This window comes from Pelophylax lessonae, assembly GCF_965119305.1.
Source record: "Pelophylax lessonae genome assembly, chromosome: 12".
Lineage (NCBI taxonomy): Eukaryota > Metazoa > Chordata > Amphibia > Anura > Ranidae > Pelophylax > Pelophylax lessonae.
Window position 1 is genome coordinate 15263890 of NC_138779.1, and position 72089 is coordinate 15335978.

The following is a 72089-nucleotide window of genomic DNA, read 5'->3' on the forward strand; positions in this document are numbered from 1 at the left end:
TTGCGATTGGAAACCATAATTTCCAGTTTGTGGCCCTGCCCTTTGGGTTGGGAACAGCATCAAGGGTGTTCACATAGATCCTAGCTCCAGTATTGGCTGTTCTAAGGTCCAGAGGGATATCAATAATAGGATATCTGGATGATCTATTACTAATAGGTCAATCGGCGTCGGCTCTAAGCCCAAATATCCTTCAGACTGTACATTTTTTGAAACGTCTGGGTTGGATACTGAACTTAGCAAACTCAGCATTACAGCCAGGGCCAGATTAACATAGGGGCTATTGGAGCTGCAGCTCCAGGCCCCTACCTTAATATAGGCCCCGGGTTGGCCATATTCACTGTTACCGCTCTTCTGTCACTTGTAAACACAGAAGTCTGGCTTCTATGCTCGCTTCCCCAGGCAGCTCCCTCAGAACCTCCCCACACAGCACGAAGGCCGGACAAGGAGGGACAGTTGCTGATGCATGGATGTATTTATGGGCTTCAGAGACAGCATCCCATGTTGAATTAGGCATGCATGGCTGCACCCTTCCTCCTCTGGGTGCATGCCAAGGCACGGCCCTTAAGGCCCTTCAAAATTCTCAGCACCAAGCCCATGATGCTCTTAATCCGGCCCTGATTACAGCCAGTCCAGCATCTGGAATAACTGGGGCTTCTTGTCGACACGGTGCAGGCAAAGATATTCTTGCCAGCAAGAAGGGTCTCAGATCTGAAGGGTCAGGTTCGGTCTATAGTAAGACTGAGATATCCATCTATAAGTCCTTGCATGATGTTACTGGGAAAGATGGTGTCCACATTCCATGCCAGACCCTTGCAGAACAACGTTCCGTCTGCGTGGAACGGAAAAGTTCAGTCCTTTTACCGGTCCATATCTCTGCTACCAAAAGTACGACAGAGTCTGAATTGGTGGTTGTTGACCAGAAATCTGGAGAAGGGAAAATCCTTTCTTCCAGTGACCTGGAAAGTGGTGACTACAGATGCCAGTCTTTCTGGCTGGGGAGCTGTTCTGGAGGAAGCCACTGTCCAGGGGAAATGGTCTTGGGTAGAGAGTCGTCTCCCCATCAACATTTTGGAAACTCATGCAGTCAGTCAAGCTCTGAAATTCTGGATGCCCAGACTTCAGGGTTACCCTGTCAGGGTGCAATCTGACAATGCCATGGTCGTGGCTTATGTTAACCATCAAGGAGGCACAAGGAGTCAATCAGCCCAGAAAGAGGTGGATATTATCCTGTCTTGGGCAGAGAAGTTTGTGCCATGCCTGACAGCAGTGTTCATTCCAGGAATAGAAAACTGGCAGGCAGATTTCTTGAGCCGTCAACAGATGTTTCCGGGGGGGGGGGGGGGGGGGGTGGTCTTTACATCCCGAGGTTTCTCAAATGATCTGCCTATGCTGGGGGGGTCCCAGACGTAGATCTGTTGGCATCCAGGTTCAACAAAAAATTGGAGAGATTTGTGTCCAGAACCAGGGATCCACTGGCAGTCGGAGTGGATGCTTTGGTGACTCCTTGGGAGGAGTATTCCCTGATCTATGCCTTTCCTCCGGTACAGCTGATATTGTGTTTGTTGTGCAGGATCCAGCTGAAGGGGAAACCAGTAATTCTGGTAGCTCCAGCTTGGCCGAGGAGGATTTGGTATGCACAAATCCAGAGGTTGGCAGTGACGAGGCCCTGGGTTCTTCCACTGCATCTGGACTTGCTCTCTCAAGGTCCGATATTCCACCCTGCTGTACAGTCTCTAATTTTGATGGCTCGGCCATTGAAGCCTTATTCTTGGAAGAGCAGAGTGTATCTGGTCCCACAGTTCATGCACTGATAAGCCAGAAAAAGAAGAGAAGAAGAGAAGAGGTGAAAGCCAGTCTCTAGAAATACTGTATTTATTACAGGGTCTGGAAGTCCTACATTGCCTGGTGTGAATCCAGGAAATGGCATCCCCGCACATATATTATCAGGAGAATGCTATCCTTTCTGCAAGCTGGGGTAGATATGAAATTAGCCCTGAGCACGATTAAAGGGCAGATTTCAGCTTTATCGTTTTTTTTCCAAGAACCGATTGCTTCCCATTCATTGGTTCAAACCTTCGTCCGGGGAATATTGCGTTTGCTTCCACCAGTGAAGCCACCGTTGTGTCCTTGGGACTTAAATTTGGTGTTGGCAGTTTTGCAAAAACAACCTTTTGAATCTCTGTGGCAGGTTTCCCTGATTCTTTTGACCAAAAAACTGGTCTTTTTGATTGCGATAACTTCAGCTAGAAGGGTATCAGAACTAGCAGCTCTTTCTTGTAAAGAGCAATTCTTGATATTTTATCAAGATAGGATGATTTTATGTCCTCACCCAGAGTTTTTGCCCAAGGTAGTCTCCGTCTTTCATTTGAATCAGGACATTATACTACCTTCTTTTTTTCCAGATCCTCACTCAGAGGAGGAAAGGTTATTGCATTCCCTTGATGTAATGCACTTAAATTCTATTTACAGGAAACAGCTCCGATTCGTAAGACCGAGAGCTTGTTTGTGCTGCCAGAAGGCCCCAGAAAGGGGTTGGCAGCATCTAAATCTACGATTTCTTGTTGGATTCGCCCGGGTATTACTCAGGCCTATAGTTTAGTAGGAAAGGTTCCACTTTTCCCTGTAAAGGCACATTCTACCAGAGGAGTAGGTGCCTCTTGGGCACATCGCCATCAAGCCTCTATGGCTCAGATTTGAAAGGCCGCGACCTGGTCGTCGGTGCATACGTTCACTCGTTTCTATAGAGTGGATGTTGGAACCCAGGAGGAGTCTGCTTTTGGCCGCAGTGTTCTGCAGGCGGCGGTGTAATCCTTCTGTTAAGGGTCAGATGGCGGTATTTTTTTGGTGTCCCCCTCCCCTCAGTTGCATTGCTTTGGGACGTCCCATATGTTATGATTTATGGCTCTGTGTCCTGAATATTAGACCGCTGCTTCACCTTGGCAATAGCGATGAAGTAGTGATAAATGGACCGCTTTAGATAAGCTGTACTGTACTGCAGAACACACTTCAGGGCCCTTCCTGGCATCCCCTTTTGTTCCTATTCTTCAGGTCTTTGTACCCCCCCCTTTACTATCATACTCTCGGTGTGAGCTAGCTCCTTGATCCCCTAACTTCACTGGAGTGGTTCCCCCTTCCTGGGGTGCCGGCCCTTTGGCAAGTCCCTCAGTACTCACGGACACTGTTTTTCCCAAGAGACTCTGCCAGCAGCTCCACCGTCAGCACTCTGGATCCTCTGCAGCTCAGCTCTACACCCGGTTCACTAGGCCGACTGCCTAAGACCACCTTCCTCTCACACTGCAGGAGGAGAGACAGCCGTCCACCTCCTCCTGGCACTCTGCTTCCCACCAAAGACACCCTGTCACATGTCCCCTCAGTATTTATGGCCAATCCCAGGATGCATTGCAGAATGCCCTCCCACTGGGACTGCCATAAAACATGATGTGTCACTGGCTAGGTTTCCTCCACTGTCCAACAAACTCCCTCATTAGATGCAGTGGGGACAACTCCCTGAGACCCAATGAATCACACCTGGAAACATGTGACAGGCAACCTAATAGATCAGGCTCCCCTGATAAGCAGAAGGAGCATAGATGCTTTTACCTGGCACCTACCTACCTAGGAGGGTGCTACATACAAAACTGAGGTACTTCCTGGGAGGGGTTATATAGGGGGTCATCAATTCTGATTGGTTGCCAGTTTCCTTCACCTATAGGTGGCTATATAACCCATATGTTATGATTTATGGCTCTGTGTCCCATGATGTACTTCAAGAAGTGGATTTTACAGGTAAGACCATGATATTTCCAGGCGGACCATGCATTTTGCAGCAAGGTCTGCTTTAACCGAGATATTTAGTTACTCAACACAATGTATCAATTTGTTCATAGAATTAAATTGATTTTATTTTTTTTTAAGAGGCAAATAAAAAAAAATTGCTTTGCACCCAAAACATAACTTTAGTGCCTTTGTTAACAAAAAAATAAATAAATAAATAATTAAACAAAACTTACAAAAATAATAAAAAAAAAATGCAGAGTGAAATTGGTAGCTAATCCTAGTATTTAGTCAGGGGTGTAACTACAAGGGTTGCAGGGGTTGCAATTGCAACCGGGCCCCATGCTCCAGGGGGCCTTTACGGCTCCCCTGTACACCTGGATAGGAGGGGCAGCGGAAGCCGCATGTAGAGAAATCACTGTCCTCCTTTTTCCTCCTGTAGCTGCAGGAGGAAAATGACGGAGATTGGTTCCTCTGTATGCTGCCCCCGCCGCTCCTCCAATCCAGTTCACTTGTGTTCTGCTGTCTCTGGGCCACTGTGTGCTCCCCTGCCCCCCCCACTGTGCTCCCACCCCTCTCCTGCTGGCTGCTGTCTCTGGGCCCCTGTGTGCTCCCCTGCCCCCCCCCCCCCCACCCACTGTGCTCCCTTCCCTCCCCTCCCCTCCCCTGCCAGCTGCTGCAGGGGATGTGTCACAATAGAGAACCAGGAAGGGGGTCAGTAAATATGTAATTTACCAGCTCCTTCCTTTTCTGAATGGACAGAGTAATAGTCAGTGACAAAAAAAAATAAAATAAAATGATAAAAAATAATTCAATTAAAATACCAAAAAATAAAAACTACTGACACAAGTGGGTGAACTTCCAGGATCACAAAGGTCACACTTGCGACCGGGCCCTGACATTCCTCCACCATGGGGACGCCGCAAGATGGCAGGAAGGGGGCCCACTGCAGAACTTGTAAAAGGGTCCCGCTGCGGGACAGTAATAAAGGGGCACACAATGAGATTAAAGGGCCCCAGGATCAGTGGAAAGAGCCCCAGGCTTGAAGGGAAGGGCCCCGGCCAGAGGTCCGGGGGGGCCTTTACGGTTTCTTGCACCGGGGCCCTGAAGGTTCTAGTTACGTCTTTGTATTTAGTAGTTAAAATGTTAGTTAACCCTTATGATTTTTATTACCTCCATGATTCCCTTACCTGTTTTTTTTTCAATTTATGTTTGATTTTGTAGCACCGAATTAAAGAGCTGGAAATGTAGGGGAGGCATTTTTCCTTTTTAGTGCTACAGGGCCTTGCCTGGATATTTCTAGGCAGACCTTGCATTTTACCGCAATGTCTGCTTTAACTATAATATTTACTTCGTCAACAGAATGTATCAATTTGTTCATAGAATTAAATTGATTTCTTTTTTTTAAGAGGCAAATTAAAAAAAAAAAAAAATGCTTTGCACCCGAAACATGATTCTAGTTCCTTTGTTAACCAAAAAAATAAAATAAAAAATTAATTAAACACAACTTACAATAAAAAAAAAAAAATGCAGAGTGTAATTTGTAGCTAATCCTAGTATTTAGTAGTTGAAATGTTAGTTAACCCTTATCATTTTTTTTTTTTTTTACCTCCATGATTCCCTTAGCTTTTTTTTTTTTTTTTCATGTTCGAATTTGTAGCACCGAATTAAAGAGCTGGAAATGTAAGGGAGGCATTTTCACTTTTACTGCTACAGGGCCTTGCCTGGATATTTCTAGGCAGACCTTGCATTTTACCGCAAGGTCTGCTTTAACTGAAATATTTAGTTAGTCATCAGAATGTATCAATTTGTTCATAGAATTAAATTGATTTCGGTTTTTTATGAGGCAAATTTAAAAAAAAATGCTTTGCACCAGAAACATGATTCTAGTGCCTTTGTTAACCAAAAAAAAAAAATAATTAATTAAACACAACTTACAAAAATTAAAAAAAAAAATGCAGAGTGTAATTTGTAGCTAATCCTAGTATTTAGTAGTTAAAATGTTAGTCAATCCTTATCATTTATTTTTACCTCCATGAGTCCCTTAGCTTTTTTTTTTTTTTTTTTCATGTTTGATTTTGTAGCACCGAATTAAAGAGCTGGAAATGTAAGGGAGGCATTTTTCCTTTTAGTTCTACAGCATTTTACCGCAAGGTCTGCTTTAACTGAAATATTTATTTAGTTAGTCAACACAATGTATCAATTTGTTCATAGAATTAAATTGATTTTGTTTTTTTAAAGTGGAGTTCCGGCCTCAAATACTTTTTTTTAACTAAAAATACCCCTATAATACTAATCCATCGTCCTTTACAGAACCGCTATTCTCATACTTACAAGGTGTACAGTATTGGATTTTAGTCAAAATCTTACTTTTAAAAAAGCTGTCTAGGCGTGGCCATCTTGGATGTGGGCATCTGAAGCCGCAGTGTAATCTTCTGTGTCCTTCTTCCTGATTCCAGGGAGTTCTTCCTGATTCCAGCCTCCTGGGAGTGATGACAAACAGCTCCCAGGATGCAATGCAAAGGCGGAAGTGATGTCGGTGGCCGTGGCCACAGAGGGGGGAGAAGGAGGAAGTACAATCAAAAATGCCCTGAAAATAAGGTACGGGACCCCCGAAAAAATATGAAAATGCCCAATTGTTGATCAGCATAGCGAGCACTCCAGGAATCACTAAAGTTGCAAAATAGGCCGGAACTCCACTTTAAGAGGCAAATTTAAAAAAAAAAATTGCTTTGCACCCGAAACAGGATTCTAGTGCCTTTGTTAACCAAAATAAATAAATAAATAAATAATTAAACAAAACTTACAAAAATTACAAAAAAACGCAGAGTGTAATTTGTAACTAATCCTAGTATTTAGTAGTTAAAATGTTAGTTAACCCTTATCATTTATTTTTACCTCCATGATTCCCTTAGCTTTTTTTTTTTCATGTTTGATTTTGTAGCACCGAATTAAAGAGCTGGAAATTTAAGGGAGGCATTTTCACCTTTCATAATTTCACCTTTAGTTCTACAGGGCCTTGTCTGGATATTTCTAGGCAGACCTTGCATTTTACCGCAAGGTCTGCTTTAACTGAAATATTTAGTTAGTCAACACAATGTATCAATTTGTTCATAGAATAAAAAAAAAAAAAAGCCTAAAATAAACAATATGGATTAAAAAGGGAATTCTATTAATGGAAACCAAAGCTGGAATTCCCCTGGTTTAACAAAGCAATTTGCTACCCGTTTTTTACTAAGTGTTCATCAATTCTAATCAATTTTACTCCAAAGGAATTGAAACTCCACAAACCACCGAAACGGCCACAAAATGCTAATCAGCCTCCGCAATTTAAATCAGCTCTTAATAAAGGCTACAGGGCCCTCAATGCACTCTCCGCGTTGTTTTTTTTCTTCTTTTTTTTTTTTCCTCCTTCCAAACCCATAATAGGAAATAATTGCAGTACAGGCCAGTTCCGTACCTGAATAGCGCCGAGCTGCCTAATTCCTGGGAGATCGGCCTGTGACTACATTATTTATACGGGCGATAGAGAAGCGGGGAGACCTGTCAGGCCTCGCGCTTTGAGCATGAAATGCACAGACAGCCCTTATTCATGGGATTAAACCATACACTTGTGTCCCTGAGGGTGAATGGATGTCAGGTGCCCATTATCGCCAACTGTCGCTCATTACTTCTTCTCTCTTTTGGCTTTGCACTCTGGTATCTCCCAGAATCCTCTCTGCTCCATTCTGCATTTATTGCTCTGCGAACGAACAGATTTATTCATTAAAAGGACAGCGCCGAGGAAAAAAGAAAAAGGGGGCATCTCTATCACCTACGCACTGCTTCCCCGACTTCTTCTCTGCTAGTCCACACTAAAGCCATAGGGAATGAGAGGTAACCTTCACCCAAAATTTAAGGGAAATGATGATTGTTTTTTATGTTTTTATATATATATATATATATATTTTTTTTTTATTATATATATATATATATATATATATATATATATATATATATATATATATATATAAATATATATATATTTTTTAATTTAATTTAATTTTATTATATATATATATATATATATTTATTTATTTATTTATTTACTTTATTTATTTTATATATATATATATATATACATATATATATATAATTTTTTTCTTAATTGTTTCTTATGTTTTATATATACTGTATGTATATATTATTTATTTATATATATATATATATATATATATATAATTATATATATGAAATATTTATATTTTTGTTATGATATATATATATATATATACACACAGTGGGGAAAATAGTGATTTGGTCACCTGCAGATTTTTTTAAGTTTGCCTACTTACAAGGAATTAATCTATAATTTTCATCATAGGTTTATTTTAAATGATAGAGATGAAATATCAACAAAAACTCCAGAAAAAGTTATAAATAGAGTTGCAGTTCAGTGAGTAATATATATATATATATATATATATATATATATATATACACACAGTGGGGAAAATAGTGATTTGGTCACCTGCAGATTTTTTTAAGTTTGCCTACTTACAAGGAATTGATCTATAATTTTCATCATAGGTTTATTTTAAATGATAGAGATGAAATATCAACAAAAACTCAAGAAAAAGTTATAAATGGAGTTGCAGTTCAGTGAGTAATATATATATATATATATATATATATATATATATATATATATATATATATATATATATACACACAGTGGGGAAAATAGTTGCAGTTCAGTGAGTAAAATAAGTATTTGATTTCCTACCAACCAACAATAATTCTGGCTCCCACAGACTGGATACATTATGTGCTCATGTGGTACACAGATTAGTCCTGTCAATGTAAGAAGGGGCTCCTAACGACAACTCGTTATGTGTAATAAAGACACCTGTTGTCAGGAATCAGGCAGGAGGCTGAGGTGACGAGAGGGCTCCCCTTGCAGCTGAGTGCAGAGCACCCCTGGAAGTGGTGACAGAGGGTGCTATGCCCAAAGGTACACGGGTTGCCTGCAGGAGTAGTTGCTTGAAGAGTCGGATCTCTAGTGGAGAAGATGGTCACAATCACTGGAAGTGCAGGCAGGTCAATGCAAAGCAAGGTCAGAAGCCAGGCCGAGGGTCAAACACGGGAGGTCGATCAGGAGCAGAGGCAGGTAGAGTAGTCGGGATTAAGCTAGGGTCAAACACAAGAAGGCAATCAGGAGTAGGCAGGAGGAAGTCCATAAAGCAAGCTGGGTTCAGAGCCAGGAGAGAAGCCAGAGCAGGTCAAGGATAGCCGGGTCGGTAACGGGTAATCTAGCTGAAGTTCAAGGCACGTGGAACACAGGATGCTAGCTGAAGATAATCCAGCAATGAATGATAGCCAGTGCAGAGTTTATATAGACCAGTGGATGCTGGTAATTAGCACGCACCACGGCGTACGCCAATGCTCCGTTGCGTGCACCAATGTGCCATCGTGTACCCTTTGCTAATGCGTATGCACGTGTTAGCGCGCCCATCTTAGGCATTGGCGTATCTGACAGTTCTCCTCAAAGTTCTTCCCTGACAGCAGTTCAATGAGTAAAATAAGTATTTGATCCCCTACCAACCAACAATAATTCTGTCTCCCACAGACTGGCTACAGTCGGTGCTCATGTGGTACACAGATTAGTCCTGTCAATATAAGAAGGTTCTCCTAATGACAACTCGTTATGTGTATAAAAGACTCCTGTCCACAGAATCTCTTTCTTTCATTCAAACCTCACCATCATGGGGGAGACCAAAGAGCTGTCAGAGGACGTCAGGGACCAGATTGTAGACCTGCACAAGGCTGGAATGGGCTACAAGAACAGCAAGAAGCTTGGTGAGAAGAAGACAACTGTTGGGGCGATTATTCGCAAATGGAGGAAATACAAAATAACCATCAATTGCCCTCAGTCTGGAGCTCCATGCAAGATTTCATCTCATGGGGTAAGGATGATAATGAGAAAAGTGAGGGATCAGCCCAGAACTACATGGGAGGAGCTTATGAATGATCTCAAGGCAGTTGGGACCACAGTCACCAAAAAACATTGGTAACACAAAACGCCGCCATGGATTGAAATCATAGAGCGTCCACATGGTGCCTCTCCTCAAGAAGGCATATGCACAGGAAAGTCTGAAATCTGCCAATGAACATCTAAATGATTCAGAGAAGGATCGGGAGAAAGTACTGTGGTCAGATGAGACCAAAATTAGGCTTTTTGGTATTAACTCAACTCGTTGTGTTTGAAGGAAGAAAAATGCTGATTTTGACCCTAAGGGGACCATTCCTACAGTCAAGCACAGAGTTGAAAACATGAAGCCTTGGGGCTGTTTCTCTAATAAAGGTACAGGCTGACTTTGCGGCATTGAGGGGTCAATGGGCGGGGCCATGTATTGTAAAATCTTGGATGAGAACTTTCTTCCCTCAGCCAGAACACTGAAGATTGGCAGTGGATTGGGTCTTCCAGCATGACAATGACCCAAAACATACCACCAAGGCAACAAAGGAGTGGCTCAAGAAGAAGTACATTAAGGTCATGGAGTGGCCTAAACAGTTTCCAGACCTTAATCCTATAAAAAATGTATAGAGAGAGCTGAATCTTTGAGTTGCAACAGCCAAGAAACCTTAAGGATTTAGAGAAGATTTGTAAAGAAGAGTGGACCAAAATCCCTCTCGAGATATGTACAAACCTGGTCACCAACTACAAGAAACGTCTGACATCTGTGGTTGCCAGCTTGCCACAAATTCTGCACTTTTTCAGAAAATCCTAAAGGAGAATATCTGGCCATCAGTTCCTGATCTCTCATCTTTGCCCTGGGCACTGGATGATCTTGTCACGGCACTGGACATGACCAGAGCACCACAAACCAAAAATGCTATCTAAATTCATTTTTAATATTCAAAGCCAGCTCCTCCATCTATCCATGTCTCAATGCTTTATTTTGCTGAGAAATCATTTTGAAAAACACCCCGTGGCATTTCTGTCAGTGGCCATCTTGAGTAAGGGCAGATAATTCATGTAGCATTTACTTCCTGAAATCCATCTGGTCTTGGCTCAAGCATGGGCTGAGGTGAGAATCCTCCCTCCCCTCCTGAAGACTCTTGGGATGTATGACATCATTTGCCTAGGCATGAAACACGGGAAGTAACTGAAGAAATGCAGGAAAAAAAGTTTAAAACAAGTATATTTTTTTCTATCTGTTAACTAATGCTAGCACCATAAGGATTAGAAATAGTCCATGTTGATTGAGAGAGTGAAGTTCCGCTTTAAATAGGCCGATCATGCTGGAAAACCCTCCAATGTGGCTGAATTAAAACAATTGTACAAAGAAGAGTGGGCCAAAATTCCACCACATTGATGTGAAAGACTCATTGCCAGTTATTGCAAATGCTTGATTGCAGTTGTTGCCACCAAGTGTGGCACAACCAGTTATAAGGTTTATGGGGCAATTACTTTTTCACATAGGGCCAGGCAGGTTTGGACAGTTTTTTTTCCCTTAATAAATGAAATCATCATTTAAAAACTACATTTTGTATTTCCTCGGGTTATCTCTGTGTAATATTAATATTTGTTTGATGATCTGAATCAATTAAATGTGACAAATATGCAAACAATAAAAAAATCAGGAAAGCGGGTGACTACGTATTCACAGCACTGTATACTATAAAGCTAATCGTGTATGAACAGCAGGACAATGATCCGAAAAACACACCAGGAAGTCCATCTCTGAATGACTCATAAAAAACAAAATTAAGGTTTTGGAATGGCCTAGTCGAAGTCCGGACTTAAATCCCATTGAGATGCTGTGACATGACCTTAAACAGGTCGTTCATGCTGGAAAACCCTCCAATGTGGCTGAATTAAAACAATTCTGCAAAGAAGAGTGGGCCAAAATTCCTCCACATTGATGTGAAAGACTCATTGCCAGTTATTGCAAACGCTTGATTGCAGTTATTGCCACCAAGGGTGGCTTAGCCAGTTATAAGGTTTGGGGGGCAATTACTTTTTCACATAGGGCCAGGCAGGTTTGGACAGCTTTTTTTCCTTAACCACTTGTGGACCGCCCGCCGCAGCTATACTGTGGCAGACTGACTCTGCTGCGCGATTGGCTGTACCTATACGGCAACCCGCACACGCCCCCATTAGCCAGCGGGGAAGCTGACTCATTGGCCGGCGGCCGTGATTGCCGCCGGGCACCCGCGATCGCTCCCCATGGAGGAGATGTTGCAGGCATGGTACAGGTGATGGTATAGGAGATGGTCAGGCATGGTACAGGAGATGGTACAGGAGATGGTCAGGCATGGTACAGGAGATGGTCAGGCATGGTACAGGAGATGGTACAAGAGATGGTACAGGCATGGTACAGGAGATGGTACAGGAGATGGTCAGGCATGGTACAGGAGATGGTACAGGAGATGGTCAGGCATGGTACAGGAGATGGTCAGGCATGGTACAGGAGATGGTACAGGAATGGTACAGGAGATGGTCAGGCATGGTACAGGAGATGGTCAGGCATGGTACAGGAGATGGTACAGGCATGGTACAGGAGATGGTACAGGAGATGGTCAGGTACAGGAGATGGTACAGGAGATGGTACAGGAGATGGTCAGGCATGGTACAGGAGATGGTCAGGCATGGTACAGGAGATGGTATAGGCATGGTACAGGAGATGGTACAGGAGATGGTCAGGTACAGGAGATGGTACAGGCATGGTACAGGAGATGGTACAGGAGATGGTCAGGCATGGTACAGGAGATGGTCAGGCATGGTACAGGAGATGGTATAGGCATGGTACAGGAGATGGTACAGGAGATGGTCAGGCATGGTACAGGAGATGGTACAGGAGATGGTCAGGCATGGTACAGGAGATGGTCAGGCATGGTACAGGAGATGGTACAGGAGATGGTCAGGCATGGTACAGGAGATGGTACAGGCATGGTACAGGAGATGGTACAGGCATGGTACAGGAGATGGTACAGGAGATGGTCACGCATGGTACAGGAGATGGTCAGGCATGGTACAGGAGATGGTATAAACATGGTACAGGAGATGGTCAGGCATGGTACAGGAGATGGTCAATCATGGTACAGGCATGGTACAGGAGATGGTACAGGAGATGGTCAGGCATGGTACAGGAGATGGTCAGGCATGGTACAGGAGATGGTACAGGCATGGTACAGGAGATGGTACAGGAGATGGTCAGGCATGGTACAGGAGATGGTACAGGCATGGTACAGGAGATATAATTATAAATAAATAATATGATTATTTAGGAGTCAGACTTCATGGCAACAGGCTATAGGTCTCACATTGTAAAGTGGGATTAAATCTTCATATTCCTTGAGAGATATTGCTGACAAATATTACTGTCCCATTTGAAGCAATCCAAACCATTAAGTAACTGTCTTTCACTCCCAGTGACGGTGAGTACTGTCACAGGGTATGAACAGCAGCTTCAATATATATATTCCATCCTTTTATTTAGCTATATGCCCTGGAGTTTAACTTCAGGAATGAGGATTCAGGCTCCTAAAAGTTGGCTCGTTCACACTGTCACACCAGTTGCCATTTCTACAGCTGTTTACTGCTCTACCGTATGACCTACACAAGAATGATGGAGAAACGATATAACCTGGTGCCATATTCAATATACGCCTATGTAAAAAGGAAGCTGGCTTTAAATGGGGGTGGGGGGTGGTAATAAAAAAATTAGGCCTAAGGAGATTCACAATATAACTTTATAGTCCCAGTAGCAGCGGTGCCAATAAAAATGTTATATGACTGCCGCAATAAGAGCATAAGGATATATATCTGCTCCCTGTTTGTTAATTCATGATCACAGTTCCTCTTCATTTTTACGAGGCTGGATCCAAAGGTAACATTTCATTACTTAAACAGTTTTATTCTGATTTTATTACATTGATTGAAAGTCCGGCTTGGAAATTGATAACAGCCAAAGGTGTCGCAGAGTTAATAAATGTGCGCCTTACCCTTCTCTTGTTGACGGGCAGCAAAGCGATGTAGGACGCCGATGACACGGCGGCATGCTGAAGTATAGCGACACGCCTGCTTTATGTTCCAGGCGGGCTTATAGATAAACCTATATTGCCCTATCTTTAAAGAGAACGGAATAAAATCCGTCCGGAGAGAGAAGAGATATTGAAGTTTTTAGGACACTTTTAATCCCCCGCTCGGAGTGAAGTTCAAAAAAATTTGATATGGGCATAAAACATACTGAGAGAGCTTGTTTTATTGTTATGTTACAATAATACAAAAACTGCAGACTAAGGGGAAATAGCCAATGAAAGGTGAAAGGGAAAGAAGAGCTCGTTATAAAAAAAAAAAAAAAAAATCCATCAAGTGAAATATATATTACCTGGAATAAAAATCAAAGAAAAGTTGCGCTAAAAAAAAAACCAAAAGAATATTTATCGTAAAAGTGTGAAATTCAATAAGTGATATAGTGAAAAATGTCCATACACACATCGATATATAACACCAGTGAAGTGAAGAATATCCACAAATGTAATTCCTCCCACAAATGTGTGGCTAACAACACCAAGAGTGAATTCCTCCACCAGGATAAGATGGCCTCTTACCATAATGAGGAGACCTGAAATGGTCAACAACACCTGTGGCATAACCCCACTAGAGCCTCTTAATGCCTCGTTTCCACTGAGCGGTACGGTACGGTTCGGTTCGGTATGGTACGCAATTTTTGCCATTTCCATTTTCAAAAGTTGTGAATGGTACCCTAATTCTGAACCGTTCCGTACCACTTTTTTGGGACCCTTTCGTTGGGGTACCAAGCACATTAGTACCGTACCAACAGGGTTGAGGTTATGTTGAGCTGAGGTACTGTTGGTGGTGGAAGCGCAAGCCTGATCAAGGTGTACCGTTCCGAACAGTACTGAACTGTACCAAACCGAACCGTACCGCTCAGTGGAAACGAGGCATTGTAATGTTCTGGTACCTTTGGGTACCCTAATTACTCTTTCATAAGTGTATGCGCCCCACCATTCTCTTTTGGTAAGGTGCGCATACACCTTTAAGACTGATGCTGTCATCACTGAGCGCCGGACTGGATGGCTATTTAGATCGCCGGCTCTCACTCACATGTGTTCGTTCAAACTGCTTTGTGCCTTGATGCTAACCTGTCTTGAAGCTCTCATGCTTGCAAGCATACCTCACTGTCGGAACCACGCTGCGCTGATCCCTGTATCCCGCTACCGGATCATCCGCTCTTGCCGAACCTCTCCTCTGCTACATTGCTATTAGTGATAAGTACCCCACAGGGGAAACCTCTATAACCTTCATACTAAAGCTTACACTATCTAGCTCTGCATACTAAGGACTATAACTACATCTGCATTATCTAAGATTGCTAGCTCTTGAGCCTACTACCACCTGTTCTTGCACTGGGTTGATCTCTCTTGTATGTCCACCTGCTACTCTGTCATCTGCTACCATACATGATTGCTAAACCTATCTGCATCCCATCTGCTACTATCTTACTTTCAAGAACATTTCCTTTCAAGTGTCTGTCATCTACCATCTCTACCCAACCTGTCTCTTCAGCCTATCATCACTGTGTTACTATATACATAAGTCACTCTAGGAAACATCTTATTGAGTGTGTGTGTATTTACTTGCTGAATTGAGATCATCCACACATGATGAGTCATTGGGAGTTGGGATTGGTGTCTCAGCGTTTCTCTACATGACTACTGAAGTGGAATATTTCTGCAGCTGAAAATCCACATCATACATAAAACGCAGCGTTACAGGCATTAGGTACTGAGGAAACAGGGATAGGTAACCCTATAGGTAGGTATCAACGCTTCCACCTCCGCAGTTAAAAAGTTTTCATTCCCCATAAAAGGATAAGAAAAAAACGAGGGCGCCAGGTCAGAAGTGTGTGAAGATAAAAGCAAATTTATTTCAAAGTACTTACATAGAAGAAGGCAAGCATCAACAATCAGGTACTTGAAGACGTGGGTCCCCAAGTGTGTAGTACCGAGGGGTGGTGTGGATCGCATGCATCCAGCCACAGGTGTACCCTCGGGGTCCAGGGATGGAGGATGGATGATCCGGAGATGCCGAGGGGGATCTCAGAAACTCCTCTCCTAGGGACATCAGCGGCGCACAGCCGTGAGCCGGATGCAGCGTCACAAGACACTGCCGGTTCCTCCACGGAAGCCAGCAGGAGACAACTAAGACTGTGGAGAGGGCGGGCTGCAACGTCGTTTCAGAGGATCCACCTCCTTCGTCAGGCTCTCATAAAAGGAACGATATTTTCGCCATAGTGTAAAACCGTAGTAATTTATTATAAAATGTATAAGATTGCACTTACAGCAGTTTCAGAAGAATGCTGTCAGGGTGCCAGGAAACTAGACCACACGAAGATGCAAGTAAAATAAGGCGATTTATTTATGCAACAATTATAATCGCACAACAAGAGAGAGGAGCCAAATCAAGAACAGCCGGGGTCAAGTTCGGAAGCGGGTGGTCATCCAAGCCTGGATCGAGTTCAGGAACAGGTAGTCATCCAAGCCAAGATAGAGTCCAGAAGCGGGTAGTCTGCCAAAGCCGTGTCGCCGTCTGATGCTGGGTCGTCTGCCGATGCGGAATCCAGAGCCAGGAAGGTCGTCAGCCAAGCCAAGTCATGCACGGAGAAACCACAGAGACCAGCGGATTGCTAGCAGTGATGCACCTTGGAGCACAAACGCAAGGGCAAGGTCTGAAAACCATCAGGTGATATATATATAGTTAGGTGTGCAACATCATCACTGAGTGATGCCCAGGCAGCAGACAAGTGATGAAGCAAACAGAGTTTATAAGAGACAGCAGTCTGCACATGTCCAAGATGGCTGCCAACAGGAAGGCAAGGTAAGACCTTGACAAATGCGCATATAAAATCAAGCCGGCCGGCTTCCAAAACACACCATGTGATTGGATTGAGGCTCTGACCTCAATCCAATCACATCTACATAATTTTGATGGTTTTCCTATTCCAGAACTATAGACATTAATATAGGGTTGGCTTCCCATTTGTCCCTATAACAGCCTCCACTCTTCTGGGAAAGCTTTCCACAAGATTTTCAGAGTGTGTCAGTAAGAATATTGGCCCAGTCATCCAAAAGAACATTTGTGAGGTCAGGTGCTGATGTTGGCGGAGAAGACGTGGCTTGCAATCAACGTTTCAGTTCATCAAAATGTTCAGTAGGGTTGAGGTCAGGGCTCTGACCCCAAACCAATCACACCTACATCAGTTTATTGGCTATCCCATTTCAAATCCATGGGCAAAATTTTGACATTGGCTCCCTCTTCGAACCCTTTACAGCCTATATGGGTGGGAGAAGACCTAGTTCATAGTCAGCTTTTAATATATTCCAAAGGCATTCATTAGGATTGGAAGCACAAGGAAAGGCTTGAACCCTTGTCATCCAACAGAGCATTTGCAAAGTTTGGTGAGAAGACCCGGCTTTTCCAGATCATCTAAAGGTGTTCTGTAGAGTTGAGGTCAGGGCTCTGTGAAGATCATTCAACTTCCTCCACACAGGGGCTGACTGGCAACTTTCGGCCCAGGGGGCAAATACAAACCAGAGGCCCATGGTGCAGAAAACTCGGCCCCCCTCCCACTCTCCCTCTCCTGGCTTCCTCCTGACCCCCATTCCAGGTTGAAGACCTGCTCCAAGTACTCTCTACTCACTGGCTAAATCCGGGTTCCCAACCTGGCCAGCAGGGGGCAGTTGTGGGGGAGCTGGGACAGCTTGGTTGGGGCTGGCCGGGGGAGGAGAGTCTCCAGTGGGGTATTGAACGGCGTTCTGTCCTTGTCTTCATCCCGCACTCAGTAGGTCAGTGATGGGGACATTTTACTTCTCTTCACCAGGAATCCTTTAGGCATGTCTGTGGCAGAAGTGGTGCAGCCTTTTTCTGGGGCATCAGAGCGGCCCGGGGGGGGGGGGGCAATTGCCCCCCTGCCCCCTGACCCAGTCCTCCCCTGCCTCCACACCAGACTGGTTAAGCTATATCTTTATAAACATTCAGTCACAGTGTGGTAAAGAACGCTAGGAGTTGCAAGGAGAAATCAGCAGAAAGAGGGCGGAGCCTCCAGCGCACCTTAGGACCAAGAATCAAGACATTACTACATAAAAAAGCAGCATGGGTTTCAACTAACCAGCAACCATGCAAAACGAAAATACCAGTTTTCAGTGAAGTTGGCTTTTAACTATTGCTCTATGCAATCTGTTCCTTCTTTTTTTTTTTTTTTCACTCTATTATTTTTTTAACACCACTTCAATAGTCCATATAAAAGTAAGATACTAATTTAATAACCCAAGCACCAGATTTAAATTAATTAGATTTTGCTATAAAACAGCGAGGTAGGAATTTACATGAAAATGACTCTCAGAATATAGGGATGGTGGCTTGCAAGCCTACCAGAACCAATTAAGCTGGGAAACAAAAGGCAATGCTGCCTCAGCATGCCGACTGCCTGGTAATGAAAAAGGTGTTTAGAAGAAAAGTAACGTTGGAAATGATATTAAAAAAAAAAAAAATCAGATTATAAGGGATGTTTCAACCATCTGCAAGTAAATAAAAATGGAATGAATAATTATGGAATGTGGTAAAAGAAAGACGTTTTAATTGGAAGGAGCAGACATTGGGGAGCCCATCTGAGAAGAAGGCTTTCGCGTGCCAGCGTTTTATGACCAAGGGCAGCTAAAGTCACAGGCGTTTCAAGCGACAATATTACACTGATGGCGTAAGGAAGAAAAAAAAAAAAAGTTGACGCTGCATTAAGTCCTCGTTAATTAAGCATTAATAGTGTCCAGTACCTGAGATATTATCAACGAGAGAATTACGCAAGAAGCACTCAAAAAGACTTGAATAAAGGGAAAATCCAGATTGGTGGTCATTTTCGTGCAAAATGGATATAAAGTGTCATTGCTTCGCAAGCTAACTTTTTTTAAGTTCTCTACAGGTTGACAGCCAGTATCGAATTGGGATTCTTTGGCTGAATCACCGGATTCTCCTAACAAGAATCAAATCAAAGCCCTAAACAAACATTCTGGAGGAACTAAACAATTGGGCAGATTCAGAAAGCATGCCTGATCTGAAGGTTCGCCTTAGGTTCGAAGCTCTTACAAACCAAATGGATGGCCACACATTGGCCATACATATATTCAGATATATCAGCCCATCCTCAAAACAAGCGATAGGCTTGTAAAATATTATTTTTGTATTGATATTTTACAGTCAAAATACCCCAAAATCAATAAAGTAACGTGTGCTAATTTCTTTAGTGCATCGAAAATGTGGTTAAACAAAAGCTAATAACGCTTGATAATTAGGATGCCTTATTCATTTGTAAATGAACTTTACATTTTATATTGCAACCAGCTAAGATTTTCAATTAAAAAAAAAATATTCTTTTGCAACCATAGCAACAATACAAATTTTCCACAGAGGTTTTCCCAGAGTTATCATACCCCTGCCCGTGTCACTTGCTTACTTCCTCTCTCTGAAGTACAGCTGGTGGGTCAAAAAGCCAACCTTAAAAGCTTACAAAATTCTGCCCATTCAGATCTTCCAAAGGTTTGCAAAGGTCGTTGTTCCTACATATGCAGGCTACCCTTTGCAAATCCATGCCTGATGTATTTGTTTGATAGCACTTGACCGATAGAAGTGAGGATTGGTTCTGATGGGTTTGGAGTGGAGTGCGTTTTCCTTCAAGGAAGCAGATCTGTGATGAAGCATAGTTTATCTAGACCAGTGATGGTGAACCCATGGCACGAATGCCACAGCTGCCACACAAAGACCTCTCTGTGGGCACGCGAGCAGAGCCGCCATCTTTTCTCTTGTCCGTAAAAGAAGAAGAATGCCTGTTAAAAATTTGCTGGTGCTTGGTCTACTGACTCAGCTTAGGCTTAACCAGCAATGCACGCACAGCCACCTGCAGTCCTGCCCCCTTCCACCCTCTATGTATCTCGTCTATTGGCTTCCCCGAGATGCCCAAGTCTTATGCAAGGAGACAATTGGCCTGCGGTGGTGTCAGTCATGAGAGCCTGATCGGAACATGCGTCCACTACCTTGGCCTTGGGTTGGCTCAGTGGGCAGGCTGGGCAGGGGAAAAGTCAACAACAAGCCCGGCCAGTCAAGGGAGAGGTGGGGAGAGTGTCCCAGGTGTTCACTATCAGGCCAGAGCAGAAGTTTACTGGAGTTCTGGCTTGAGCCCAGTAAGGCTGCCTGTAATGTGGGGGAAAGAGCTGACTGGTTGCCCATAGCAACTTAATACAGGGCATTATTTTTTCAGTTGTGCACTGCAGTAAAGGAAGGAGCTGACTCCTGGTTGGCTGCAGCAAGGGACCAATGAGCCAGGACAAGTGCACCATGGGACATGTAGTCCCAGAAGATTATGGCTCCATTTTAATTAATTAAAGGAAAACTACAGCCCCAACATGCCCTGCAAAAATAAGAGGATAGACAGCCTGAAGCCGTGGAAAAAAGGGCTGAGCGAGAAGGGAGAGCAAGGGTGAGAGGAGTGTGGGTACAAAAGTGAGAGAAGGCTGAGGTGGTTCGGAAGGGAGAGAGAGAGAGAGAGCGGAAGCCACAACAGCCCCTGAATTTGAACCAGCCAGTGAGAAGCGAGAGGACGGTGCTAAGAGGTGCTGAGATGACACGATCGAAGGTGAGAAGGGCGAACACAGGCACCAACAAAAGGAGAAGCTGCTGCCAGGCACACCAACACTGGACACCGAGTGCTGAACTGACTGCAATCCCTATTGGGGTGGGTGATCATCACCAGTGTTGGCACTTGGAAATAAAAAAACGTTTTCTTTTGTGTGGCAGTTTGGGCACTCAAGCTAAAAAAAGGTTCGCTGTCACTGATCTAGGCCTTAAACTGGACAAAGGGATCACTCAGCAGACAGTAGACTCTAGGGAGGGCCTAGAACACATGATTGTATCACTTAAAGGTCTTTTTGAAAAGTTTATTGTTAATCAGTATCAAATTTGGCTAATAAGTTTCAATGGAAAAGCCATCCTCTTCTTCAGGGCTTGAGGTGTGGATGTTATTAGAATCATGATGGAATGCACCAGAGCAGTGGTTCTCAACCACCAGGCCTAGGCCTGCTACTGGGCACTGGCCCCTCTCCTTCCAGGCCTCCAGCCAGCTCTAGATCTCCCAACCTCCTTCAGTGCCTCCCAGCTCCCATAGTTCCTTTCAACCTCCTATAGTGACCCATAGTGCCCCTTAAACTCCCACAGTGCCCTCAGACTCCCTAATAGCTCTCAGCATCAAAAGTGGAATGCACCTGAGCAATAGTTCTCAATCACCAGCCCGACGCCTGCTACTGGGCACTGGCCTCTGTACTTCCAGGCCTCCAGCCAGCTCTAGATCTCCTAACCTCCTTCAGTGCCTCCCGGCTCCCATAGTGCCTTTCAACCTCCTATAGTGACCCATAGTGCCCCTCAAACTCCCACAGTGCCCTCAGACTCCCTGAGAGCTCTCAGCATCCAAAGTGGAATGCACCTGAGCAATAGTTCTCAACCACCAGCCCAAGGCCTGCTACTGGGCACTGGCCCCTCTCCTTCCAGGCCTCCAGCCAGCTCTAGATCTCCCAACCTCCTTCAGTGCCTCCCAGCTCCCATAGTTCCTTTCAACCTCCTATAGTGACCCATAGTGCCCCTTAAACTCCCACAGTGCCCTCAGACTCCCTGAGAGCTCTCAGCATCAATAGTGGAATGCACCTGAGCAATAGTTCTCAACCACCAGCCCGAGGCCTGCTACTGGGTACTGGCCTCTGTACCTCCAGGCCTCCGGCCAGCTGCAGATCCCCAAACCTCCCACGGTGCTTCTGAGCTTCCATAGTGTCCCTCAACCACCTATAGTGACCCACAGTGCCTCCAGACCCTGTTAGAGCCCTCAGCACCCACAGTGTCACCCAACATCCTGTAATGGCCTCTAGGTTGCGGCAGAGCCTCCACCCCCCCATAGCCCTACAGTCTCCCACAGTGTCCCTGCAAAGCCTCCAGCCTCCTAGAGAGACCCCATCCCCCAGCACTCTCCAGAAACCTCATTCCCCACAGGGCCACCAAGTCTTCCCCTAACCCACTCCACTCCGCCACAGTCACACTGAGCCCCCTCCAAAGCCTTCCATCATTTAAATATTTTAATACATATTTTGTATTCCCATACTTTTATTGTGTGAGTATTACCTTTTTTTCTTTTTTACTATTGGGCCATGGAAGAAGAATAAGAAGAAGAAGGAGATGGGGAAAAGGAAAAACAGCAAATGAAGCCAATCATTTGTGCTCCATTACAGTGACAGCAGATCTCTGAGATAGCAGGTCTCTGGAACAGCAGATCTCTGGAACAACAGATCTCTGAGATAGCAGGTCTCTGGAACAGCTGATCTCTGGAACAGCAGATCTCTGAGATAGCAGGTCTCTGGAAGAGCAGATCTCTGGAACAGCAGAACTCCAAGACAGCAGAACTCCGGAACAACAGATCTCTGAGATAGCAGGTCTCTGGAACAGCAGAATCCTGGAAGAACAGATATCTGAGATAGCAGGTCTCTGGAACAGCAGGTCTCTGGAACAGCAGGTCTCTGAAACAGCAGACCTCTGGAACAGCAGATCTCTGGAACAACAGATCTCTGGAACAGCAAATTTCTGGAACAGATCTCTGAGATAGCAGGTCTCTGGAACAGCAGAACAGCAGATCTCTGGAACAACAGATCTCTGGAACAGCAGAACAGCAGATCTCTCGAAGAACAGATCTCTGAGACAGCAAGTCTCTGGAACAGCAGATCTCTGAGATAGCAGGTTTCTGGAACAGCAGATCTCTGGAAGATCAGATATCTGAGATAGCAGGTCTCTGGAACAGCAGATCTCTGGAAGAACACATATCTAAGATAGCAGGTCTCTGGAATAGCAGGTCCCTGAAACAACAGATCTCTGAGATAGCAAGTCTCTGGAAGAGCAGATCTCTGGAACAACAGATCTCTGAGATAGCAGGTCTCTGGAACAACATATCTCTGAGATAGCAGGTCTCTGGAACAGCAGATCTCTGGAACAGCAGATCCCTGGAACAACAAATCTCTGGAACAGCGTGTCTCTGGACCTGCAAGCAGTGTATTAGTATCAACCTCTCACAGTCCCTGTGCAGCAGGGCTGGAGTGTGAGAGGAAGAAGCAGCAGAAGGAACCAATCAGTTTATGTGTTGACAAGAAGCATGCTGATAGGAGGAGAGAGCAGAGTGACACACGTTGCTTTTCCTTTCAGTGTCCAATCACAGGCTGGGGGTGGGACAAGACCTGTAAGTGTTACTTAGCTTCAAGGGAGAAAATCAGGTCTTCTGCCTGCCAGATATGGGCTGTGCTGTGTGGCAGAGCTGTGTAAGTCTTAGGACTGGATGAACAGAAATACAGGTAACAGCTCCGTTATATATGTGTCCTCTGTGCATTTAGTTGTTGGAGTTAAGTGATAAAATTGGGAAGAAATGGGGGGAGGGGAGCATAGCGTTGGCGAGGGGGTTTTGTGTCTGCAGCCATTATCTCCACCAGCCCACAAGTTACAATTTTATGAGGCTCTGGGGAGAGAGCGCCCCGCCGGATGCGCGCTCCCGCTCAGTGACGGACCCCCCCCCCCGCACGTGTGTCCGCCGGGCACTCGCGATCGTCGGTTACACCGGGAGAAAGGCAGGCGGCTAATGTAAACAAAGCCGGCTGTCATTCTCCCCTGTGTAAGAATTGAGATCATATGGTTCTGCTATGTAGGACCGTTGATCTCTGTTCTTACACCTCAAGCCACAGCCAATCACAGTTAGAAGCACGCATATGTATAGCACTGATTACTGCAATAATGTCACTGGTAAACCCCAAAAGTGTCAAAAATGTCAGTCAAGGGTCCGATCTGTCTGCCGCAATGTCGCAGTCCTGCTAAAAAAATTGCAGATCGCCGCCATTACGCGTTAAAAAAAAAAAAACAACAAAAGAAAAAAACTTTCCCTTAGTTAGTAAACGCAGTAACTTTTACGCAAATCAATCAAAATACGCTTTTTGCGATTTTTTTTACCAAACACATGTAGCAGAAAACAAATTGGCCAAAAATGTTAAAAAATTTAGATTTTTACATTTTTTTGGGGAATTTCATATAAAAAAATGTGAAAAATATTGCTATTTTTGCAAAATTTACGCTCTTTTTTTGTTTATAGCGCATGATCAAAAAGTCGCACAGGTGATCAAATACCACTTAAAGAAAGCTCTGTTTGTGGGAAAAAAAAGGACGTCAAATTCGTTTAGGTACAGCGTCGCACGACTGTGCAATTGTCCATTATAGTCACGCAGTGCCGAATCGCAAAATAGGCCCTGGTCAGGAAGGGGGTAAAATCTTCCGGGGCTTAAGTGGTTAAAGGGATGCTGGGGCAAGCAGGAAGGGGTTAAGCAGAAGAAAGCAAAAAGCAAGAAAATCTGTCCACGACATAAGCAAAGTCCAAAAAAAAAAAAAAAAACAAGAAAATAATCAATTCCGGTAAAAAAAAATATAAAATGTTGTTTATGTCAAACTTATTTTTGGAAAACTTACACAGAGGTAGAATTATGCCTTTAAAATGTTTGTAAGGCGGAGAGCGCGCTTTCAGCGTTTTTTTTCAGATCCCGTCTAATAATATGTTCTTTTAAAGTTCAATCGATGCAGCTTGTGTATTATAAAAATATCAAATGTAGCTTTATTTATTGCTCATGGTTTATGTGTGGCTGCAGATTTTCGGCTCAGCGCAAGGAAAACAAAATGCAGTGACCTAGATGAATGCTTGCCGCTGAAAAAAGATTCGAGTTTAATGGAATACCTAGGGCAGAAAAATAATCCCAATGAATATGGTGGTTGTACGCGGCCCTATAAAGTCAAAGTAAAGTTTGTTCTTCCTCTATATAAAGTTATTGTCTGTGCTTTAAAGGGACGTCAATGGCAAGGTGGTTTTAATGACCTCCAGCCTCCCCTTGCACAAGGTTCCTCTCCTGTATTGGCTTACTCTGATTTCACTGCACACTGTGAGCTTCTTACAATGTGCATTAGAAACTGTAGCAAGTCGGATAGAGCTCACCTCAATGGCCATTTCAGCACACATAACATGGTGATAGTCCACTGTTGTCACCATCAGGTTGTGGGAGGGGCTCAGCACCCAAGTGCGGGTAGAGGGGAGCAAACCCTGTGCCCCCAGTGGTGGGCGGAGTATGCCATCATACAGTATGAAATCAGTGTTAAAGTGGTGTTCCACCCATTTTAACAAGTTGAGATGTACCTAATCCCCTTTAAATATGCTTTTACCAATGCAAACAATTCATTTTTTTTTTTTTTTTTGTAAGGAAATACCGTTTTTCTTCTTTATTCATCTTCACTTCCGGGTCCTGCTGCCCTTTAGGGGATTACGTCACTCGGCGAATCGCAAGGGCTCCTGGGATATCGGCGTAAAAATGCCCTGACACATGTACCCTTTGCTTTTATGTCCAATCCCAGGATGCATTGCGGTTGTGTCCTCCCACTGGGACTTTCACAAAAGCCTATGTGTCACTGGCTGGGTTTCCTCCACTGTCCAACAGGCTCCCCTATTAAATACAGTGGGGACACTCCCTCAAGCCATGTGAACCACAAATGGACACATGCAACAGGCAGAACTAACAATCAGACGCTCCTGATGAGCAGGCAGAGCCAAATTCTAGGCTTTTATCTAGCACCTATCTAGGAGGGTGCTACACTCACTTTTAACCAAGAGCGCTGCCTTAAAGTGGAGTTCCACCCATTTTAACAAGTTGAGATGTACGTAATCCCCTTTAAATATGCTTTTACCAATGCAAACAATTAATTTATTTATTTTTTTTGTAAGGGAATACAGTTTTTCTTCTTTATTCATCTTCACTTCCGGGTCCTGCTGCCCTTTAGGGGATTACGTCACCCGGCGAAGGGCTCCTGGGATATCGGCGTAGTGTATCCCAGCAGCCCTTGCGAATCGCCTAATGACGAAATCTCGTGTTATTTCCAGTTCTCAGGGATGTATTGCATTCAGTCCGCGCTCCGCCCCGCCTCCTCTCAGTGACTGAAAGCATTATATCCCGTAGAGCTCACTGAAAGGAGGCGGGGCGGAGCGTGGACTGAATGCAATACATCCCTGAGAACTGGAAATAACACGAGATTTAGTCATTAGGCGATTCGCAAGGGCTGCTGGGATACACTACGCCTATATCTCAGCAGCCCTTGCAAATCGCTGAGTGACGTAATCGCCAAAAGGCAGCAGGACCCGGAGGTGCAGATGAAGAAAGAAGAAAAACGGTATTTCCTTACAAAAAAATAAAATAAAATAAAATGTTTGCATTGGTAAAAGCATATTTAAAGGGGATTACGTACATCTCAACTTGTTTAAATGGGTGGAACTCCACTTTAAGGCAGCGCTCTTGGTTAAAAGTGAGCGTAGCACCCTCCTGGATAGTTGCTAGGTAAAAGCCTAGATTTTGGCTCTGCCTGCTCATCAGGAGCGTCTGATTGTTAGTTCTGCCTGTTGCATGTGTCCATTTGTGATTCACTTGGTCTGAGGGAGTGTCCCCACTGTATTTAATTGGGGAGCCTGTTGGACAGCGGAGGAAACCCAGCCAGTGACACACAGGCTTTTGTGAAAGTCCCAGTGGGAGGACACAACCGCAATGCATCCTGGGATTGGACATAAAAGCAAAGGGTACATGTGTCAGGGCATTTTTTGGCAGGAAGCAGAGTCCCAGGAGGAGGGTGACGGCTGTCTCTCCTCCTGTCAGCAGGGAGAGTGTTCTCAAGCAGTTGGTGTGGTGCTGAGCCAAAAGGTCCAGGGTACTGACGGTGGAGTTGAAGGCAGAGCTACCTGAGGAAAAACAGTGTCTGTGAGTACCAGGGAGCTCGCCTAGGAAGGGGGACCACTCCAGTGAGGGTCAGTGGACAGGAAGCTAGCACACACGGCCAGTGAGAAAGGGGGTGCAGAGTTAGACCCTGAAGAGTAACCTAAGAAATAGTTCACCTATCAAAATCTTCACTTCAGTGCCAAGGTGAAGCAGCGGCCTTGCCGCACTCAACACAGTTAGAAGTCCTCAGAATTTGTGCATAGTTGTTAAGTTGGTGAATCCCACTCATCCTTTCTCCCATCCAAGTTCTAAACAAAAATACAAAAACCCAAATCCCCTGGACTGTTCATTGACTGAGCCAAGTGTTAAGGTGCCAAGATTTAATAGACTGTTGCTATGGGTAACCCAGGGGAATCCGATCTAAGGGGGCAGTGCTACATGAGACTCCTCCAGGAGCACACTTGTTGACTCTTTGTAGTCCATGGCCAATCTTCTACATTGTTGCCCATAACTTAATCCTAGTTCATAGCCCTCAAAGCCATCCTACACCTCTAGCTTGGGATCAAGACAGCCAGATGCATCGGTAGTTCTCTAAGGAGCAGCAGCTGTACTCATCCTTTGGACGTTTGCTATCAGTTTAGCTGTGCCATCAATCCTACGGGAGGACAGCATTTTTGACGTCCATATCTAGCAGCCAGATTAGCGAGTCCTCAGGGCTTCATTCAAGTTTTACTGTTCAGGGCATCCCATGCTTTTCCCCATCCAAGTTTAACCCCTTAGTTTAAAAAAAACTAAAGCCAAACACAAATCCCCTGGATTGATTCTTGAGCCTGTGAGAGAGTCAGAAAATACCTGCTGCCTGGCTGTGTGCGTAAGGGAGGACCCGAAAATTCAGCAGCCCTTACAGGGGTAGCACTACACTCTTTGTGTTAAATAGGACCATGCTGATGTAGCACTGCCCCCTTGAGGGCTGCTGGATTTCTCACATTTCAGGTCCCCCTGGGTTTCCCATAGCAACACTTTACTTTCCAGCTCAGTCAATGAACAGTCTGGGGGTTGTTGCTTTTGTTGATTTATTTTATATGGGGACGGGAGAAGGGATGAGTGGGATACTCCAAACTTTAACTATTCCCAATGTTGAGGACTTCTATCTGAGAATGCGGCAAGGCCGCATCTTCATCCTGCCACTAGATGAATCTGAGGTAATGTTCTTAAACTTATCTTCAGGGCACTCGCCTAGCACCCCCTTTCACTCCACCAGCTGCCACCCGTCCTCTGACTACTCTACTCCGGGGTGGCCCCCTTCCTGGTCAGACCCTTAGACACGATCCCCTGTACTCACGATACTGTTTTTCCAGGTTCTCCAGTGTCCCAACTCTTCTTAGTCAGCTCTCCTGGACATCTGGGTTCAGCTCCTGTTCTCTGGCTCAGCAGGCCGACTGCTTGTGACCATAAACCAACTGCTGCGGAAGAGGAGGCAGCCACCACCCTCCTTCTGGGACTCTGCTCACCAGCCAAAGACTAAGAGCACATGTGCTCCTGACTTTTATACCACACCCCACAATGCACCAGGACCAGTGGCGGACGGTGCGTTGGGGGCGCAGGGGCGCCGCCCCCTATCCATGCGTCCATGCCGGACGCATGGAGTTCAATGGGGCTTTTTTTTGTCACCTGATTAGAGCCAGAGGCTCTAATAGGCTTCAGAAAAGGGTGGACCCAGGGCTCAGAGCAGTGCGCGCGAGCCTACCCATTGTGTGACAATAGCAAATGAAAATTCGCTATTGTCACACAGATCCTCCTCCTGGCCAATCAGGAAGCAGTTCCAATATGCGTTTCCTGATTGGCCGAAAGGCAAACCCCATGCCACTGGCCGAGGAGGAGGCGGGAGGACTGAGGACTCGAGGAGACGCCGGGGGACTGAAGAGAAGCGAGGGGGGGGGGGCTTGGCACGCTGTTCACTCTGCATTGAAAGGGGGCACGCTGTTCACTCTGCATTGAATGGGGGCACGCTGGCATCTCTGCATTGAATGGGGGCACGCTGGCATCTCTGCATTGAATGGGGGCGCGCAGGCATCTCTGCATTGAAAGGGGGCACGCTGGCATCTCTGCATTGAAAGGGGGCACACTGGTCTCTGTGCACTGAAAGGGGGCACGCTGGTCTCTGTGCATTGAAAGGGGGCACGCTGCTCTCTGTGCATTGAAAGGGGGCACGCTGGTCTCTCTGCATTGAAAGGGGGCACGCTGGCATCTCTGCATTGAATGGGGGCACACTGGCATCTTTGCATTGAAAGGGGGCACGCTGGCATCTCTGCATTGAATGGGGGCACGCTGGCATCTCTGCATTGAATGGGGGCAGGCTGGCATCTCTGCATTGAAAGGGGGCACGCTGGCATCTCTGCATTGAAAGGGGGCAAGCTGGCATCTCTGCATTGAAAGGGGGCACACTGGTCTCTGTGCACTGAAAGGGGGCACGCTGGTCTCTATGCATTGAAAGGGGGCACGCTGGTCTCTATGCATTGAAAGGGGGCACGCTGGTCTCTATGCCTTAATTACTGAAGGCCCTTTCACACTTTTGTGACCTGAAAGTCACGCAATTTTTTACAGCGTTTTTTGCTGCAAAGCAATGCCTATTACATTTTTCTGTTTGCGCCCCCCAAAAAATTTTGAGCACCAGCCGCCACTGACCGGGACTGCAGTCTGTGCCAATCACTGAGGCTGTATAAAAGCCTGTGTACCCATTGGCCAGGTTTCCTCCACTGTCCAATGTGCCTCCCCATTGGACCAGTGGGGACACACCCCAAAACCAGATAAATCACACACTGAGCACATTGAGCACATGGAGCAGACCTCACAGATCCTGTTAAGCAGAGAGAATTATAGAATTTACCTGCTGCTCCTCTGATAGGCAGACATAGCCAAAACTATACTCACTCTCTAGCACCCACCTAGGAGGGCGCTACACTGATAATAAAGAAGCCCAGTCTGAGAATTCCTCATCCACGTTGTGTCTTCCTCTATAACTTCTGATTCAGGACGAGGCATTCCTCTTTCGACTATCTCTTACACAATTGTGGTATTGATCAGTGGTAGCGTCATTGGCTTTGCTCTTCTCGCACCCTTGGGGTTTGATATATTGCTCTCATATACATCTCAATTAGTAAAGGTGTTAAATGTTTATCTATTTATCATGAAGAAGGAAAAATCCTATTCTTCTCAGTTTGTAGCTACAGTTAATCATAGAGGAACGTCTTCCTCCCAGGCTATCAGAGATTGCTAAGATTGCATCGATAACCTTGTGTTTTGTTCAAGGGCAGATTGCCCATTCAGTCCCACACAGGGATCTTCCACTGTCATTTGGACAACTAAAGCCCCGTACAAGGCCGAACGATTGGCCGTCTTTTGTCCGAGGGCTGTTGTGTCTGTTGAAAACTGCAAAAGGCTGCACACGAATTTTGTCGGCCAACAACAGCCGACTGCAGAAGTGATGTCATGTGATGGTTAACTTTCCTTGTCTTTTTTCTTTTCTGAGCATGCCCAGTCTTGCTAATCTGCTGTCTGTCGGCCGAATTCTGTACTGACTGGCGAACAATCGGCCGTTCTGGTGTTGGCCAACAAAAATTTTAATGCTTGCACGACAGATTCTGTTCGGCCGAAAGTGCGCTGTCGGCTGTCAGAAGCATCATACTAACAAGCCGAAAATCGGCCGATCGTTCGGCGGCCGGACAATCGGTACGTGTGTACGGGCCTTTACTTAACAAAAAAGAGTGTTTTATGCATGGCTGGAGGACCTGTTGGTTGAGTTGACCCTTCTTCTTCCATAGATGACGATGCACTCAGGTAGTACCCTAGTACCTAAGGTTTACAATGGAAGCATTGGACAAATATGCTGTGCAAAAAGTTAAGAATAAGCAAAATACAGACAGTAGTTAACTGCAATATCGTACACAGGAATCTAATAAACATGGCTCAGAGATGAGTCAATTACACCCCCGGCAGGTGATCTTGGCTTAACTTAAGAGCCGGTTCACTTTAGCGCGACTTGTCAGGCGACAAGTTGCGCCCCCTCGCGGTCCATTGACCGCTACAGGAACCGTTCTAATAGGAGCGACACAAGTCGCTCCGACTTAGAAAAAGGGTCCTGTACTATTTCGGGGCGACCTCGGAGCGACTTGCATAGACTTCCATTATGTGAAGTCCCTGCAAGTCGCTCCAAAGTCGTGGTGCAATATAATGCACAAGTCACCCCCGCAGTAGTAAGGAGTCGTGTCGCCTCAGTGTGAACCGACTCTAAGACCTGAAGTCTAAGCCTGAGCCGGTTTTCACCAGAACTCCTGTTGGTGGAATTGGGTTTTGCTCCATGCTGGTACCACGTTGCAGCCCCCAGGATCACCCCACAAGGGGTTAGCGGGGAAATGGAGGCTACAGTGTGGAGATTGTACACTAGGGGTTCGGCAAGAGAACAGTCAGGTGCAGACAGGGGTCAAGGCAGGTGGCAAACAGGAGAGAAGCCAGGACCAACCGGGTCATGCAATCCCATGGGTACGTATTTCAGCTCTTTTAAACCAAGGGGTAGCTAATGAAAAGAAATAACATCCGTCACTTCCAGGGCTGATGCTTAACCACTTAAGCCACCGAGGATTTGGCTGCTCAAAGACCAGAGCCTATTTTGCAATTCGGCACTGCGTGAATGTAACGGACAATTGCGCGGTCGTGCGACGCTGTACCCAAATGAAATTGACGAACTTTTTTCCCCCACAAACAGAGCTTTCTTTTGGTGGTATTTGATCACCTGTGCGATTTTTACTTATTGCGCTAAAAACAAAAAAAGAGCGAAAAGTTTGAAAAAATAATATTTTTCACATTTTTTTATATGAAATTCCCACCAAAAAAATGTAAAAATCAAAATTTTTTAACATTTTAGGCCAATTTGTTTTCTGCTACATATTTTTGGTGAAAAAAATCGCAATAAGCGTATTTTGATTGGTTTGCGCAAAAGTTATTGCGTCTACTAACTACGGGAAAGATTTATGTCACTTTTATTGTTTTTTTTTTTTAACGAGTAATGGCGGCGATCTGCGATTTTTTTTGCGGTACTGCGACATTGCGGCGGACAGATCGGACCCTTGACTGACATTTTTGACACTTTTGGGGTTACCAGTGACATTGCTGCAGTAATCAGTGCTATACATATGCACTGTCACTGTAAAAATACACTGGCAGTGAAGGGGTTAACTTTTTTTGAAAGGGAGGGGCTATGTGTGTCCCTAGGGGCGTGCTTTCTACTGTGATTGGCTGTGGCTTCAGATGTATGAAGAGTGATCAACGGTTCTACATAGTAGAACTGTATGATCATCCTACATACACAGGGGAGAATGACAGGCAGCTTGTTTACACAAGCCGCCTGACTTTCTCCCTCTCCCCCGCCGATCGCAGTGACCAGCGGACATCGGATCTGCCGGTCACACGCACGGGGGGGTGCGTGACCGCGCGGGAGCGCGCCTCCGGTGGCGCGCGCTCGCTCCCTAGACCCTCACAAGCTAGCGACGTAGACCTACGTCGCTTTGCCTGTGAGGGGCTGACTGCCGACGTAGATCTGCGTTAGGCAGTCGGCAAGTGGTTAACACATCTCTGGAACAGCAGGCCTCTTGAACAGGTAAGTCTTTGGAACAGCAAGTTTCTAGAACAAAATATCTGTGGAACAGCAGGCCTTGCTGACAATAAGCATGCTGATAGGAGGAGAGAGCAGAGGGACAGAATGATGAGCTGATCACTGCACTCATCCTGGGCGGGTCCAGAATGACCTGGACTCAGAGGATGCGGGTTGAAGGATGCTGGCCATGAGACTGAGGACATCCAGTGGCAGAAAAAAAGTACTGCTGGTAAAATGGATTACATTTTGTTTTTTTGTGTGTTTTATTCATTTATAAACTGAAACCTATACAAGGTTTTCTCTATCCGCTCCTGATTACAGAAGGGATTTGAGGGGGCGCAATAGGAACACAACTATGACCACAGGGGGACCCAGGGGAGGATACGGTGTTTGGAACCAGTTGAAGTATTGAAAGGTACTTCTTGGATCTGTACCTACTACTGGGGTGAAAGCACTGTGCACTTTGACCTCTTGGTCTTGGATCTTGGATGACAAGAATCCTTTGGAGCCAAGGTCTTGTGGTATCTGCAAGAGGCTGAGTCCTTTCTTCCTTTGACTGGGATGGACGCCCGGGATTGGGTGGATCACTTCCCTCTTTTTGTCTTGGATGCGGACACACATTGCCGTGCCCTCCCCTCTCTTTACATGATTCTTTCTTTCTTTTTGAAACATTGGCAGACCATTTGCCCGGCTGAGGCGAATACCTGTAACCCCCCTGTGAGACCACAATCTATCTTTTCACCTGCTAGAACCCTCTTCACCTAATACCCCTGAGGAAGCCGGACAGGCGAAACACGTCGGGAGGCGCTCTGTACCCTCCTGCGTGCATATTGGTCATAATACAAAGTATATTTACAGCAGATCTGTGGGAGAGGTCGAGCTTCTTTAGATTGAGGGGGGGGGGGGGAGGGGCTTTTTATGGATTCAATTGTTCAATTAACCAATTCTGGACTGGAAGAATTTACCCCCCTTAATGACCAGGCCATATTTTGCGATTCGGCACTGCATTACTTTAACGGAAAATTGCACTGTCATGCGACGCTGTACCCAAATAAAATTGATGTGCTTTTTTTCCCCATAAATAGAGCTTTCTTTTGGTGGTATTTCATCACCTCTGCGATTTTTATTTTTTGTGATATAAACAAAAAAAGAGCGAAAATTCTGAAAAAAAAAAAACAATATTTTTCACATTCTGCTATATAACATTCCCCCCCCCCAAAAATAAATTAAAAATCAAATTTTTCATCATTTTAGGCCAATTTTTATTCTGCTACATATTTTTGGTAAAAAAAAAAATCCCAATAAGCGTATTTTGATTGGTTTGCGCAAAAGTTATCACGTCTACAAACTAGGGGAAAGATTTATGTCATATTTATTTATTAATTTTTTTTACTAGTAATGGCGGCGATCTGCGATTTTTTGCGGGACTGCGACATTGCGGCGGACAGATCGGACCCCTAACTGACATTTTTGACACTTTTTTGGGGGGGACCAGTGACATTACTACAGTAATCAGTGCAAAAAATATTCACTGTTACTGTAATGACACTGGTAGGGAAGGGGTTACCCCAGGGGTGATCAAAGGGTTAAATGTGTCCCTAGGGGGTGTTTTCTAACTGTTGGGGGGATGGGCTTGTGAAATGATCATAGAGACCTGTGTTCCTATATAGAAGGATCACAGGCGCTCTGTGATCATTCCAGGGAGAAGAATGGTTGGCTGTGTTTACAACAGCAGACCGTCCTTCTCTCTTAGCGGGGAACGATCGCGGGTGCCCACTGGCCACGTGCATCGGCATCCCCGCTGCCTAGTGGGGGGGTGGGAGTGTGCCGCCGGAGGCGCTCGCTCGCCCCCCCAGCACCATGCGTGCGACTGACGTAGTGCTACGTCACGCCGAGCCAGCCAAACTGCAGGGGGCGGTTGGCAATTGGTCATTGTGTGCAATCATTTTGTATTGACACAATTTGTAACCATTGGTATTTATTTGACTTGATATGAGTGAGGTAAGAATTTTTAAGATTGATGCATTTTATTTTACTGTATGGGGAAGTAAACACCGGTATAGCCCCACTTTTCTTTCTTCCTACAGTTTCTTGGGGTGTGGTGTTGGCACGATTGGCTAGGTCGATATAATATTTAAAGCGTAACTCCACTTTTGTTGAGAAAATAACATTCCCCTCTGGGTGATCTCTGTACATTGCAGGGATTGTAACAAACTTTGTTGCAGATTTCTACCTTTTGTTATTCTGAAGAAATCCCTGTGTGTTCCCCTGTGCTGAGTGGGTCTAATGGGAGTGGTTTCATAATTATCTATCAGCTGTGGCAGCTGCAGGGCTCTAATGAGGAAATCTGCTGGGCCTGCATCCCTTTAGACGTGTTCTTATTGGGAGTATCTCCCCAAAAATGACATTTTTGTTGCAGGGGATGCCAGAAATCTGACTTGTATCTTAGTGCAGACTTCTGGGAAAATTGGTGAGCCAATCACACAAGCAGGAAATGATGCTTCTGGGGGTGTGGTCAGTACACATTCTGGGGTGTGGTCAGTGCACATTCTGGGGGTGTGGTCAGTACACATTCTGGGGGTGTGGTCAGTACACATTCTGGGGGTGTGGTCAGTACACATTCTGGGGGTGTGGTCAGTGCACATTCTGGGGTGTGGTCAGTACACATTCTGGGGTTGTGGTCAGTGCACATTCTGGGGGTGTGGTCAGTGCACATTCTGGGTGTGTGGTCAGTACACATTCTGGGGTGTGGTCAGTGCACATTCTGGGGGTGTGGTCAGTACACATTCTGGGGGTGTGGTCAGTGCACATTCTGGGGGTGTGGTCAGTACACATTCTGGGGGTGTGGTCAGTACACATTCTGGGGTGTGGTCAGTGCACATTCTGGGGGTGTGGTCAGTACACATTCTGGGGGTGTGGTCAATGCACATTCTGGGGTGTGGTCAGTACACATTCTGGGGTGTGGTCAGTGCACATTCTGGGGGTGTGGTCAGTACACATTCTGGGGGTGTGGTCAGTACACATTCTGGGGGTGTGGTCAGTACACATTCTGGGGGTGTGGTCAGTGCACATTCTGGGGTGTGGTCAGTACACATTCTGGGGGTGTGGTCAGTGCACATTCTGGGGGTGTGGTCAGTGCACATTCTGGGGGTGTGGTCAGTACACATTCTGGGGTGTGGTCAGTGCACATTCTGGGGGTGTGGTCAGTACACATTCTGGGGGTGTGGTCAGTGCACATTCTGGGGGTGTGGTCAGTACACATTCTGGGGGTGTGGTCAGTACCCATTCTGGGGTGTGGTCAGTGCACATTCTGGGGGTGTGGTCAGTACACATTCTGGGGGTGTGGTCAATGCACATTCTGGGGTGTGGTCAGTACACATTCTGGGGTGTGGTCAGTGCACATTCTGGGGGTGTGGTCAGTACACATTCTGGGGGTGTGGTCAGTACACATTCTGGGGGTGTGGTCAGTGCACATTCTGGGGTGTGGTCAGTACACATTCTGGGGGTGTGGTCAGTGCACATTCTGGGGGTGTGGTCAGTGCACATTCTGGGGGTGTGGTCAGTACACATTCTGGGGTGTGGTCAGTGCACATTCTGGGGGTGTGGTCAGTACACATTCTGGGGGTGTGGTCAGTATACATTCTGTGTACAGAACACCTCCAGGCGGCCATATTGCATTTTCAGAAAATTACAACAGCTGCAGATTGAAAAGTAAAGATAATTTTTAATAACATTCAATTACAATATGATTTGTGTCACAATTGTATATGCTATATTGTTTTTTATTTGCAATTTTTATTCCTCACGAAAGTGGAGTTACCCTTTAACCGCTTCCGGACCGCCTGCCATAGATATACTGCGGCAGGCAGCACTTCTTGCGCGAACCGTCGTAGGGCTACGTCGGTTGCGTGCCTGCGCCTAGCCGCTGGTGCGCTCCTGCCTCCACTCTGCAGTGGGACTCCGATGCACAAGGCCTGCGGCTCCGATTGCCCCCTGACACCCGCGATCGCTCCCCGCTGAGAAAGAAGGATGGGCAGTTGTTGTAAACACAGCCGACCGTTATTCTCTTTGGAATGATCACAGAGTGCCTGTGATCCTTCTATATAGGATCACAGGTCTCTCTGGTCATTTCACAAGCCACGCCCCCATAAAGTTAGTAAAACACACCCCTAGGCTTACCTTTAACCCCCCGTATCACCCACAGTGTTAATCCCTTCCCTGCCAGTGTCATTATTACAGTGACAGTGCATATTTATAGCACTGATTACTGTAGTAATGTCACTGGTCCCCCCCAAAAGTGTCAAAAAGGTCAGTTAGGGGTCCGATCTGTCCGCCGCAATGTCGCAGTCCCGCTAAAAATCGCAGACTAGTAAAAAAAATAAATAAATAAAAAAAATTACATAAATCCTTCCCATAGTTTGTAGACGCAATAACCTGTGCTCAAACCAATCAAAATACGCTTATTGTGTTTTTTTTTTTACCAAAAACATGTAGCAGAATACAAATTGGCCTAAAATGTTAAAAAAAATTAGATTTTTATATTTTTTGGGGGAATTTTATTTAGCAGAATGTGAAAAATATTGTTTTTTTTTTCAGAAATGTCGCTATTTTTTTGCTTATAGCGCAAAAAATAAAATTCGTACAGGTGATCAAATACCACCAAAAGAAAGCTCTGTTTGTGGGGAAAAAAAAGGACATCAATTTATTTGGGTACAGCGTCACATGACTGCGCAATTGTCTGTTAAAATCACGCAAAGTGGCCTGGTCATTAACCACTTAAGCCCCGGAGGATTTGGCTGCTAAACGACCAGGGGCTATTTTGCGATTCGGCACTGCGTGACTTTAACTGACAATTGCGCGGTCGTGCGATGCTGTACCTAAACGAATTTGGCGTCCTTTTTTTCCCACAAACAGAGCTTTCTTTTGGCGGTATTTGATCACCTGTGCGATTTTTTGATCACGCACTATAAACAAAAAAAGAGCGTCAATTTTGCAAAAATAGCAATATTTTTCCCTTTTTTTTATATGAAATTCCCCCCCAAAAAAATGTAAAAATCAAAATTTTTTAATATTTTCGGCCAATTTGTTTTATGCTACCTATGTTTGGTAAAAAAAATCGCAAAAAGCGTATTTTGATTGGTTTGCGCAAAAGTTATTGCGTTTACTGACTAAGGGAAAGATTTTTGTCATTTTTGTTTTTTTTAACGCGTAATGGCGGCGATCTGCGATTTTTTTTGCGGTACTGCGACATTGGGGCGGACAGATCGGACCCTTGACTGACATTTTTGACACTTTTGGGGTTACCAGTGACATTTCTACAGTAATCAGTGCTATATATATGCACTGTTACTGTAAAAATACACTGGTAGTGAAGGGGTTAACTTTATTTGAGAGGGAGGGGCTGTGTGTGTCCCTAGGGGCGTGATTCTTACTGTGATTGGCTGTGGCTTCAGCTGTATGCAGAGTGATCAACGGATCTACATAGTAGATCCATATGATCAGCTCTCATACAGAGGGGAGAATGACAGGCAGCTTGTTTACACAAGCTGCCTGACTTTCTCCCTCTCCCCCGCCGATCGCAGAGTGGCCGGCGGACATCGGGTCCGCCGGTCACACGCGCGGGGGGGTCCGTGACCACGCGGAAGCGGGAGCGCGCCTCCGGCGGCGCGCGTGCGCTCCCTAGACCCTCACAAGCTAGTGACGTAGCCCTACGTCACTTTGCCTGTGAGGGGCTGACCGCCGACGTAGATCGGCGTGCGGCGGTCGGCAAGTGGTTAAGGGGGGAAATCCTTCCGGTCTTAAAGTGGTTAATAACATTCAATCTTTTTGGGACTTTGAATATATTTTTTTGGCACTTTTGCACCTTATATGTGATTTTTTTTTATTCACTATTAAGCATTTATTGCTCCTTATTGGATCAATATAATTTTTTTGAACCAAGCACTTTATGCACATGTTCAGCATTATAAATATGAATTGAATTGATTTGATTTTTTTTTTTTTGTCTTTATTTATTTATTTTCATTCTTTTCCTACATATAAACAAATAACACAAATTACAAAAACAAAAAAAAAACAAAAAAAAAGACAAAACATAAATCTCTATTAATAAAACCAAATAAGCTGGGCGTGTAGGGCAGAGAAAAAAAAAAAAATTAAACCCATGGCCCTACCAACAAGGTACCTAAGACACTAACCAATTTAATCACTTTAGGAAAACGGTGCATAGGGTAGCCATTAAATATAAGCCTGCATACTAAGCATATAGAGAAAAATATTTTTTTGATTTATTATTGCGCCTTATATGTGATTTTTTTTATTCATTATTCAGCATTTATTGCACATTATTGGATTAATAAAATTGTTTTGCACCAAGCACTTTATGCACATATTTAGCATTATAATATAAAATTTATTGATTTGATTTATAATTTTATTCACTTTGCGAGCGCTGCTTTTTTTGGGTATATAAAATCACGCAAATCACGCAGTGCCAAGTTGAAAAAAGTGGCCTGGTCATTAACCACTTTACCACCAGAGGATTTTCCTGCTTTACGTCCAGGCCACCTGTGCGCTTTTTTCATTTTTTGCGATATTAATAAAAATAGAGTGAAAATTTTGCGAAGAAATTGACATTTTCTACTTTGACAGTTAAAAAATATCCAATATATTCAATTTTTGTCATATATTTAGGCCAAAATGTATTTAGCTACATGTCTTTGACAAAAAATTCTCAATGAGTGTATTTTTAACCGCTTTAAGACCGGAAGATTTTACCCCATTCCTGACCAGGCTATATTTTGCGATTCGGCACTGCGTTGCTTTAATGGACAATGGCGCGGTCGTGCGATGTTGTACCCAAATTAAATTTATATTCTTTTTTCCCCCACAAATAGAGCTTTCTTTTGGTGGTATTTGATCACCTGTGCGATTTTAAATTTTTTAAAAAAAGAGCGACAATTTTGAAAAAAAAAAACAATATTTCTCACATTCTGATATATAACATTCCCCAAAAAAAATGTAAAAATCAAAATTTTTTAACATTTTAGGCCAATTTGTTTTCTGCTACATATTTATGGTAAAAAAAATCACAATAAGCGTATTTTGATTGGTTTGCGCAAAAGTTATCGCGTTTACTAACTACGGGAGAGATTTGTCATTTTTATTGTTTATTTTTTTCACTAGTAATGGCGGCGATCTGCGGTTTTTTTTAGCGGGACTGAGACATTGCGGCGGACAGATCGGACCCCTAACTGACATTTTTAACACTTTTGGGGGGACCAGTGACATTACTACAGTAATCAGTGCTATACATATGCACTGTTACTGTAATAATGACACTGGCAGGGAAGGGGTTAACTTTATTGGTGATCAAGGGGTTAAATGTATGCCTCATGCTTACTGACGTGTGTGGGGGGAAGGGGGTTGTGTGACACAGACACGGATCGCAGGTTCAGCTATGCTGAATCCTGTGATCTGTCCCTGCCTGTCACAGAGGAGATCCGCCCGCTTTGTTTACACAAGGGGGTGGATTTCCTCACTCGATCCCCGACGATTGGGGAAGAGCGGCGATGATCACCGCCTCTCCTCCCCTGGCCTGACTCCTGCTGTGTCTGAATACAGCGGGAGAAAGCCTCCGGCGGCGCCCGTGCGCCGCCAAGAGAGGGGAGAGTCTGGTGACGTAGGTCTACGTCGCCAGACGATATCAAGGCACTTTGCCGCAGTACCAGCTCAGTGAGCGATCGGCAAGTGGTTAATAACATTCAATTACAATATGATTTGTGTCACAATTGTATACGCTATATTGTTTTTTATTTGCTATTTTTTTTCCCCCAAGAAAGTGGAGTTACCCTTTAAGTATGAGCAGGTGGCGAGCCGTCATTATAGCACACCTGTTGCTTTGTGAAAAGTAAAGGCTCCCATTAAAATCCGACCGTATATCAAATCCTTACCCTATAACGGCGCCGTCATTTTTCATAAAGCGCGACGTCTCACCGAGAAACAACCTGATTTTTTTTTTCTTTGTCTCTCTCTCTTCTCAAATCAAATAACCGACACCTCTAAAACCTTGAACACGAGTTTGTTTTGCCGGACCTCATATTCTCAGTCATCTTTTTTAATGCCGGTGAATTGCGAGGGACGCGGCGGGCCGAGGACCCGGGGGCAGTTGATACATTTGTCCTTTCATGTCTGCGCCGGTCATATAATTCTGCCATTTGATTGCTTCCTTACAATTTGATACATGAAGCCATTGAAGATTGTGGTATCACAAAAAAAAAAAAAAAAAAGCGTCACGGCCCAGACATATTTATTTCACAATATTTTCTTCCTTTTCCTAGAGAAGACAGTCCATTCATTTGCTGCCTCTCAAGAAAGCCGGGGTGTGATGTGAAAACTAATAGAAAAACACTTTTATATCACACAATAACCCTTAGACCAAAAACTTTGACACAGACGAAGATCAATATTTCAGTTTAGAGTCCGTTCCTTGTCTGTAGACACAGCTGGAGAAAAAAAAAAAAAGGAAAAAGACGTTTATTAGCGCTGGAAAGCAACGCACGCAACTTTGTTACCATTGGCTTTTATACGAAATATTAAACTTTATTGAATTAATTTTATTAAATTATATTGCAACAATTTCTACTAATTTTGTAGACTGCTGGTGGGTACTGCTGGTAGTTACTGCTGGTGGGTACTGCTGGTGGTTACTGCTGGCGGTTACTGCTGGCGGTTACTGCTGGTGGGTACTGCTGGTGGGTACTGCTGGTGGGTACTGCTGGTGGGTACTGCTGGTGGTTACTGCTGGCGGTTACTGCTGGTGGGTACTGCTGGTGGTTACTGCTGGCGGTTACTGCTGGTGGGTACTGCTGGTGGGTACTGCTGGCGGTTACTGCTGGCGGTTACTGCTGGTGGTTACTGCTGGCGGTTACTGTTGGCGGGTACTGCTGGTGGTTACTGCTGGTGGGTACTGCTGGTGGGTACTGCTGGTGGTTACTGCTGGCGGTTACTGCTGGTGGGTACTGCTGGTGGTTACTTCTGGCGGTTACTGCTGGCGGTTACTGCTGGTGGTTACTGCTGGTGGGTACTGCTGGTGGGTACTGCTGGTGGTTACTGCTGGCGGTTACTGCTGGTGGTTACTGCTGGCGGTTACTGTTGGCGGGTACTGCTGGTGGTTACTGCTGGTGGGTACTGCTGGTGGGTACTGCTGGTGGTTACTGCTGGCGGTTACTGCTGGTGGTTACTGCTGGCGGTTACTGCTGGGGGTTACTGCTGGTGGTTACTGCTGGTGGGTACTGTTGGCGGTTACTGCTGGTGGTTACTGCTGGTGGTTACTGCTGGTGGGTACTGGTGGTGGTTACTGCTGGTGGTTACTGCTGGTGGTTACTGCTGGTGGGTACTGCTGGCGGTTACTGCTGGTGGGTACTGCTGGTGGTTACTGCTGGTGGGTACTGGTGGTGGTTACTGCTGGTGGGTACTGCTGGTGGTTACTGCTGGTGGGTACTGCTGGTGGTTACTGCTGGTGGTTACTGCAGGTGGCTAATGCTGGTGATTACTGCTGGTCATGACGTTGGGTACTGCTGGAGGAATCAGCGTCTGTAGTAGAGTGCAGCCTCACCGGTGCCCATCAATGCAGCCTCACCAGTGCCCATCAGTGTGGGTCCTGCTGGCTGCTGGCTTGTAGGTTCTGCTGGGAGGTGGCCATGGCCTTTGGGTCCTGCTGGCCGCTGGCTTGTAGGTTCTGCTGAGAGTTGGCCAAAAAAATGCCATTGCTAAAAAAAAAATCAAAAAAAAATTTGGGGGGGGGGGGGTTGGGGGTTTCTCTGCCGGCTGGACTTGCATTGTGTGTAATAGCTAGATGTCATCCAGAAGCAGAATGGGGTTTCAGTTTCTGCTGTTTATCCAAAAAAAAGCGGAAGGAAGCAGCTTGTCATCGCGCTTATTTACTAGCGATTTCTGCGGCTTTTGTTTTAGATAGGCCCCCATAGGCCGCTCAGCCGTATTAACAAGTGCCATAATTCCAAGGCAAACATAAGCCGGCATAGGGAAAAAAAAAAAAAAGGGGAGAGCGCAATTGTGAGCTTTGATGAACATCTGTGCTGCGCTGCGTCCTCGCAGGTTTACATAACCGAATCCCGCGGCGGCCAAGTCAGCCTTTCATCCTTCTGCCGTAGAGGAGACAATGAGTACATATTATAATTGGGTGATAATGGCGTTGTGTAACTCGCCCATGGAGCGCACGAAGCGCACCTGTGGGTCGTCTTCTCAGAAAGACAGACCGTCCGCGCATCCACGCAACGCCGGTACAGCAATCGCCATCGCAGGCGGGATAATAAAATTTATTTTGGATTCGGATACACTCTCCATGTCAACTATTTAACCACTTAAAGAAGTTTGTAATATTTGTACCTTACAGGTAAGTCTATAACAGAGCTTACAGTATCTCACAAAAGTAAGTACACCCCTCACATTTTTGTAAATATTTTATTCTTTTCATGTGACAACACTGAAGAAATGAGACTTTGCTACAATGTAAAGTAGTGAGTGTACAGCTTGTATAACAGTGTAAATTTGCTGTCCCCTCAAAATAACTCAACACACAGCCATTAATGTCTAAACCGCTGGCAACAAAAGTGAGTACACCCCTAAGTGACAATGTCCAAATTGGGCCCAAAGTGTTAATATTTTGTGTGGCCACCATTATTTTCCAGCACTGCCTTAACCCTCTTGGGCATGGAGTTCACCAGAGCTTCACAGGTTGGCACTGGAGTCCTCTTCCACTCCTCCATGATGACATCACAGTGCTGGTGGATGTTAGAGACCTTGCACTCCTCCACCTTCCATTTGAGGATTCCCCACAGATGCTCAATAGGGTTTAGGTCTGGAGACATGCTTGGCCAGTCCATCACCTTTACCCTCAGCTTCTTTAGCAAGGCAGTGGTCGTCTTGGAGGTGTGTTTGGGGTCGTTATGTTGGGATACTGCCCTGCGGCCCAGTCTCTGAAGTGAGGGGATCATGCTCTGCTTCAGTATGTCACAGTACATGTTGGCATTCATGGCTCCCTCAATGAACTGTAGCTCCCCAGGGCCGGCAGCACTCATCCAGCCCCAGACCATGACGCTCCGAACCACCATGCTAGACTGTAGGCAAGACACACTTGTCTTTGTACTCATCACCTGGTTGCTGCCACACACGCTTGACACCATCTGAACCAAATAAGTTTATCTTGGTCTCATCAGACCACAGGACATGGTTCCAGTAATCCATGTCCTTAGTCTGCTTGTCTTCAGCAAACTGTTTGTGGGCTTTCTTGTGCATCATCTTTAGAAGAGGCTTCCTTCTGGGATGACAGCCATGCAGACCAATTTAATGCAGTGTGCGGCGTATGGTCTGAGCACTGACAGGCTGACCCCCCACCCCTTGGCAATCTTCTTATAGCCTAGGCCATCTTTATATAGAGAAACAATTCTTATTTTCATATCCTCAGAAAGTTCTTTGCCATGAGGTGCCATGTTGAACTTCCAGTGATCAGTATGAGAGAGTGAGAGCGATAACACCAAATTTAACACACCTGCTTCCCATTCACACCTGAGACCTTGTAACACTAACGAGTCACATGACACCGGGGAGGGAAAATGGATAATTGGGCCTAATTTGGACATTGTCACTTAGGGGTGTACTCACTTTTGTTGCCAGCGGTTTAGACATTAATGGCTGTGTGTTGAGTTATTTTGAGGGGACAGCAAATTTACACTGTTATACAAGCTGCCAATGACAGCTGATCACTGGATGTAAGAACAAGCCAGTTATCTACACTTCTTTCCTAATGATGAGAGCTGATAACTGGCTTCTGGTAAAGAGACATTGGCACTGATAATCAGGGCAGTCCCAACAGTGATCACCAGTGCTGCTAATTAGTGCCCACCAGTGCCCATCAATGCCTCATCAGTAGTGTCACCTATCAGTGCTGCCTATCAGTGCCAACTATTAGTGCCCATCAGTGCCACCTATCAGTGCAGCCTCTTCAGTGCCACCTCATCAATGCCCACCAGTACCACCTCATCAGTGCCCATCAGTACCACCTATCAGTGTCCATCAGTGCCACCTCATCTATGCAGCTTCATCAGTACCACCTCATCTGTGTTCATCAGTGCCACCTATTTATATTATCAGTGCAGCCCTATCAGTGTCTCCTCAACAGTGCCACCTATCAGTGCCGCCTATCAGTACAGCCTCATCAGTGTCCCCTCATCTGCGCCCTTCTCATTCCTGCCTCATCAGTGCCACCTCATCAGTGCCCATCAGTGCAGCCTATCAGTGCCCATTAGTACCCCTCATCAGTGCCACCTCATCAGTGCCCATCAGTGCAGCCCATCAGTACCCCTCAGTCCATCAGTGTCACCTTATTAGTGCCTCCTCATCAGTGCCCATCAGTCCTGCCTCATCATTGTCCATCAATGCAGCCTCATCAGTGCCTCCTCATCAGTGCCCACCAGTACTACCTCATCAGTGCCCATCAGTGCAGCCTCATCAGTGCCCACCAGTACTGCCTCATCAGTGTTCATCAGTGCCACCTATCAGTGCCCATCAGTGCAGCCTATCAAAGCCCATCAGTGCCCATCAGTACCCCCTATCAGTGTCCATTAGTGCTGCCTCATCAGTGCCCATTAATGCCGCCTCATCTGTGTCCATCAGTGCAACCTCATCAGTGCCCATCAGTGAAAGAGAATAATGGCCTGTTTGCAAAATTTTATAACAAACTATAAAAAAGAAAAAAAATTCTGTCTTTTCTTGTTTAAAAAAAAAAAAGAAAAACCCAGCGGTGAATAAATACCACTAAGGCTCCGTTCACATGTCAGCGTATGATCGCGGGCAGAACCGCCGCGGTTCCGCCCGCGATCCGGAGATTTATTGCAAATCGCGGGACGCCTAGCATTGCCCGTTGATTTGCAATAGCCCCCCAAACGCCGAGCGATGTTGCCGCGATTTACGCCCGCCGAATCGCGGCAACATCGCGCAAACAAAATCGCGGGACGCAATACGCTCCAAAAAAGTACAAGAGCTTCTTTGGAGCGTATTGCGTCCCGCGATTTTGTTTGCACGATGTTGCCGCGATTCGGCGGGCGTAAATCGCGGCAACATCGCTCGGCGTTTGGGGGGCTATTGCAAATCAACGGGCAACGCTAGGCGTCCCGCGATTTGCAATAAATCTCCGGATCGCGGGCAGAACCGCGGCGGTTCTGCCCGCGATCATACGCTGACATGTGAACGGAGCCTAAAAGAAAGCTGTATTTGTGTGGAAAGAAAATAATTTCATATGGGTACAAAGTAGCATGACCGCGCATTTGTCATTCAAAGTGTGGGAGCGCTAAAAGCTGAAAATTGGCCTGGGCGGGAAGGGGGTGAAAGTGCCCGGTAGGTAGGTAGGTGGTGAGCTGGAGACTTTTTTTTAAATTTGTTAATGTATTTAAATCTGCTAGACCATCTAAAAGTATTAACCCTTCCCCTCCAGACTGACAATGATGCTATCCATCAGAACCAAGCCTCACTTTTATGGTCCAGTACTATCACTCACATTAGAATTGAGGAAGTTGGAAAAGGGCAGATAATGTCAAGATCTCCACCTCATCCAGTCACAGAATGCCTTGAATTAATTGGAAAATAGACAAGGTAGCGGTTCCAAACGAACAACAAATCTTTCCCGTTGTTAGTAGACGCGATAACTTATGCGTAAACCAATCAAAATACGCCTATTGCAATTTTTTTTTTTACCAAAAATATGTAGCAGAAAACAAATTGGCCTAAAATGTTAAAAAATTTAGATTTTTTTTTTTTTAATGTTATATAGCAGAATGTGAAAAATGTTGTTTTTTTTTTTTCAGAATTGTCGCTCTATTTTTGTTTATAGCACAAAAAATTAAAATTGCACAGGTGATCAAATACCACCAAAAGAAAGCTCTGTTAGTGGGTAAAAAAAAGGACAATTGTATTTGGGTACAGCGTTGCACGACCGCGCAATTGTCAGTTAAAGTAACGCAGTGCCGAATGGCAAAAAATGGCCTGGTCATTAAAGGGGGCCAATCCTTCCAGTCCAGAAGTGGTTATAGGCTCACCTATAGGTAAAAGTCAGGAAAGGAAATTGCTTGACCTCTGGAAGATTTACCCCCCTACATGACTAGGCCATTTTTTGACACTGCGTTACTTCAACTGACCATTGCGCAATCATGCAACGCTGTACCCAAATAAAATGTATAGAGTTTTTTTTTCATACAAATAGAGCTTTTTTTTTTTTGGTGGTATTTGATCACCACTGGGATTTTTTACTTTTTGTGCTATTAATGAAAAAAGACCAAAAACTTTCTAAAACAAACAATATTTTTTAACTTTCTGCAATAAAATATTCCCAATAAAAAAAAAAAAAAAATCTAATGTTTTCATCATTTTAGGCCAATTTGTATTCTGCTACATATTTTTGGTAAAAAAAAAAAAAAAAAAATCACAATAAGCGTATTTTGATTGGTTTACGCAAAAGTTATCGCGTCTACAAACTAAGGGACATTTTTAGGTCATTTTTATTTATTTATTAATTTTTTACTAGTAATGGCGGCGATCTGGGATTTTTATCGGGACTGCGACATTGCGGCGGACCGATTGGACCCCTAACTGACATTTTTGAGGGTACCAGTGACATTACTGCAGTAATCAGTGCTAAAAATATGCACTGTCACTGTACTAATAACACTGGCAGGGAAGGGGTTAACACAGTGGGTGATCAAAGGGTTAGATGTGAGCCTAGGGGGTGTTTTCTAACTGTATGGGGGCGGGGCTTGTGAAATGACCATAGGGACCTGTGATCCTATATAGAAGGATCACAGGCACTCTGTGATCATTCCAGAGAGAAGAACGGTCGGCTGTGTTTACAACCACTAACCGTCCTTCTCTCTCAGCGGGGAGCGATTGCGGGTGGCCGGCGGCAATCTCGGCCGCTGGTCCCGTGGATCGGAGTCCCCGCTGCCGAGTGGGAGTTGTAATCACTGGATGAACACTAAATAGGAGGAATATAGGATCCCTGTGTTCATTATTGACAGAACAGTGGTCTGCCCAATGGTGTATTTTGGTTTTGTGCTGCCCTAGGCAAGACTAAAATTGGGCGCCCCCTCCTATGTAAATTTGCCCTACTCCTTTTTTAACGGATGGGACTCCCTCCAAAATTGAAGGACTACAAGTCCCAGCATGAACCCCTGAGATCTCATGAGAGGGGGGGTTGTGAGAGGGGGTGGGAGAGAGAGAGAGAGAGGTGTGTGAGGGAGAGAGAAAGAGAGAGGGGGGATGAAAGAGAGAGGGGGTGAGAGAGAGAGGCGGGAGACCAAAGAGAGAGAGAGAGAGAGAGAGGGAGGGATGAGAGAGAGAGAGGATGAGAGAGAGAGGGGGGGTGAGAGAGAGAGGGGGATAAAAGAGAGAGAGGGTGAGAGAGAGAGGGGGTAAGAGAGAGAGAGAGGGGGGATGAGAGAGAGAGGGGGGGTGAGAGAGAGAGGGGGATAAAAGAGAGAGAGGGTGAGAGAGAGAGGGGGTAAGAGAGAGAGAGAGGGGGGATGAGAGAGAGAGGGGGGGGGGTGAGAGAGAGAGAGGGGGATAAAAGAGAGAGAGGGTGAGAGAGAGAGGAGGTAAGAGAGAGAGAGAGGGGGGATTAGAGAGAAAGAGAGGGGGGATGAGAGAGGGGGGATGAGATAGAGAGGGGGGTGACAGAGGGGGATGAGAGAGAGGGGGGGTGAGAGAGGGGGTGAGAAGGGGATGAGAGAGAGAGGGGTGAGAGAGAGAGCGAGAGAGTGGGGGATGAGACAGAGAGGGGGGATGAGAGAGAGGTGGTGAGAGAGAGATGGGGGTGAGAGAGAGAGAAGGGGATGAGAGAGAAATAGAGAGGTGAGAGAGGGAGAGAGAGAGAGGGGGGTGGGTGAGAGGCGGTGAGTGAGAGAGAGAGAGAGAGGGGGGGGTGAGAGAGCAACCAGTGGCCAATAGAGTCTCAGGTGGAGGGGGGGGCGCGGCTTTTCTGCTGCCCCCCTGCATAGTGCCGCCCTAGGCCTGGGCCTTGTTGGCCTAGGCCAAAATACAGCACTGGGTCTGCCATGTTCTGTCTCCACAAGGAGCGATTGCGGGTGCCTGACCCGCTGATTGGCTCCCCCTCTGGTCAATCGGCGCGTGCACATGCCCCCACTATCTGCTACGCACAGCAATGTAAATGTACGTAGTTTTGCGTAACAGAGCCGACCTGCCGGAGTATAACTTCGGTGGCCGGTCGGCAAGTAGTTAAGGTAAGTTTCACATAATGTGCTAGTATGATATGCATACTAGCTTATTATGACTTTACCTTGCAGGAAAAAAAAAAGGCCAGCGGAATACAACCGCTTTAAAGTAAACCATTCACTACTTCATATTGGCTAAAACTGCATTGTAAATGTATCCCAAAGTTTTATCGGCCACAGGCCGGTGACAGGTCAGCTTTACCGATAATTATTCTTCCCACATGAGTGCTCTTTGGTAAGGCCGTGTTATACAAGAGAACACATATTTCCCTATAAATAAAACATCAGTGTGTATTTTTGAGTCCAGCATGAAATGTGCTTACCTAGTAGAAACCTGGTCATCTAAATCACATTATTTCACGCGTTTAGGCAGAGAAGAGTGGCAATATTTAGTCGGCGTCCCCGGGGGACAGTTCCCATGTTAATACCTTCTCGTGCTGCGAGATCTGAGTTGAACCCTCAGGGCGCTGTGTAAAGAGATCTGGCCCCGGGCTTTGCCCTCTAGCAGTGACATTCTCTGTGGAAATTGGCACCATACACGTTTCCTAAATGATACATCTCTCAGCTTGTCACTTGTTTTCACCGAGAGGGGGAAGGGACTATGAAAAACCTCCGGTATAAAACTTTCCGAGCACAAACCGCCACCCAGGGAAGCGAGATCGCAACATTTATTTATTTATTTTTTTAAATAATATTTTTTCACTTTTTAATTTTTATCCTTTTTTTTTTCATTGCCCTCACATCTGGCTAGAATGAATTGAGGGCACTGCGATTCTCCCTCTGGGATCCTCCGTTAGTCAAACCAGTGGTGGGCAGAAAAGACTTACAATGCATAAAGTTAGAGAAGGTTAACTATATCATGTATATACATTTTTATTTTGTATACTTTTTTTATTTTGTGAGGGTTTAGGTTAGCCTTTCAGGTAGGGTTCCTCTAGAGCAGGCTTTCTCAACTAGGGTTCCTCTAGAGCAGGCTTTCTCAACTAGGGTTCCTCTAGAGCAGACTTTCTCAACTAGGGTTCCTCTAGAGCAGGCTTTCTCAACTAGGGTTCCTCTAGAGCAGGCTTTCTCAACTAGGGTTCCTCTAGAGCAGGCCTTCTCAACTAGGGTTCCTCTAGAGCAGGCTTTCTCAACTAGGTTTCCTCTAGAGCAGGCTTTCTTAACTAGGGTTCTTCTAAAACAAACTTACTCAACTAGGGTTCCCCTAGAGCAGGCTTTCTCAAATAGGGTTCCTCTATAGTAGGCTTTCACAACTAGGGTTTCTCTAGAGCAGGCTTTCTCAACTAGGGTTCCTCTAGAGCAGACTTTCTCAACTAGGGTTCCTCTAGAACAGACTTTCTCAACTAGGGTTCCCCTAGAGCAGACTTTCTCAACTAGGGTTCCTCTAGAACAGACTTTCTCAACTAGGGTGTCTCTAGAGCAGGCTTTCTCAACTAGGTTTCCCCTAGAGCAGACTTTCTCAGCTAGGGTTCCTCTAGAACAGATTTTCTCAACTAGGGCTCTTCTAAAGCAAATTTTTTCAATGAGGGTTCCTCTAAAGCAAACTTTCTCAACAAGGGTTCCTCTAGAGCAGACTTTCTTAACTGGGGCTCCTCTAGAGCAGACTTTCTCAGCAAGGGTTCCTCTAGAGCAGATTTTTTCAATGAGGGTTTCTCTAAAGCAAACTTTCTCAACGAGGGCTCCTCTAGAGCAGACTTTCTTAACCAGGGGTTCTCTAGAGCAGACCTTCTCAATGAGGGTTCCTCTGGAGAAGGTTTTCTCAACAAGGGTTCATCTACAGCAGACTTTTAATTTTGTATGCTTTTTTATTTTGCGAGGGTTTAGGTTAGCCTTTCTCACGTAGGGTTCCTCTAGAGCAGACTTTCTAAACTAGGGTTCCTCGAGAGCAGACTTTCTCAACTAGGGTTCCCCTAGAGCAGACTTTCTCAACTAGGGTTCCTCTAGAACAGACTTTCTCAACTAGGGTTCCCCTAGAGCAGACTTTCTCAGCTAGGGTTCCTCTAGAACAGATTTTCTCAACTAGGGCTCTTCTAAAGCAAATTTTTTCAATGAGGGTTCCTCTAAAGCAAACTTTCTCAACAAGGGTTCCTCTAGAGCAGACTTTCTTAACTGGGGCTCCTCTAGAGCAGACTTTCTCAGCAAGGGTTCCTCTAGAGCAGATTTTTTCAATGAGGGTTTCTCTAAAGCAAACTTTCTCAACGAGGGCTCCTCTAGAGCAGACTTTCTTAACCAGGGGTTCTCTAGAGCAGACCTTCTCAATGAGGGTTCCTCTGGAGAAGATTTTCTCAACAAGGGTTCATCTACAGCAGACTTTTAATTTTGTATGCTTTTTTATTTTGCGAGGGTTTAGGTTAGCCTTTCTCACGTAGGGTTCCTCTAGAGCAGACTTTCTAAACTAGGGTTCCTCGAGAGCAGGCTTTCTCAACTAGGGTTCCCCTAGAGCAGACTTTCTCAACTAGGGTGTCTCTAGAGCAGGCTTTCTCAACTAGGGTTCCCCTAGAGCAGACTTTCTCAACTAGGGTTCCTCTAGAACAGACTTTCTCAACTAGGGTGTCTCTAGAGCAGGCTTTCTCAACTAGGTTTCCCCTAGAGCAGACTTTCTCAGCTAGGGTTCCTCTAGAACAGATTTTCTCAACTAGGGTTCTTCTAAAGCAAATTTTTTCAATGAGGGTTCCTCTAAAGCAAACTTTCTCAACAAGGGTTCCTCTAGAGCAGACTTTCTTAACTGGGGCTCCTCTAGAGCAGACTTTCTCAGCAAGGGTTCCTCTAGAGCAGATTTTTTCAATGAGGGTTTCTCTAAAGCAAACTTTCTCAACGAGGGCTCCTCTAGAGCAGACTTTCTTAACCAGGGGTTCTCTAGAGCAGACCTTCTCAATGAGGGTTCCTCTGGAGAAGATTTTCTCAACAAGGGTTCATCTACAGCAGACTTTTAATTTTGTATGCTTTTTTATTTTGCGAGGGTTTAGGTTAGCCTTTCTCACGTAGGGTTCCTCTAGAGCAGACTTTCTAAACTAGGGTTCCTCGAGAGCAGACTTTCTCAACTAGGGTTCCCCTAGAGCAGACTTTCTCAACTAGGGTGTCTCTAGAGCAGGCTTTCTCAACTAGGTTTCCCCTAGAGCAGACTTTCTCAATGAAGGTTCCTCTAGAGCAGACTTTATAAACTAGGGTTCTCCTACAGAGTTTCTCAACTAGGGTTCTGTCAGGGTGCCAGGAAATCAGACCACACGGGGATGCAGGTAAAATAAAGCAATTTATTGGAGAAAACAACAATAATTGCACAGCAAGAGCGAGGAAGAGAGAGCAGGAACAAACCGGGGTCAAGTCCAGGAGCGGGTAGTAATCCAAGCCGGGGGTTGGGTCCAGAAGTGGGTAGTCTGCTGATACCGGGTCATCTGCCAGTGACGGGTCGAGAGCCAGGAGAGTCGTCAGCAAAGCCAGATCATACACGGAGGAACACAGAGAATTGAAGACTGCTAGCAGGGATGCACCTTGGAGCACAAACACAAGGGCAAGGATTGCAACCCAACATGTGATAGATATAGTCAGGTGTGCAACATCAATGTGCGATGCCCAGGCAGCAGGAAGTGATGATGCAATCAGAGTCTGTAAGAAGCAGCAGTCTGCATATGTCCAAGATGGCTGCCAACAGGAGGGCAATGTAAGACCTTGACAGATTCCTCTAGAGCAGACTTTATTGACGAGGTAGAAACCTGCCATCTACTGTTCTGGCAGTGGTAAATTTTATAATTGTAACGAGTAACTATGCAGCACAAAAAAAAAATATCGGAGTAGAAGTATTGAAATCATCGAAAAAATGTAGTGAAGTAAAAGTAGAAGTAGGAGAAAAAAATTCTACTCCAGGAAAGTACAGATACCGCCTTTCAGTACTTAAGTACAGTAGTGAAGTAGTTCTACTTAGTTACTATACATCTCTGAGTAAAGGTAGCCATAAAGGTGAATACAACTGATATAACACAGTAACAAACTTGCGTATTCAGTAACATCTGTGCTGCACACTGAGCATGTGATGGGTATTGTCCAATACCTGAAAATACAAAGCAAAAAAGAGGGCGCACCAGCCTAGCGCATTATCCTCAGCGAGTTTATTTAGATAAAAATTAAAATCAGCTACTCACAAACAATCGTGAAATTCAGGCACATCAATTCCATACACCTGCCTCCTGCCAGAGGATCAACGTCTTTACTGGAAGCAGAGGGCTGACGCGTTTCGAGGCCGTGCCTCTTCCTCAGAGCCTATTTAGATAAAAATTAAAATCAGCTACTCACAAACAATCGTGAAATTCAGGCACATCAATTCCATACACCTGCCTCCTGCCAGAGGATCAACGTCTTTACTGGAAGCAGAGGGCTGATGCGTTTCGAGGCCGTGCCTCTTCCTCAGAGCCTGAGGCTCTGAGGAAGAGGCACGGCCTCGAAACGCGTCAGATTCTAGGCTGGTGCGCCCTCTTTTTTGCTTTGTATTTTCAGTGTTTGGTCGACCGCCCTGGTCGTAAGGGGCAGCAAAGCCTAGCCATCATGGATGCCTAATATCAGCATGAGTTCCGGGATTGAGGCAGCCTGAGGACCAGGTTCCGAGCGCAGGAAAAAGGGGGTGCTGTATAGCACTTATCTTTTTTGGTATTGTCCAATACCCCCTGACACCCCAGCTGGGATCAAACTGTGTCATGGTGGGGAAACATGCTTTGCTCTCATATTCTTTCAAATAACGGAATAAAAACCCCGTAGCACAGAGGTAACCACAAATACTGTAGAAAAGCATAGGATTGATATTAACAATAACACCAAGAGGAATAATAAAAACAGAGGCTGGGTCAGAGCCAAGAAGCCTGACATGGCTCTTAATATATAAACCTTAAGTCCTCCGGGGTTATTGAAGGTGGAGAGAGCAAAAGGGTCATAGAGAACGTGAGGAGCAGACAAGAAGGAAAAAAGGTGGAAAGATTCCAGATAGGAGATATAGATAGGAGACCACGGTGGAAATAACCAGAAAATGGTGAGCCGATGGCTCTACAAGAAGAGCCGTATTTTCATATACTTTGCCCATGGTTCCCAAGTCGCCTCAAACTTCTCAGAGAAGTTTAAGCGCTTGCCAACCATCTTCTCCAGGGCCATAATCCAGGGGATTTTCCTCTTAGCTCTAGTGAAGTGCTGGCGATGGTCAGTTTAGCTCCCATTAATATGAATAAAATGAGTAGTTGTAGGCTTTTAGCGGCAGAGGCTATTGGGAAAATGAGCAGCGCAATATGAGGGTATTTTGGGATAGATAGGCCCGAGATCTTTCGGAGCATGTTAAAAACTTTATTCCAGAAGCTTCTTATTTTGGGACTTTCCCACCATGTATGCAACTGTAATGTTCTGGTACCTTTGGGTACCCTAATTACTCTTTCATAAGAGTATGCGCCCCACCATTCTCTTTTGGTAAGGTGCGCATACACCTTTAAGACTGATGCTGTCATCACTGAGCGCCGGACTGGATGGCTATTTAGATCGCCGGCTCTCACTCACATGTGTTCGTTCAAACTGCTTTGTGCCTTGATGCTAACCTGTCTTGAAGCTCTCATGCTTGCAAGCATACCTCGCTGTCGGAACCACGCTGCGCTGATCCCTGTATCCCGCTACCGGATCATCCGCTCTTGCCGAACCTCTCCTCTGCTACATTGCTATTAGTGATAAGTACCCCACAGGGGAAACCTCTATAACCTTTATACTAAAGCTTACACTATCTAGCTCTGCATACTAAGGACTATTACTACATCTGCATTATCTAAGATTGCTAGCTCTTGAGCCTACTACCACCTGTTCTTGCACTGGGTTGATCTCTCTTGTATGTCCACCTGCTACTCTGTCATCTGCTACCATACATGATTGCTAAACCTATCTGCATCCCATCTGCTACTATCTTACTTTCAAGAACATTTCCTTTCAAGTGTCTGTCATCTACCATCTCTACCCAACCTGTCTCTTCAGCCTATCATCACTGTGTTACTATATACATAAGTCACTCTAGGAAACATCTTATTGAGTGTGTGTATTTACTTGCTGAATTGAGATCATCCACACATGATGAGTCATTGAGAGTTGGGATTGGTGTCTCAGCGTTTCTCTACATGACTACTGAAGTGGAATATTTCTGCAGCTGAAAATCCACATCATACGTAAAACGCAGGAGCGTTACAGCAACGTGTCTCCCATGTGTCCACAGCCTCGGAAACAGGATGGGGAGGAAGAGAGGTAGAGTTTAAACAATCTTGCGGGAACCAGGTGCCATCTCATCATAACTTTTAGGTTAGCCTCAGCCAAGGCTATGTTCAAAATGCCTTTGATGGCCATAAACAAATTCTTATTCCATTCCTCTAGATCCCAATCCTGAGCTAGGTGTCTTTCCCAAGCTAACATATAGGGGGGTCTTAGTCTATGTGAGTTGTATATCACTGAAACCCCCCCCCCCCCTCTACTCCATGGCTTGACCGCACCACTTTTCATAGGGTGTGATAGTGGGTGGGTTAGGTTTTGTTTATGAAGAAAATGTGAAATTTGGTAGAACCTAAACTTCTCGAAAAAGAAGTTTTTATCCTCTGAAAGTGCCGCTATATTCTTCTCTTCCATTATGTACTGAGGGGTAGATCTGTACCTTGTGACCCTCTGATGACATTCTATGGGATGATACACGTAGGAGCAGAGCCAGGGGGTGTTGTCAATGTGCCCACCCGGGCGTGTTAGGTTGCTTTTCTGTGATTATCTAGCTTGTTTCTATCCTGTGATTGTATTGATGTTTTTAAAAAATGTTGATTGGAAATACATCACTATGAGGTCTCCCCCTTCTTCTCTATGTGTGAAACGCTGCCTGGGGTGACAATTTGGTGGATGTTGGCCTTCGATCCCAGTATGAAGGATACTGCTGTAAGCCAGGACTCGACAAACCCCGGGCGCCAGGTAGCATTGGCGACTAGAATTAGTGACCTGGCGCCTGGGGTGCCCTGCAGGAGGTGTCCTGTCCCTTTTGTGCCCCACCCCCCACCTCCTCCCCGAGTGCACAGACCACCGCGCCGTCCGAAAATTGAGGCCCCGGCTTTTCGGCCTTCTTCTGTGAGATGAGAGAGGCTTCCAACGGGGAACTGGCGCCCTCTTGTGGTGGCCGGGAGTTTGATAAGCAGTCACTAATGACTGTTTCCCTTACCTGTTCTCAAAGCCTGCCCATCTCCTTCCCAAGAGGAGATGAGATGGAAGTTTTTTCAGGTTTCATCTCCCTGTCCACTTACCTTTGCTTAAAGGTAAGTGGACAGGGAGTGTGGTTATTATTTATTTATTTTTTAAATTATTTAAAAAATAATAATAATAATAATAATAATTTTTCTTTTTTTTTTTTCAATTATTGAAAAAAAATAAAAATTTTTTATCATCTCCCTGCCATGCCACAGCCACACAGCCGAAGGCCCCTTTCACAGGGGCTGTCTGATCAGGTCCGCTTGTCAGTTTTTCAGGCAGACCTGATCGGACCCTTCAGTCTCCTCTATGGAGCGGTAATCTGCCGCCATCTGATCCTGTCCACCAAAAACAGACGGATGGTGGTTCTATTTTCTATCCATCCCGTGGATTGGATCAGATGGCATTGGATGGAAACAGACAGACGGTCTGTTTCCATCCGATTGCCCTATAGAGGGGAGCGGGGTTCTAGTCGTATTTATGTGTAAATTTAGTATCAGTTTTTTTTTAAATAAAGCTTGGTTGTTAGTTTAAAAAAAAAAAAAAAAAAAAACTGGCTCCTAACTTTTTTGGCTGGCTCCTAGATTTCAGGCAAATTTGTCAAGCCCTGCTATAAGCCTTCTTTTTCCTAGAGACATTTAAACCAATATAAGACCTCCTTTCATACGAGGTCCCAGACTCTGGTAAGGATGTCCATGCAGTGGTGGTTGGAGCGCAGAGGTTGGTGGAGGCTTCTCATGACTTGTGGTTCATAGATAAAAATACAACTTTGGGACTGTTTTGTGGACTTTGTGCTTTTTAAAATAGTTTTTGGATTTTTTGTATGTACAACAGAGCAACACATTTTGTATGCAAATGTAGCAGGATTTCCAGGCATTGGGCCTGATGTGGGTCTGCCATGGTCACTGGTAACACCAACAACCCATTTAAGCTGATTGCCCAAGTGTGAGATCTGAGACAATGAACAGTCCGGCATCTTTGGTTTGTTTATTTTATATGGGGATGGGAGAAGGGTATGAGTGGGATACTCCTCTGGCTCAACTAGGTACAAATTGGGACACTTGAGAAAAAAATGCCTTTCAGCGCTGACTTGATGCTGGCTGGATGCCGACCAACATTTTCTGGCGCTTGAAATCACTGACTTGCTGTTTTGTATAGAAAACTGACTTCTGACGCTCTGTTTAGCCCAAAAGTCTTCAACGCTGCTCCCTCCAGTCCTTCCCAACTGAGGTAGCCTCCTGTAATGCTGCTGCAACTCTTAACACTGTACACGCTGCACTTCAGGGCCCAACCACTGGCACCCCCTTTTACTTTTCAGGGTCAACACTGGCACCCCCTTTACTTTGCTCCTGCACCGGCTAGCTAGCTCCTGGATCCCTCTGACCTTCTCCGGAGTGGTCCCCTCTCACTAGGCAGACCCCCAGGGGCAGTTTGCAGTACTCACGACTAGGAATGCTTTCCTGAAACTCGTCCCCTCTCAGCTCCGTTGGTTCTCGGCACACCGGATCCTCTCTGGAGCTCAGCTCAGCCCTGTACCCACTCAGGCAAGCCGATCCTTCCTGTCAGGAGGAGAGACAGCCGTACCCTCCCTCCTGGGACTCTGCTTCCCGCCAAAGACCTGCGTCATGTGCTCCCCTCAAACTTATACCCACTCCCAGAATGCTGTGCGGCAGAATCTGCCTTTCTGGGGTAGATACAAGCCTGAGTGTGCCATGGGCTGGGTTTCCTCCACTGCCCAATGAGAACCCTCATTCAGCACAGTGGGGAGACTCCCCAGTCTCAACAGCCACACCTAGGAACCATGAAAACCTAGCTGAAAATCATGGCCATGCTGATAAGCAGTCAAGGCTCACTATACTTTACCTAGCACCTACTTTGGAGGGTGCTACACAAACTTTTAGGATATTATAGTATTCGGATATCTGTGAGTGCAGCAGTTGGATTTAGATATTTGACACATTTTTTCAGCACTTGACAGTGGTGAAACTAACAAGGTGGCAAAGGTCGCACTGGCGACTGGGCCTTGGTTTTCCGCCACCGTGGAGGGCCCCAAGATGGGAAGAAGGGGGCCCGCTGTAGGACTGTAAGGCTTGGTTCACCCTGCTACCTCCCCAAAGTCATGCGACTTGCTTGTGACTTTTGCTGGTTTTGCTGACCGCCTAACTGAGAAAGTAAGTCATTCCTTTGATGTTAAATACCGGGGTTCTGCAGTATTTGTAGCCAGGGCCGCTGATAAGGCAGTACAACCAGTCCTGTTGTACTGGGCCCAGGCCCCATTAGCTAATCGGGGGAGGCTGGCCCCATCATCTAAACGGGGGGCCCAGGCCCCATCATTGAAACAGGGGGGCCAGGCCCCATCATCTAAACAGGGGGAGGGGGGTGCCTAAATAAATACATGGATTTTACTAGTCCACACCCCCCCTCCTACTTGTTTACCAGGGCTGCAATTACATTTCCCTGGGCCCCATCAGGAGGGGCCCTGAAGGTGGGAGCAGAGGAGGGACTTTTTTTTTTCATTTTTTAAGGTGTAGGCAGATAAAGTCAGCGCTGCTTTTCCACTGTGCCCCAGGGGGTTAGGTGGGGTGTAGAAGGGGGAGGGGGGTTGGGAGGGCTGTATTGGGCCCCATGATTTCTAACAGCGGCCCTGCTTGTAGCTGCTGAATTTTAATTTTTTGTGAGGGGGGGTGGAAATACGCTTTAAGAGTAAAGGGCCCCGGGATCAGTGGGATTGTCTGTGAGCTCAGAGAGAAGGTGCCCCGGGATCAGTGGGAATGTCTCTGAGCTCAGAGAGAAGGGCCCCGGGATCAGTGCGAATGTCTCTTAGCTCAGAGAGAAGAGCCCCGGGATCAGTGGGAATGTCTCTGAGCTCAGAGAGAAGGGCCCCGGGATCAGTGGGACTGTCTCTGAGCTCAGAGAGAAGGGCCCCGGGATCAGTGGGACTGTCTCTGAGCTCAGAGAGAAGGGCCCCCGGGATCAGTGGGATTGTCTCTGAGCTCAGAGAGAAGGGCCCCTGTATCAGTGGGAATGTCTCTGAGCTTAGAGAGAAGGGCCCGGGATCAGAGGGAATGTCTGTGAGCTCAGAGAGAAGGGCCCTGGGATCGGTGGGAATGTCTCTGAGCTCAGAGAGAAGGGCCCCGGGATCAGTGAGATTGTCTCTGAGCTCAGAGAGAAGGACCCCGGGATCAGTGGGACCAGTGGTGGCCGGTCTATTGAGGGCGCAGGGGCGCCGCCCCCCCATCCATGCGTCCGGCCCGCTAATCTGCATGCAGGGGCGCCGGACGCATGGAGCTTAATGGGGTTTTTTTTTTTTTAAATCACCTGATTAGAGCCAGAGGCTCTAATAGGGTGATGCAAAGGGTAGAGCAGTGTGCCCCGAGCCCACCCATTGTGTGACAATAGCGATTGAAAATTCACTATTGCCACACCGATCCTCCTCCTGGCCAATAAGGAAGCGCGTCCGATACACGCTTCCTGATTGGCCGCAAGGCAAACCCCATGCCATTGGCCGAGGAGGAGGCGGGAGTGGGAGGACTGGAGGAGACGCGCCGCCGGGACTGATGAGAAGCCGCCGCCGCTGCTGCTCCAGGTAAGTAAGGGGGCACGCACGCTGATCTCTGAATTGGGGGAATGTATGCTGATCCCTGCATTGGGGGAATGTACGCTGATCTCTGCATTGGGGGCATGTATGCTGGTCACTGCATTGGGGGCATGCACGCTGATCTCTGCATTGGGGGCATGTATGCTAGTCACTGCATTGGGGACACGTACGCTGATCTCTGCATTGGGGGCATGTATGCTGGTCACTGCATTGAAGGGGGCACGCACGCTGATCTCTGCATTGGGGGCATGTATGCTGGCATTGAAGGGGGCACACACTCTGATCTCTGCATTGGGGGCATGTATGCTGGTCACTGCATTGAAGGGGGCACACACGCTGATCTCTGCATTGGGGGCATGTATGCTGGTCACTGCATTGGGGGCATGCACGCTGATCTCTGCATTGGGGGCATGTATGCTGGTCACTGTATTGGGGGCATGTACGCTGGTGACTGCATTGAAGGGGGCACGCTGGCTGATCTCTGCATTGGGGGCATGTATGCTGGTCACTGCATTGGGGGCATGTACGCTGGTCACTGCATTAAAGGGGGTATGTACGCTGGTCACTGCATTGAAGGGGGCATGTACGCTGGTCACTGCATTGGGGGCATGTATGCTGGTCACTGCATTGAAGGAGGCACGCACGCTGATCTCTGCATTGGGGGCATGCATGCTGGTCACTGCATTGGGGGCATGTACGCTGGTCACTGCATTGAAAGGGGGCATGTACGCCGGTCACTGCATTGAAAGGGGGCATGTACGCTGGTCACTGCATTGAAAAGGGGGCATGTACGCTGGTCACTAGATTGAAAGGGGGCATGCTGGTCACTGTGCATTGAAAGGGGGCACACTGGTCACTGTGCATTGAAAGGGGGCACGCTGGTCACTGTGCATTGAAAGGGGGCACGCTGGTCTCTCTGCATTGAAAGGGGGCACGCTGGTCTCTCTGCATTGAAAGGGGGCATGCTGGTCTTTCTGCATTGAAAGGGGGCATGCTGGTCACTGCATTGAAAGGGGCACGCTGGTCTCTCTGCATTAAAAGGGGGCACGCTTGTCTCTCTGCATTGAAAGGGGGCACGCTGGTTACTCTGCATTGAAAGGGGGCACGCTGGTCTCTCTGCATTGAAAGGGGGCACGCTGGTCTCTCTGCATTGAAAGGGGGCACACTATACCTTATTTACTGAAGGCCCCTTTCACACTTTTGCGACCTCAAAGTCACGCAATTTTTTACAGCGTTTTTTGCTGCAAAGCAATGCCTATTAAATTTTTCTGTTTGCGCCCCCCCCCCAAAAAAATTTTGAGCACCAGCCGCCACTGAGTGGGAATGTCTCTGAGCTCAGAGAGAAGGGCTCCGGGATCAGTGGGAATGTCTCTGAGCTCAGAGAGAAGGGCTCCGGGATCAGTGGGAATGTCTCTGAGCTCAGAGAGAAGGGCTCCGGGATCAGTGGGAATGTCTCTGAGCTCAGAGAGAAGGGCCTCGGGATCAGTGGGAATGTCTCTGAGCTCAGAGAGAAGGGCCCAGGTGGTCAGAGGGGACATTTATGGTTTCTTGCACTGGGTCTCTGAAGGTTCTAGTTACACCCTTGAGCTATTCATTTTATTGTGTTTGCACTAAGCGCAGTTATTTCTTCTTTTTGTTATTTCTAGTTTTTTTTTTCCACTTTTTGTGGAGCAGAGAAATGTGCATCAAAATTGCGAGACTGCTACCTGCATTTGGGGTGCCATTTAAAAGTAATGTGTTTTAGCGCGTTTTTGCAGAAACAGGCGTTTCTCCTACGCCCAGATGTGAACGGAGCCTTAAAGACGGAAGATGTTCTACTTTCATTAACCAGGAGGAAAAAAAATAATTGGAAGAGAAAAGCAGGCGGCAGAACATCAGACAGAATTCCTCCGCCTGAGAAATATGCCTCTCTCCGGATCGGGACGTATCCCGGGGAAGGTCACGGCATCCCTCCAACAAATGATATGCTAAATCAAGGCGCACCATGGAAAAATGAAGGATCAGATCAGCGGAATGGCATTCTTTCCCCGCTAAGTACTACTGGGAGCCATCGAGGAACAACAAATGGCAGTCTAGCTTATAGAATAACCATATATTTTCCTTATGAATAACAAAGCGCTTCCCTTTGGTGGCAAGAGGTTAAACGCCGGAGAGAAAGAGAGTGCATTATTCAACCTGCTGAGGGCTTCTCTTGAAGAAAAACTCTGCTTGACATCACATGGGCTCAGGCAAGGAAGGTTGAAGGTCTTACCAATATTTGTGAGTTGGGGTTAAGGGTTGAAAATGCAAGATCCCACTACCCTACTCCCTCTCAAATAAAAACACTATGGGGTCTATTTATGAAAAAAAAAAAACAATTCCATAGCTATTCATCCATGTGCATGTACATTCGTTCTGTGCGAATTGGGCAAAAACAAATGTTCTTTAGTCTATTTTACCTTCTGAACGTGTTCTTTTATTACGGGCAGTAGTAAAATACTGCATTATGACCACTATATGGAGCTGGTGAGCATAGGAAATACATACAATATATTGTCAAAAGTATTGGGACAACTCCCTTTTCACGCACACGAACTTTAACCTTCCTAGCGGTATTCCCGAGCGTGACTCGGGGTTAGAGTTTAGAGCCAAAAGCGGTAACCCCCCGAGCCACACTCGGGGTACCGCTAGGAAGATCGCTGGATCCTGTAAGAGGTTTTACTTACCTTTTCTCCGGGATCCAGCGATGTCTGCGGGCGGTGTGCGGCGGCGGAGCTTCCTCCCGATCGTCTGCGAGCCCCGGCTTCCGTCTCCGGCGACGTGACGTCCGCCGGGGGGGTGGAACCGGCGGCAAATTCAAATGTAAAACACACCAAACACACTGATACCATTCAAAATAAAATAAAATCACATTACATTGCCCCCCAGTGCCCTTTCCTGCAGTTTTACTGTACTTTTTATGTAAATATATGTGTATATATATATATATATATATATATATATATATATACAGTATATATATATATATATACATATACATATATACAGTATATATATGTATGTATATATATATATATATATATATATATATATACATATACATAATATATATACAGTATATATATGTATATGTATATATATATATATATATATATATATATATATATATATATACATATACATATATATATACACGTGTGTGTATATGTATATATATATATATATATATATATACATATACATAATATATATACAGTATATATATATATATATATATGTATATATATATATATATATATATATACGTAATTCTTGTGAATGAGCAGCCCAAACCAACTGTATACATTATATATATTGTGAGGGATTAGCTCGGTGGCGGGTGTGGATGACCCCTTTGGGGGTGCGTTTTCACAGAGAGATAGCCGAGCAGAGGTTGAAAACAAGACTGATTTATTCATGCAATTTACTTCACACAATTGCAAGCGTCAAAACAGCCAAAATAAAATAAAAGACAAAATAAATCCTTGCCTCTGTGGGCGGCTACCTTCTCACGCTGGAACCTACCTAAGAAGTCTTTCCAACCTACTGTTGGGCCGACACTGCTGATCCTACAGCAGACACTCAAATGTCCATTTGTTTGCTTTTCACACAGCACAAACATTGTCCATTGAACATGTCCCTTTGTTTCTTTCACATCAACACATGTTCATTTATAACAGGATCCTTTACTCTTCAGATTCTTCACATTGAACACAGTTCATTTAACAGGTCCCTTTACTCTTCACACTCTTCACATGGAACACTTTGTCTTCTCACCTTTGAGACGTCTTCACTCGTGGTTACCCTCCTTAGCTTCACATCGCTGTAGGGGGTCTTCTCCCATGCTCACCAGCTTGTCGGGAGGCACACATCCGACTGTCCCCCTCTCCCAGCCCACACGGCGACAGGCGGCAGCAGTCCTTCTCCCATGCCCACACGGCGTCGGGAGGTACACGTATGTCTGTCCTCCTCTTCCCAGCTCACACAGCGACAGGAGGCAGCACTCAATAGATTTTCTCTGGACAAATTATAGAGTCCTTGATCTCCTCATTCTGAACAGCTGAATGGTTTTCAACTTCCTGCTGGCTCTCTCTGCAGCCAACACCCTATAGTATCAGTGAACTTTCAAAGCAGGTGGGAATGTGTCTCCTCTCAGTGACTACATTCCCAGATTTACCTGACTTCCTGTCACATAATATATATATATATATATATATATATATATATATATATATATATATAATATGTATACATACATATATATATATAATAAATGTATACAGTTGGTTTGGGCTGCTGATTCACAAGAATTACATGCAAAATAATGGTACCGCTTTCAGCACCTAAAATCCAAAAGAATCATACCGCCAGGGAGGTTAAAGAAGCGCACGTCGTGAAACATGTTGAGCTTGGACCTTGTTCCAAATCAATTGTGAAGCCATACTTGCAAGGTCTACCTTTGGGGAATCTCATTAGACCCCATTAGGGTTAGACATATGTGGTTTGGTTACGGGTATTTTAAATATCTTGTCTTTGATTTTAACATTATGATGATATGTGTTTCTGTATGTATTGTAATTCATGGTATATCTAATTAATAAAATGTATTCATTTGTTTTAGTGCCTTTAAAGTCCATGTTGCTCTAGTTTTTCTTTACACACACATGAACTTTAATGTCATCCCAGTCTTAGTCTGTAGGGTTCAATATTGAGTTGGCCCTCCCTTTGCAGCAATAACAGCTTCAACTCTACTATATTGCCAAAAGTATTGGGACGACTCCCTTTACACGCATATTAACCACTTCAGCCCCGGAGGATTTGGCTGCCCAAAGACCAGGCCCTATTTTGCGATTCGGCACTGCGTGACTTTAACGGACAATTGCGCGGTCGCGCGACACTGTACCCAAATGAAATTGACGTTCTTTTTTTCCCACAAACAGAGCTTTCTTTTGGTGGTATTTGATCACCTCTGCAATTTTTACTTTTTGCACTATAAACAAAAAAATTTTATTTTGAAAAAATAACTATATTTTTCACATTTTTTTACATGAAATTCCCCCCCAAAAAATGTAAAAATCAAAATTTTTTAACATTTTAGGCCAATTTGTTTTCTGCTACATATGTTTGGTAAAAAAAATTGCAGTAAGCATATTTTGATTGGTTTTCGCAAAAGTTATTGCTTTACTAACTAAGGGAAAGATTTTTGTCATTTTTATTGTTTTTTTTTTAATGAGTAATGGCGGTGATCGGTGATTTTTTTTGCGGGACTGCGACATTGCGGCAGACAGATTGGACCCTTGACTGACATTTTTTACACTTTTGGGGGTACCAGTGACATTACTACAGTAATCAGTGCTATACATATGCACTGTTACTGTAAAAATGACACTGGCAGGGAAGGGGTTAACTTTATTGGTGATGCAGGGGTTAAGTGTGTCCCCAGCAGAGTTGTATAAAGTACTCGAAACTCATACTTGAGTAAAAGTACAAGTGCTCGATCAAAAAGTGACTTGAGTAGAAGTGGAAGTGCTCGATCAAAAAGTGACTTGAGTAGAAATACTAAAGTATTCAACATTTTTTGTACTTAAGTATTGCAAGTAGTTTTTTTTAAAAAATTTGCTTCTCAAGTACTGAAAGTAGAAGTAGAAGTACTGTGTTATGTAGTTATTAAAGAAAGAAGTCAAAAGTTTGAACATCATGTTGTTTTTTATTATTTCAAATGCAGCTTTTATTTATACATACAGTAGATTTTATTTTCGTATGTGCTGATAATACACATGTTTTGAGCTTCGTGAAACCTGCCATCTACTGTTCTGGCAGTGGTAATTTTTATAATAGTAACGAGTAACTATGCAGCACAAAAAATAAATAAATATCGGAGTAGAAGTATTGAAATCAACGAAAAAATGTAGTGAAGTAAAAGTGGAAGTAGGAGAAAAAAAATTCTACTCCAGGAAAGTACAGATACCGCCTTTCAGTACTTAAGTACATTAGTGAAGTAGTTCTACTTAGTTACTATACATCTCTTGTCCCTAGGGGCGTGCTTCTAAATGTAAAGGGGTGTGGCTAGTGGTGTAACCACAGAGAGATACGATCCTACATAGCAGGATCGTATGATCTCTGCAGTTAGATCAGGGAGAATGACAGACGGCTTTGTTTACATTAGCCACCTGCCTTTCTCCCTCTGCACCGGGAGATCGCGAGTAACCGGCGGACATCGGGTCCGCCAGTCACACACACGGACATGTTAGGGAATGAGCGGGGGCGGGAGCGTGCCTCCGGAGGCGCACACTCGCCCCCTAGAGGCTCTCAGGCTAGCGACGTAGTACTACGTCGCTTTGCCTGTACGGGGCTGACTGCGGCAGTAAATATACTGTGGGCGGTCGGCAAGTGGTTAACTTTAATGGCATCCCAGTCTTAGTCCTTAGGGTTCAATATTGAGTTGGCCCACCCTTTGCAGCCATAACAGCTTCAACTCTGAGATCTAAGATGGAAAAGAACCTGAGGGTCCTAGTAAACGACAAGCTCAGCAATGGCATGCAATGTCAAGCTGCTGCAAGCAAGGCCAACAGAATATTGCCATGTTTAAAAAAGGGGATTCACTCCAGAGATAAAACGATAATTCTCCCACTCTACAAGACTCTGGTCCGGCCACATCTGGAGTATGCTGTCCAGTTCTGGGCACCGGTTCTCGGGACGGATGTGCTGGAACTGGAGAGAGTCCAGAGAAGGGCAACAAAGCTAATAAAGGGACTGGAGGATCTCAGCTTTGAGGAAAGACTGGAAGCATCGAACTTATTCTCTCTGAAGAAGAGACGCTTGAGAGGGGATATGATATCAATGTACAAATATCATACTGGTGACCCCAGCATAGGGAACAAACTTTTCAGCGAAAGGGAATATAAAAGGACTCACAGACATTCACTAAAATTAGAAGAGAAGAGGTTTAAACTTAAACTGCATAAAGGGGGTCTATACTGTCAGAGCGGTAAGGATGTGGAATTCTCTTCCACAAGCAGTGGTATCAGAGAGGAGCATCGATAGTTTAAAAAAACTATTAGATGGGCACCTTAACGACCACAAAATACAGGGGTATACAATGTACAACATACAGGGATATACAATGTACAACATACAGGGGTATACAATGTACAACATACAGGGGTATACAATGTACAACATACAGGGGTATACAATGTACAACATACAGGGGTATACAACGTACAACATACAGGGGTATACAATGTACGGTTAACAGCAAACACACACACACATCATAGGTTGAACTGGATGGACTGATTTCTTTTTTCAACCTCACTATGTAACTCTACTATATTGCCAAAAGTATTGGGACGCCTGCCTTTACACGCACATGAACTTTAATGGCATCCCAGTCTTAGTCCGTAGGGTTCAATATTGAATTGGCCCACCCTTTGCAGCTATAACAGCTTCAACTCTTCTGGGAAGGCTGTCCACAAGGTTTAGGAGTGTCTATGGGAATGTTTGACCATTTTTCCTGAAGCACATTTGTGAGGTCAGGCACTGATGTTGGACAAGAAGGCCTGGCTCACATTCTCTGCTCTAATCTAGATGTCGGGATCCAGGAGGGATAGATTTTGTTGCAAACTACAAGAACAGACTGCGAGAACATGATGTATCCACAATCCACGCCAAGTAATGAACGCACAAGGTGTTTTTCTTTGAATACTTATGTTCATTACTAAACTGTAATAAAAACCAGATTGCACATCAAAAATTGCATTTTTCAAAGTAGCCAAAAGGAATAAGGAAAAACGTTTTTTTTTTTATTATTATTTAAACTTATTGAGCTGCTTGGGCCAAATTTTTACTTTTAACCAAAAGTAAAATTACCAAAAGTATTGGGACACCTGCCTTTACACACACATGAACTTTAATGGCATCCCAGTCTTAGTCCGTAGGATTCAATATTGAGTTGGCCACCCCTTTGCAGCTATAACAGCTTCAACTCTCCTGGGAAGGCTGTCCACAAGGTTTAGGAGTGTCTATGGGAATGTTTGACCATTCTTCCAGAAGTGCATTTGTGAGGTCAGGCGCTGATGTTGGACGTGAAGGCCTGGCTCACGTTCTCCGCTCTAATTCATCCCAAAGGTGTTCTTTGGGGTTAAGGTCAGGACTCTGTGCAGGCCAGTCAAGTTCCTCTACCCCAAAATCGCTCATCCATGTCTTAAAGGACCTTGCTTTGTGCACTGATGCGCAGTCATGTTGGAACAGGAAGGGGCCATCCCCAAACTGTTCTCACAATGTTGGGAGCATGAAATTGTCCAAAATGTCTTGGTATGCTGACGCCTTAAGAGTTCCCTTCACTGGAACTAAGGGGCCAAACCCAACCCCTAAAAAACAACCCCATACCATAATCCCCCCTACACCAAATGATTTGGACCAGTACCAAAAGCAAGGTCCATAAAGACATGGAGGACAATGGACATGTTCCATAGCACCTGGCAGGGTGCCCTGGGTTCCTACTGCTTCTGCCATCTGTTAAACCTCAGATAGAGGCAGCAGCAGTTCAGAGCAAGGAAGGCTCCAGTCACATGACCCTCACTCTGAACTGCCTGGTCTTGTTGATTTCAATAAGAGGGGACAGCTGTTTTGGTTGGGGGGATCTGTACTAAGGGGAGATCTGCACTTGAGTGAAGATCTGTACTGGGGAGGGGGGGGGGGGGAATCTGTACTGGAAGAGATCTGTACTGGGAGAAATCTATACTGGGGATGGATCAGTACCGGGGGAGAGCTGTACTGGGGGAGAGCTGTACTGGGGGAGAGCTGTACTGGGAGAGATCTGTACTGGGAGAGATCTGTACTGGGAAGGATCTGTACTGGGAGGGATCTGTACTGGGGGAGAGCTGTACTGGGGGAGAGCTGTACTGGGAGAGAGCTGTACTGGGAGAGAGCTGTACTGGGGGAGAGCTGTACTAAGGGGAGATCTATACTTGAGTGGAAATCTGTACTGGGGGAGTCTGTACTGGGGGAGAGCTGTACTGGGAAGGATCTGTACTGGGAGGGATCTGTACTGGGGGAGAGCTGTACTGGGGGAGAGCTGTACTGGGAGAGAGCTGTACTGGGAGAGAGCTGTATTTGGGGAGATCTGTACTGCGAGAGATCTGTGTTGGGGGGAGGGCTGTACTAAGGAGAGATCTATACTTGAGTGGAAATCTGTACTGGGGAAATCTGTACTGGGAGAGAGTTGTACTGGGAGAGATATGTACTGGGAGGAATCTGTACTGGGAGGGATCTGTACTGGGGGAGAGCTGTACTGGGAGAGATCTGTATTGGGGAAGAGCTGTACTGGGGGAGAGCTGTACTGGGGGAGAGCTGTACTGGGGGAGAGTTGTACTGGGAGAGAGCTGTACTGGGAGAGATATGTATTGGGGGAGAGCTGTACTTCAAGAGATCTGTGCTGGGGGGAGAGTTGTACTAGGGGGAAATCTATACTTGAGTGGAAATCTGTACTGGGGGAGAGCTGTACTGGGAGAGATATGTACTGGGAGGGATCTGTACTGGGAGAGATCTGTACTGGGAGGGATCTGTACTGGAAGAGATCTGTATTGGGAGAGATCTGTATTGGGAGAAATCTGTATTGGGGGAGAGCTGTACTGCAAGAGATCTGTGCTGGGGGGGAGAGCTGTACTAAGGGGATATCTATACTTGAGTGGAAATCTGTACTGGGGGAGTCTGTACTGGGGGAGAGCTGCACTGGGTGAGATATGTACTGGGAGGGATCTGTACTGGGAGGGATCTGTACTGGGGGAGAGCTACACTGGGAGAGATATGTACTGGGAGGGATCTGTACTGGGAGGGATCTGTACTGGGGGAGAGCTGTACTGGGAGAGATATGTACTGGGAGGGATCTGTACTGGGAGGGATCTGTACTGGGGGAGAGCTGTACGGGGAGAGATCTGTATTGGGGGAGAGCTGTACTGTGAGAGATCTGTGCTGGGGGGAGAGCTGTACTAAGGGGAGATCAATACTTGAGTGGAAATCTGTACTGGGGGAGTCTGTACTGGGGGAGAGCTGTACTGGGGGAGTTTGTACTGGTGGAAATCTGTGGAGGAGAGAAGGATCTTTACTAAGGGGAGAATTTTGGCTTGAGGAGGGAGGCTATTTGTTTTTTTTTATTTGTACCCTGTTCACTGACCTGTGAACTACACTTTTCCTGACTGCTAAGTTCTGTGTTACATACCGCTGATGCCTGCATTTTGTACACCAACCACTGCACCCCTATGCTCCTTGCATTATACACTCCTGACCTCTGTGCTCCGCATGTTATACACTCCTAACCCCTACACAATATACACTGTGCTGTGTATTTAATGCTCCTGACCACTGCACTCTGTATGCTGGGTTGTATATGGCTTCCTGTTTACCACCACATTTTTTATTTGTACTACAGTTGCTGGTTGCCAAGTAGTCACCAACTATGTTATTGAAGTTCATCTAAAAGTAGACTCAAATTCTAAGCCCCTCCCACTGTTGCAATTTTGCTACACCCATGATTTGACGCAATGTACCGTCTACTTATCGTCTACGGAGTATCTAGGGCTTAACCCCACCAAGAAAAAGTATTTTGACCCAGTTTCCCCCATGTTTCAAATATTCTACACTTTCCCTATGCTTCAACGTGTTCTCTTTTTCAATTTCTCTAACTACGGTCCCTAGAAAAAGCTGAATTACCATGTGTGGAGATCTCGGGATCCGGAGGGATAGATTTTGTTGCAAACTACAAGAACAGACTGCGAGAACATGATGTATCCACAACCCAGTAATGAACGCACAAAGTGTTTTTCTTTGAACACTTATGTTCATTACTAAAATTTATTAATAACCAGATTACACATCAAAAATTGCGTTTTTTCAAAGTAGCCAAAAGGGATAAGGAAAAAAGTTTTACCAAAGTGAAACTTTCAATTAAACTCTTTTAAGCATTAAAAGTTGCTTAAGTAAAATTTACTTATATTTATATACTTATATATATATATTACACTATATTACCAAAAGTATTGGGACGCCTGCCTTTACACGCACATGAACTTTAATGGCATCCCAGTCTTAGTCCGTAGGGTTCAATATTGAATTAGCCCACCCTTTGCAGCTATAACAGCTTCAACTCTTCTGGGAAGGCTGTCCACAAGGTTTAGGAGTGTGTCTATGGGACTGTTTGACCATTCTCCGCTTCTATCGGGTTGAGGTCAGGACTCTGTGCAGGCCAGTCAAGTTCCTCCACCCCAAACTCGCTCATCCATGTCTTTATGGACCGTGTCGACTCATTCATTCATAACTGAAGCATAGTAAATTGATTGTTCAATTTAGTTTGTGAATGAACGGGAAGCTCTTTACAGAGATATTCCTGTCCATTTATTCTGTGCTGCTGACGCTGCAGAGAAGGAGATTGAAGGCTGTGTTCTCAATCTCCTTTCTCTGTCTCAAAAGTGAAACATCAGAGGTCTGTTTAGACCCCTGATATCTCACAAAAGATCCCCAATGGGGCTCCTAAAGATTGGAAAAAATTAAACTGTAAAAAAATGAATAAAATCAAATGGTAAAAAAATAAAAAAGCTACTGACACCAATGGCAGAACTACCAGGGTTGCAGAGGTCACACTTGTGACTGGGCCCTGACGTTCCATCACTGTGGAGGGTCAGGGGGCCCCTTTATGGTTTCTTGCACCGGGGCCCTGAAGGTTCATGTTAGACTTTATAATATTAAGATGGGGGCTCTGCGGGGGCCAAACCATCAGTTCAAGGACGCCTTGTTCTTCTTTACACTGAAGATAGCTCTTAATGACATTGGCTGTATGTTTGGGGTGGTTGTCCTGCTGCAGAATAAGTTTAAGGCCAATCACACCCCTCCCTGATGGCATGGCATGATGGATAAGTATATGTAGCACCCTCCTAGGTAGGTGCTAGAAGAGAGAGTATAGTTTTTGGGTCTTTCAGCGCCCTGGTAATTGAGAGGGACTTTGCCTATTGCTAGTCATGTGGTTCCCAAATGGGACAGGCACTGAAAATGCTTACTTAGTTAGATTGGCAGTTTGTTCTGTTTGTCTATTACAGGAACACAACAGGATGACGAGTCAAGCGTGCCTATAGGGGGCTGGATGTTTCAGCTGTCTCAACATAAATGCTAGTGGTAGAGATTCTTCAGATGAGAAGGTCGCCTCTGCAGAGAGGACAGTCTCACTGAATATATAGAATGCAAATTTACTACATGCTCACCTTTTCCTTGCAGGCTTGCAGGGGATCTTCATGCCTTTTTGAGAGATTGCCTACTTTGTGTATATGTGTACCAATGATATTTTTAGTATAGTTAGTCAGGATGTTTCATCTTTTCATGTTTGTTTGGCAGGCGGTTCATTGATATAATGCACTTGGTGGATATTTCCATGTAAATTTGTACATTCTTGTACAGCAGATGCCTATATTTTTTCTACGTAACTTATTGTGCTTACTGGCCACATATGGGGTATGCCCCATGGCCCTGTACATGTTACTTCCTTTTGCCCCTTTTCCAAGTTTGTGGGATACTCCTTGTAAATTTTTGCACAGGTATTTTTGTAGGGGCGGATGCCCAGAGCCAATGAGGACATGGCTCAGTTTGACGGGGGTGGATGTAGCACCCT